We start from the raw sequence: 72,089 nt of genomic DNA on the forward strand, positions 1-72,089 counted from the left end.
CTTTTAGTTTGCAATTCTACCTAACAAGAGTTATAAAAATAAATCTATCTTATGTATTCCATGATAGTACCTGAAGAACACACATGTACACATATTCACACTTTCTCCCTTGTTAGAAAGAATATGTACTTACAAAAATTGTATTTTAAAGTGTCGAGATTTGTGATGTTTTAATGACAGGTTTTAAGGATGCTCTCTCCTGGGGTGAGGAGGGAAATTATTGCATATTGGTTATGCCTTGACATTGATGATCTGATCAGGGCTGTCATCCCTCCCTGCAATTAGGGTGCGATACCATTCTTGACTGGTCTTATATGCTACCAAGTTGATAAGGTTAAGCCCTGGCCATAGGAGGACCAAATATCCCACTGAATCACACAGTAGTTACCACCCAAATGTACCTGGACTGTGTTAGATACAGCCTGGCCAACCGTCCCATCTAGACATAGCCTAACAGGCTAATTTCCCAGACAAGCGATGGAGATGGATTTTCACGGGACTGTGTGAGCAGAGTTTCAACATACATCATCCTGGTGGAAGGGTATTAATATAGTTTTTCAAAAGGACTCAAGAGACTTTTAGTGACTTGTTCAAGCTTGGTTGCTCTATCACCAAGGATATTTTGCTTTTTCTGACATAACACATGCCTAACGGCCCTAGTGTACTGGTAGATGTTTAACAACTGAGACTCCAAGGGAAAATGAAAAAGCTCTGATTTGTAGCAAATTCTCCCATGATGGTCTAATTCAAGGTCCCAATATGATGTCACTGCATGCAGAATTAGGAAGTGATGCCCAGCGGCACACCATTATATAGTATTTCCACCATACAGATGTAAGAGACACAAATAATTTCAAGCACATAGATAATCGTAAAATAATTAGTAAGTGATGAGGTTGAGTATTACCTTTGTTTTTTGATAGACTTTTTTCATTGCAAGTTTGCATAATTTATTTGTTAGTAATAGCTATGTGTAATGATTGGCTTGCAAAACTTCTGAATATTTAACAATTGCCTCTCATGAGCCAGTACATGCTGGCTCCAGCACACTGTTGCCTAATATTTGCATAAAGACCAGGGATAATGAATATTAACATTTTAAGGGTTTCTTGTTAAGTCTCCAACTTATTCACCATTTCTTATTTTGCATATATTTCTGTGCCTGCAATAGGAATATTTAGATGGCAAAAAAAAAAAACCCCAAAAACCCGATAATGTGAGCTTCTTTTTGAAACTCTTTGAAGAGGAAAATTTGGAAAATTGAGCCAGACTTTGAAGCCAGGGCTGGAGAGAGGAACTAGGCAGGAACTGGGAACTACCCCAACATTAGGGAGGAGGTTTAGAGTCGGAAGCAACAAGCAAGAAGGCCTTGTGTTCCTGGATAGATGCCCAGAATAATTTTCTCATTGCCCATCACCAATGTGTTTTTCCTAGACAACTCACGGATATATATGCTGTTTGTATTTTAGTGCTATAAATTGCTGCAGGCCTATTAAAACTTCACTTCCTCCTTTCCCACTTCTCTAGATGACTCAGAAATTTTAATTTCCACAGTATAAGATCATTTGAGCTTCATTTCTGAATCACGCCCACCTCTTCTCTCTGGTATACAACTCCTTTCTGATACGTGCTCTGAATCCTCCACTGCCTCTAAGAACATCTCCACCAGCATGACCCTAAACCTCAGTTTGGCCACAATGACCTCATCATACACTCCCAAACAAGCTGAGCCTGCCTGACTTCCTGGCTTCTGTTCGTGGCCCCACTGTTCACCTAGTCATCCATGTGACAACTTCTGAGTCATATCTGACTTTTCTCCACTTCAGTGGCCAAATCTGGTCAAATCTATCATTGAAAGGCCTTTGTAATATGTCTCTTCCTTCTAAGGGACTTTCTTTTATTAAAATTTTTTCAGTTTTATTGAGATGTAATTGACAGATAACATTGTATAACTTTAAGGTGTACAACGTGTTGATACACTTATATATTGCAAAATGATTACAACCACAGCGTTAGCTAACACCTGCATCACATCACGTAATTTGTTTTGTGGTGAGAACATTTAAGATCTACTCTCTTAGCGACTTTCAAGTATATAATACAGTATTACTAACTATAATCACCATTCTGTGCATTAGGTCCCCGGAATTTGCTCATCTTATAACTGGAAGCTTATATATACCCTTTGACTAACATCTCTCCATTTCCCCACCCCTAGTAACCACTATTCTACCCTCTTTTTCTATGAGTTTGTTTTTCCTAGACTCCACATATGTGCAATCATATAGTATTTGTCTTTCTTGGTCTGACTTATGTCACCTAGCATGATGCCCTCTTTTTATGGAATTCTTCCTTTCTGTGCAGCTACCCCAGACTAACTTTACTGACAAGGTTTTCGTGTCTTATAACTGGACACCGCAGTGATTCCCCCTCTGGCTTCTTTGCTTCTGATTCTGTTCATCTGCTCATTTTGTCAGGTTTATCTTCCTCAAGCGTCTATCTAAAATCTGTCAGCACCTACTGAATCTAGCCCAGATGTCTTCCCCTAGCTTCAGTGTTACATTCCAACTATCTGTCCCATGACTCCAATCTCGACCCTTCCCTAGTCAGACCATCGCTTCCTGAGTGTGCCTTCCCTTCCCAATCTACTGTCACCCGTTCTACGATTTCTGCCTGGCATTACATTTTCAACAATTCCCTCACTGTTCTCCTGACCTCAGCTTTTCATCCAGATTCCATCCTTCCTCTCTGCAAACCTTCATGGAATCATTTGTTCATCTTTTATGGCACCCAGCACCTTCTACCTTTTATGTCATTTGGGTAATTGCTTTATCCTTCCCACTAGAAAAGAAAGACCATGTCTTTCATTTATGCTGCATTTTTGCTTATTGAGATGGGCAGTCAGCCATGTTTTAGAGAATTTCTTCCAGACTAACTTTGTTAGGACTGTGAGGGGAAAAAATGCTGGATAATGTCAATTCCCAGGGTGGGAAAAATCAACAATAACAATGACGTAACACTATTAATAGTTATAATTGATAAGTGTCTGCTCTGTTGTCAGACTCTTGCTAGATGATATCTACCTATTTATCTACTGTCTATCTGTAATCTCTCTATATATCATATACACAAATGATATATATGTATATCCTGATCCTTACTACTCAGCAATGAATGCATTATATATGTGTAAACTGCACCTCAAAGAAGCTAAGTGACCTTTGCTAGGATTTTATATGAGGAACTCTTTGTAACTGAAGGTCACATGTTTCTAGTATCTGTATGGTAAAGAGGACACAACTAGCACAGGAATGCCTGAGGACGGGAGGACAGCCCATCACTCTCTGTGCCCTCTGCCAATCCTCTGTTAATTCTTCTGCCCAGACATTTACAATCTGTCTCAGTTTTACACCCACATATCACTTGATTTCAAGGATGGTATACTCTTGACCTCCTACTGTGTAAGGCCAGAAGCCTGCAGGGTGTGCCTAAGGTTGGTTCTTCCAGCTTGATCCTTTTCACGTCATCCTTTACATGTACCGGGACTGGTGTCACCTCAGAGAGAGAGGGCATCTCTCTCTCATATTTATTGATCAAATGGTTGTTAACAACAATAAAATTCTGTATAGGGGAGTCAATGCTCAATGCACAATCATTAATCCACCCCAAGCCTAATTCTCGTCAGTCTCCAATCTTCTGAAGCATAATGAACAAGTTCTTACATGGTGAACAAATTCTTACATAGTGAATAAGTTCTTACATGGTGAACAGTACAAGGGCAGTCATCACAGAAACTTTCGGTTTTGATCACGCATTATGAACTATAAACAATCAGGTCAAATATGAATATTCGTTTCATTTTTATACTTGATTTATATGTGGATCCCACATTTCTCCTTTTATTATTATTATTATTATTATTTTTAATAAAATGCTGAAGTGGTAGGTAGATGCAAGATAAAGGTAGAAAACATAGTTCAGTGTTGTAAGAGAGCAAATGTAGATGATCAGGTGTGTGCCTGTAGACTATGTGTTAATCCAAGCTAGACAAGGGCAATAAAACAACCATGGATGCAGAAGACTTCCAGAGAGAGCTCTTTATACTCAGAAACATGACAAAAAATTAGTGTTTAAGGCCAAGAGATACATATCTAGTGTAATGAAATCAAGTCAACCTGCATCTGAAAAATTCTTTTGGAGTGACGAACATGGATAAGTACCTATAAATAAAATTTCAGTGTCAAAGCAAAGGGTACCTTTTTTTTTTTCTTTTTACTAGATATTAGATGGCTGGATAGCCAACTTCTGGGCTGGAACAGCGAGTTGGGGCTCAAATGACAGCACTTCCCAGTGTTGACTACTGAGCAGTGTGGACTTGGGCTCAAGGAGTTTCGAGATCATGTAGAGCTGAGAGCTCTGTTTTCTATTTATCTATGTCCCTTTTACTTTATGAACAGAATGATATAAGAAAAACGGGTTTTGGCATTAGGCAGGATTTGATTCCTGGCTGTCCTCCTTGGTAGCTGGGTGTTTCAGGGCAAGTCACCCAGCCTTTCTGAGCCTGAGTTTCTTCATGAATATAATGAAGCTAATGCTACTTACCTCAAGGCAGTGTTGCCACAATAATGAAATATACGATCATTGTCTATGGATGTGTAACTTAGTGGCTTAAAAAAAACAATCACTATTGTTATTCACAAGTCTAAGGTTAGTTGTGTGGTCCTATTGAACTGGGCCAGACTAGACTGATGTCGGGTAGGCTCACTCAGGCGTCTGCCATCGGCTGGCAGGTCAGCTGGGGCAGGCTGGTCTTGGATGGCCTTACTCTGGTAGCTGGCCAGCTGTTGGTTGGGATGAGAGAGTTGAGCCAGCCACATGCTTCTCGATGCTAGCATGTTGGTTTGAGCTTGTTTACATGGAGGCTGAGTAGGGTTCCTAGAGAGCTAGCCAGAGCAAGTCAAAGGTGCAGGCCCAGATCCAAAGACGCCCCCTGTTGATGGGAGGAGCTGTAAAGCCACGTGATAAAAGGATATGGATATGAAAGGGGTGGAAACTGTGGCCATGGAATCCATCACATGACCACTTTGAAAAAATCATCAGTATTTTCTAAAGCTGAGCACATGCATTCTTTTTGACCCAGTAATAGCATTCTTGATCTATACCTAAGAGATGCATTCATACGAGCTCAAAATATACGTACCAGATGTTCAGAGCAGCACCATTCAGATAGCCCCAAACTGCAAACTACCCAAATGTCCATTAGCCTGCCTATTTAGAATGGATAAATATGTTGTGGCGTTTCCACACCATAGAATACTATGTGCAATGAAAATGAACAAACTACAACTATGTGCAATAATATGGGTGAATCTCACAAGCATAATGCTGAAAAAAAAAAAGCCAGACACAGAGAAATATGTATTTTCTGGCTCTATTTACATAAACTTCAGTCTATTCTATTAGAAATCAGGACAGTGGTTACCTTTGGGATAAAAGGGATTGGAAACAGGCACAAGGCAGAGGGACCTCATAGATGCTGGTCACGTTCTGTTTTTTGAGCTGGGTGCTGATTACACAGGTGTGTTCAGTTTGTGAAAACTCACTAAGCTGTAGTCTCATGAGTTAAGCACTGTTTTGTATGCATATTTTACATCAATTAAAACATTTATGAAAGATAGAATATCTGAAAGTACCTATTCATAGCAGGCTCTCAAATATTTATCTTTCCCCTTCACATTCCCAAAGACACTATGTGTGTGATTACAATTTCCATTGTTACATGTTTAGCATAAAACAAGCAATCATTTATGTGAATGGAAACAGAACATCCAAAGATAATTAGAACAATGGGCCCATTAAAATCTTGTGCTTTGTAGTACCCATCCTGCCTGAGATATAATGTTGAATCTGGTGTAACAGCTGGGTTGAATACTGCCTGGACAGAGTGTCTCAGCTGTCTTCCATCTTTTTTTCCACCTGTTCAGATCAGCCATTTGAGGATTATATCCAATTTTCAGGTCAATAGCCTTATCTCCATTCCATTTAGCCCCACTCAAAAAAACCCATATTGGAGTATGAGATATCAAGCATAACTATTGCAGAGATAACTGTAGTCTCTCTAATTTATAGCTGGGGTGAAACTCATTCCCAACTCTGGAGATACAATGGTGAGCTACACAGATTACATCCCTATTCTAAAGGAATTTTATATCAACATAGTGATAAAGTACTTAGAACATAGCAACAGTTAACCAGGATAACCACTGCATTATGACAGTAAACTAACAACTGCTAGTTCAGAACATAGCACCAATACAGACTGTTAATCTGGAGAGGGCTGGGTATTGCTGAGGCAAAGGTACTCCAAATTCAGAGGCATAAAACAATGAAGGTCTGTTTCTCACTTTCACTGCGTGCGCATCAAGGGAATTTTACTCTTCTTTACTCTCAGCCTGGTACCAACGTCCATCTGAAGCATTTCTTATCATCATGGTATAAGGATAGAAAACATGACAAAGCACACACTCTCTTAAAACTTCCACCCTAAAGTGACACATGTCATTGCTGCTCACATTTCACAGGCCAAAGCTAGTTGTGTGGCTACACCTAACTTCCGGTGGATAGTGAACTTTAAAACTATCCCGTGTTCAGAAGAAGAGAGAGCCCAACTATTGGGGAACAATGTTAATGACTACCATATTTCATTGATTTGCAGGTCTTTAAATAGTTTTCTTTCATTCTTGGTTATAGAGTATACTTTGATCCCTACTCTTCCTACCAAAAATATATCTTAGATAATCACAAGAAAAATGAGAACTTGAACATGAATTAGTGTAAATCTACCTGTCATAAGATTTTAGAGTTGGAAGAGGCCTTCCATAGCTTCTAGTTCAACCCCCTTATATTAAAGTTAGGGAGACTATAACTCAGAGGTGACCTGCTTCAAGTCAAAGAGCTATGTATGGTAAAACCAGAACTTGAACTGAGTTTAATGCTTTTAATTCAAAGTGTCAGCATTGTATATAAAGAAAATAAATGGCATATTGCAATAGCATTTTAAGCACTTATAATTTTGGCCAACATTCTGTCTTTGTTCATTCAATCAATACTTATTCAGCACTTATAGGCAATGAACTAGATATTGTAGGAAATAAAAGATGAAATAGCCACAGGATCTATACTCAAAGAGACAGTGTGGCAGAATGAATCAAGTAATGGGATTAAGTATGGTAAGAGTTACAAAGGGAATAGCAAAGATCATTTTTGCCCTCTACAAATTAACTGTTAATGATAGCTGGTTAAGAATTGATTTGCATCAGCTAACTGGTCTTGAAAAGGGTGACAAGAATGCACAGTGAAGAAAGGACAGCCTCTTCAATAAATGGTGGAAAACTGGATATGCACCTGCAAAAGAATGAAATTGGGCCTTTATTTTATGTCATACACAGCAATCAACTCAAAATGGGTTGTAGATTTGAAGACCTAAAAAGTAAAACCCCTAGAAGAAAGCATAGAGGAAAATCTTCATGACATTGGCCTTGGTAAAGATTTCGTAGCTATGACACCAAAAGCACAGGCGACAAAACCAAAAGTAAATAAGTGCGACTATGTCAAATAAAAAGCTTCTGCACAGTAAGGGAAACAGCAGAGTGAGAAGGCAACCTAAGAATGGGAGAAAATATTTGCAAATCATACAGCTGATAAGGGCTTAGTCCTCAAGATATAAGGAATTCCTACAAGGCAGTAGTAAAAAACTAACTCAATTTAAAAAATGGGCTAAGGACTTGAATAGACATTTATCCAAAGAAGACATACAAATGGTCAACAGGTATATTTTTAAAATGCTCAATTTCACTAATCACTGGGAAAACACAAATCAAAACCACAGAGCAATATCACTTCATACCTGTTAGGATGGCTACGATCAAAAAAAAAGAAAAGACAACAAGTGCTGGCAAGGACGTGGAGAAACTGGAACTCATGCACGCCATTGGTGGGAATGGGAAATGATGCAGCTGCTATGGAAACCAGTATGGAGGTTCCTCAAAAGATTAAACATAGAACTACCATGTGACTCAGCAATCCCACTTGTGAGTATTTATCCAAAAGAATTGAAATCAGGATCTCAAAGAGATATTAATATTTCTATGTTCACTGCAGCACTATTCACAATAGCCAAAATGTATAAACAACCTATATGTTTATCAACAGATGAATGAATTAAAAAAATGTAGTACATACATACAATGAAATACTATTCAGCCTTCAAAAAGAAGGAAATGCTGCAATATGCAACAACATGGATGAACACTGAGGACATTTGAAGTGAAATAAGCCAGTCATGGAAAAACAAATACTGGATGATTCCACTTACACAAGGTATTTAAAATGGTCAAATTCATAGAATCAAGTCGGTGGGGTGGTTGTTACCAGGGGCTTGGGGAGGGAGAAAATGAGGAGTTACTAATCAACCAGCTTAAAGTTTCATTAAAGCAAGATGAATAAGCTCTAGAGATTTGCTGTACCACACTGTGCCTATAGTCAACAATAATGTATTATACCCTAAAAATGTTGTTAAGGAAGAGGGTAGATTTCATATTAAGTTCTTACCACAATAAAATAAAAAGAAATAATTGCATGAAATCTAGAAATATTAGCTAGTATCAGTTGATTCCTTTCTGTGTACTACACAGTTTTGAGGACTTCCTAGTTCCTTTTTTTCAGAATGATTTATGAAGAACTGGCATATTTATTATATTGATCTTCTACCCATTTATTCAGGCCTTCTTTTATTCCACTCTGATATTTTGTAATTTCATCCAAAAAGGGTTTGCACATGCACTGCTAAATTAATTCCTAGGCATTTTCCAGTATTTTGTTGTTGTTGATTAAAATATTTATATACACACTCTAATTGGATGTTGCTGATGTGTAGGAGATACATTGATACATTGAACTTGGTGTGGTGATTCTGTACCAGCAATCTTGCTGAATTCTCTTACTTGCTCTAATAATGGCTTGTCGATCATTCTGGATTTTTCAAGATCAGATCATCTACAAATTGGGATCAGTAATCTCTTTCTTTTTAATCTTCATTCCTCCTTTATTCCCTTTTTCTAGTATTATTTCGTTGGCTAGGGTCTCCATTAAATATTCAATGATAGTGGGGAGAATAGGGTAACCTGTTTTTTTCTTAACTTTAATGGGTAATTCTTAAGGTTTTACCATTAAATATGATATAATAAAGGTTTTAAAAATAATATTTTTGATGTTAATGAAGGTCCTTTTTCTTTCAAGTCTTCTAAGAATTTTGTCTTGAATGAAGGTGTTGACTCTTATCAAGTGTTTTCTTTTTGTTTCTATCGATACAGCCAAATGACTTTTCTCCTGTAAGTTATTTATGTAGTAGGTTACATCAGTGAATTTTTCTGATGTTTTATCAGTCTTGCAAACAAACTACTAAATTTGATGTATTAATTAACAAACATCCATTGGATTTTATTTACTAGTATTGTATTTACAGTTCTTTTAAAAAATCTATGTATATCCATAATTCCTTTTTTTTTGGTAGTTTTTGGCTGGTTTTGATATTAAGTTCGTACTAACTGTAAAATGAGTTTGACAGCTTTCTCTTCTTACTAGCATCTGAAACAGTAACACGCACACACACAAATGTCTGGAAAGTTTTTATGGGCTACTCAGTCACTGTGCACATGTAATTGCACGGGAGCCTGGAAAACAGTCCAGTCGTGTGCCCAGTAAGAGTAGGACACAGATATGAATTAGCACTAGTAGCCTGCTACAGTAATTTATATTGTTACAGAAAATTTCCATTGCATCTACATTTTTATGTTTATTGCCATAAATTTGTTCACTGAATTCTTTATGATTTTTATGAATCTTTATTATACCTTTGGTTATGTGGTTATAATAGTGTTTGTTGGTATATCTTCTCTTTATCTACCCACTCATCTGTCTTGCTAGAGGCTTGTTTAATATTAACTTCTTTCATAAAGCTAGGTTTTTGTTCAATTGAATCTTTCTGTTGTTTCCTCATTTTCTGTTTTCTGAACTTCTGTGCTATTTTTATGTTTTTCCTTTTATTTTCTTGTGTTTATTGTTTATTTTCTAGCTTCTGGAGCTCTTCTGTTGATTTTGAATCCTCAGTGTTTCAAAAAGTTCTCTTTTTTTCATAAATCCCACCATACTATTTTCCCCATTTGTATCACTAGTGGTACTAAAGAGAGCTCCCAACCTGTCATAACAGAGATTTATGCTTGCCTAACCCAAGGCAGATATACTAGGGGGTGATCTGGGGTAGTAGTAAAAGGAAGAGGCCAGTGGTTCCCAGACAAATTTACTGCATCCTAATCCCAGAACTTTTTCAGCCTAGATAGCTAAACCAGTAAAATTAAACCAGAAATTAGAAGTCCCCCAAAGCATACAATCTTAGTTCTATCATGCAGTTCCTTCTACCATACTGAACAGGAGCATTACCCAAGGCACTCAGTTCCTAGCCATTATTTCTTCTTGTTCTTTATCAACATAGAACAACTGCACATGGGCATCTCCATTATACTTTAGTTCCTCTGTCTCCAACTAGGTCTGCATAGGTCCACATAGACAGACATTTAGAAAAAGGGTTTAAATTGTTTGGCCAAAAGCACAAGATACAAAAAGAACACATTCAACACCTCTTGTTGTATTGAAATATACAAGTGTGTTTAATTGTTACCTAGAGAAGAAGGTGGGGCAATTGAAAGATACAGCACAAATGTGGCCTTAGTCTTTAAGGATTCATGGAAGACTGGAAGATGATAGTATGTATGTTGACTGAGTACATAGGAATGAATTCCTAATTTGAGGTTGGGTGTGCTTTGTGAGATCCTTGGTAGTAGAGGTCATAGTCTTTCTCATATTTGCATTTATCTATAGTGGTCTTGGCTCTTAGAAAATTCTCTGAGTGTTATTTGTGGTTGATTTAAGAAATTAGAACTGAGGAACTAGAAGCATCAGTGTGGCCAACTCTGAAACAGCTTGGAAGGTTAATTCACATGGCTAGAACTTTGATATCACAGATCTGGAGGGAGTTACACATGTTAGACTGGAAGGAAATCTATGAATGGTAGGGTCCAGCCCCTTCACAAGTGAGGAAAGTGCCTCTCATAAATATAAAGCATGGTTCTCATGGTACCTGGAATACACTGATTAAATGAATAATTATGGATGAATTCAGGCCTTTTGGGCCATTTTTATGGTTATATTAATTTTGTGTATACCCAGACTTTGATGTATTTTTGGAAATCTTAATCTAGGTCAGGAGATGGCAGACGAGGCTCTATGGGCTAAATCCAACTGGACACTTGTTTTTGTAAATAAAATTTTACTAGAACACAACCATGCCCATACATACCGTCTATGGCTACTTTCACCCAGCAATGGCGGAGTTGAATAGTGGCAGAAACTGTATGGCCTACAAAGATTTAAAATATTTACCATCTGGTCCTTTACAGAAAAGGCTTGCTGACCCCTGCTCTAGATAGTTGTATTATCTAAGATATATATTTTTTCTCATAGCTGATGGAGAGGTCCTGTATTTATTGCTTTCTTGGGGCTCAATTTAACTTGACATTTGATTATAATTTAAGAGAATGACACCACATGTTAATTTTGATACACACAGGCATTGATGTAAAACTTTAAGAGCCCCTGAGGTAACTGGAAAGAAGAAAACATTCTTTCATGGATTGGGGCTTGTTTTCCTCTGGGTGAGTGTGATGGATATTGGGAAATGGGATGAACCAGCAAAAGTCATTATGAAAGTAATTTCCAGCGATCCTGTAACATTTAGAGTTGGTTTCCTCAAGAGCTGCATTGCCTCGATGCATCTTTAGATGCTGCTCATTGAGCCAGCTCGCCCTTGTAGAAGGCAATGGAATTTGCCCTTCTTAACACAGCTCTCCGCAACTGGGGAAGCAAAGCTTGTTAGGGGTGAAAGCTCCTGGGAAGGTTTACATGTAACCCAGTGGCAGAGATGCCGCTTGGAGGAAAGAGGACAGGAAGTTCAAGACCACAGCCAGTTTAAAATGCTGCCTCATTAGTAGCAATTAGCACTCAGTCATGCCTGGGAGACTGTCCCCATAAAGCAGGTCAAATCAATTACTGCCTGCCCCTTAGACAAAGGAGAAGGCCATTGCAGATTGCTATGGCTAGTTCTGGGCTTTGTGTCTAAGACCAGGAACAAATCTGATTACACTTTAAAACCTTCTCCCCAGAGGAGGGCTTCTCTCATTTCTTATGCTCTGTGTGCACAAAGAAATATTGCTTATGTCAAAAAAGGCCCAGTAATGTCTTCGAGGTTTTGGCTACAGGGGAACTGGGGCAAACTTCAAGGATGCTAGAAATGTTGTGACTCTCTGGATGGATGCAGGGACCTGGAGGGGTTTGCTTATGGTGAGAGAGACTGAAAGATAAGGAAGTTTGCATGTGACGTGCATGCTAATTCCTCTCGCTGACATATGTATAAACCAGCTCTTAAGAAAATCAAAGAATTGATTGTATTCCTGCTAATGGCTAAGCTGGTGACAGTGTTTCTGTCTTTTCAGGAGGTGATGGAGAAGGGTCAGCCAAGGTGCTTTATGAGCTTCTGGGAAAAATGAAATGTAAGGGCTGGACAGGGCCCTGGTGTGGATTCTTAACAGCTGGTGAATGTGCCCACAGGCACTTTCTGTCCTCCTGCACCGCTAGAGCCCAGAGAATAATAGCAAAGCAGATTCTTTGGGAAAGAGTTGGAGATTTCTGCTTTTTACGTAACATTTTGTGTCAATAACAGTTTGGATAATTTTCTCTTGGTGTTCATAATAAAGTGCTCTCAATTAATACTACTCTGCATTTATACAGTTCATTTTATCTGATGCTAAATACATTTTGCAAGTGCCAGGAGCTGCTATTCTGTAGAGCAGCTATGTCCCAGATCATATAAAGCTTCGTGCCACCTGCCCTCTGTCATCAATGGAGAAGACTCCCTCAGCCCTTCCCCAAAGCGCCCCTCAGCGGTAGTCATTACTTGTGTCACCAAGCTAGGTTGCAGAGCAGTGGTAAACTCATAGGCACCTCAAGGTGAGGCTGGATTCCATATCTGCCTCCTCCAAAAAGCCTACTATCCCAGAATAAACCCCGGGTTCTTGCTATGCTAACTGAGCTTTATGACAAGTCCCTTCTTCTGGGCCAGATTGCTGTCCGTAAGCCTCTTCAATGCTGAAACTCATTGGCAGAAAGCTTAGAGAGGCATTTCTCAAAATATCTGAGACTACCTGCATGCCAGTCACTTAGGGTGCTTGTTAAGAGGCAGATGACCAGGCTCCTGAAGGTAGGGTATTCACATAATCCTTACACCCACCAAAGGCTGACAAGTGCTCGCTTGACTTCCTCCTGGCATGAAGTTTCACTCATGGTTAGTAATACTGGGAGTTTGAAACTTGGTATGTGCTGTGTGAGATACCCTAATTCGTGGTTTCCCTGTCCCTGCTACTAAGCATGCCCCTTTCTCTGATTTCACCTTTTCTTTGGCCATAATGGAGGAGTTGCCAGCCTTGGTGAGGGCTTGGGGCAGCCAAGAGCCCAGAGGCATTCTTAAGGCTCTAGTTTCATCACAAGTCACGGAGGTCCCCACGGGAAGGAGAACAGGGATGGAGAAAGCCAAGGCTGGGGTCACAGGCCAGAGTGCCGTCCGGAAGCCAGTCTGTTAAGTCCAGATGCCAGCATCCAGAATGCAGGGTTATGAAGATAACTCTAAGCTTTTCTACCAGGCTCCCTAAATGAAGACTTCACAACATGGACAGGCCCAGATGCATCCATCAGTCCGGTTTGCTCATGGCCCTGTGTACCCTGCCACCACTGTCCTGTCAGCACCCTGGACAGCTTTGATAACTGCCTCGTTACCTGTTCATCCACACAGCCTTTCATCCACTCACCCATCATGTATTTTGATGGCCCACTATGTCAAAGGCACGGAGCTCCAAGCCAAGGACTCAAAGATGCAGAGACGGGGTTCCTGTACTTGAAGGACGTCAGATGGGTGTCTGAGTAACCAAGGAAATGTGTAACTGCTCCTTTGGGCACCTTTACTTTCCTTCCATTCCAGACATTTCTGAGTGTACTCCCAATTGGAATCTCCCCATCCATCAGAACAGCCCATATGTATGACCTTGAATCTACACTGTACCTCCTCACATCTGTATCAGCCGCATGCCTAACTCTCTCTCACCGATTCTCCAACTTCATGCTGGTGTTTCTTCTCTCCTCTTTCTTTCTTTGTCATTAATGATCTGGACCTTGCTTGTCCTTTTACCAATTTGCACTCTGGGTGCACCCTTTCAACGCTTCCTTCTTGATCTTTAGAATGTCCTTTCTCCTTGAACTTATGTGGACTTGGTCAGGTCAATTTAAGCTCCTGGGTTCCATTTTCATTTGTTTTCTGCATTCATGTGCAGTGGTCACTGGAAGAAAAAGTCATGAAAATGGAATGGCTGGGACTGCTCCCAATCCATCCGCTGTGGCCTCTGCTTGGCCCTGGTGATGGCTCTGCTGTTCCTTCACCAGCATTTCCTCTTGTGCTCTGGCAGACATTTTCTCCACCCTGCAAGTCCTCAGTCTCAGTCCTGTCTCCCTCCCCCTGAGCAGGTGAGCTTGTCTCTTACATTTTGTAGAAGCCGGAAGATTCAGCAAACCTTTCTATTCCCCCTCTTCCAGGTCATTATGTCCTTCTCACTGCCCCAAATTTATATTTCAAGGTAACTCACCATTTTTGTCTCAAGAATTCCTCTCATCGTTTCAAGGTTAACTCTTGCATCTGGATTCAACGAAAGAAAATTTCATGATCAAATAATTTTTGGAAGTCTACTATATTAAACTTCTCCTTTTGTGGATTTACATGGTATGTTAGCATATTAAAAGCTTTGAGAAGTTGTACAGTAATAAAAAATTAACTTTGTTTAGATTAATATTTCTCATTAACTATAGAACCCTTTCTTTGAGCAATACTGATTGATACTCTGGATAACTCATTTTGGAAAACGTTACTTGAACACCTAGAAGGTTGAGAACTTATTTTAATAATCTTTTCATCCTGTCTCCCAGTATAAACCTCTTTCCCTATGTCATGGTGTATTTTTGAAAATAGTTAATCTTCAACTAATGTTTGCTGAATGAGGACATGAATGCATTTATCCATTCAATAATGAGTATTTGTTGAGCAATTACTGTGTTCTAGGCACTGGAGATACAATGATGAATAAGACACAAAATATCTCGCCCTCATAGAGTTTCCTTTTAGTGGAGGATGCTGACTATAAGGAGACAGATGAATATAGGCAGATGAATAATATCAGGTGATAACAGAATGCTTTGAAGAAAAGTAAACCAAGGAAATAGTGTAGAGAAGGACTTGAATACTATTTAGGGGCAGTCAAGAAAGACCTCTTTATCATGGTGACATTTGAGCCAAGACTTGAATGAAGTAGAGGAGAAAGATATTTGAATATTTATAGACAGAGGAATTTGGATAGAGGGAAAAACAAGAGTGGTGGCTTTAAAATATGCCACAAATTCTTTGATATCCTCTTCTCAAGAGATGGAACTTACTTCCCATCCCCATGAACATGGGTTGACCTAGTGACTTACTTCTTACAGAATTTACGGCCAAGTGATGGCGTGTGATTTCTGAGACTAGGTCATAAATGGCATGGCAGCTTCCACCTCAACTTCCCTCTATGATCACTTGCTGTGGATAAAACCAACTGCCATGTCGTAAGGACACTCAAGCAGTCCAGTGCTAATATTTCTTCCATTCTCATCTGGCTTGATTTATGCATAATCCTGAGCAAACTGAGGTTATTCAGGCCTTCCAAACTCCACTTGGTTGGCACAATCTCTTTGTTGAGCCTACTTCAACCTGTGAAATAGAATCACCCAAAATCCAAAGTCCTTTCAAAGCTAAAGAGATAAATCTGTGTAGTGTTGGCAGAATCTGAATTGAAGGGTAAGCAAACAGCAGCAAGGGATTATAAGTTCCTGCTTGCTTCAACCATAAACCAATTTATCCACAGTGAGAAAGCATTTAATAAAGGGTTTCATTGTACTGGGGGAAATGGAAAATTATACTCCATGAGAGAATGGTCTGTCAGCAGTAGCCTGGAATCAGCAGCCTAGGCACCTTCTAATAGTTTCAAAAAATCAATAACTTAAAAAAAAAATTAAATCGCTGTAAGTGGGAAGAACACTTAATTACAGGTTCTATTCCTTCATAAAATGTTCTTCATGAAGAACTAGCATAATCAGATTTGGATTCTTCCCAGCCAACATACATGTGTACTTTTCATTGTGTTAATGGGCTGAATTCTGTGTTTTCGGTGGCCTAGAAATAAAAATAAGAATAAAAGGGGGAAAAATAACAAAATTGGGGCCTACCTAGACAACAATGGGGACATCACAAATCCCAGCCTAGGCACTAAGGAAAGGATGAAAAGAAAATCAAGATTACAAATAGCAGATACAGAACATCCTGCTCCTTTTTAAGCAAGAGCAGGCGAGAATTGGCCAATGTCCAATCCTGAGAAGGCACCTAGAGATTTTTAATATATTGGTGAGAGCAGTGGGTGTTTTCAGGGACAAAATGCTAGCATGGTGCTTCTAAAAATATCCTTAATGCAATGGAAGTCATCTCTTTAGCTACTCTATTTTAATTAGATTCTCTCTTCTGTTTCTTTATTATTTGTATCTCTTTCTTTTAATTTTTCTCATCCTCTCGCTGTCCTGGGGGCTCTTCCACGTTAACACAGGCAGTGATGCTCAGTGGTACTGCCAGGCTGCCAAGCTAATGCCACTTCTCTCCCCTGGAGCCCAGTTTACACCAGCCCCCTGCTCTGATTCATGATCTAGGAAATACCCTCTGTTCAGGTATGACAGAATTTACCCCACACAGATGCTGGCCACAACTTAAAGACCCCCCACCTTCCCTATTCTGCATCAATCATTTTCTGAAGCTATGGGCCTGAAGATAAAGTAATATACAACCTTCAAACTTACAAAACTTCTTTATCTTACACACGAGCAGGGTCAGTTTAAAAGTCACCTTGCCATGCTATAAGGCAATGTAAGAGCATACATGGTGGGAAGCCATCCCTTTCTTTGGTTGCTGTGCAAAGTGATGTGACTCTGTGACATGTGGTGTGAGAAGCAGCCCAGGAGGCTGGTACAGGTTCAGCACACTCAGTAAGTAACTTCAGACGCACTCGGGCAGTTTTCTATAGAGTCAAATGGTATCGTAGATGAGCCAAGGAACATGGGTTGAGTGTCTATCTTGCCGTATATAAAGCTGTGCCATTATCAGCTGGAGACAGCATACAGGACACGGCAGCTAACCCCTGTCACTAGCTCAGCACTGTTCATTCCCGAAGATGTGCTTAATCTCACAAGAGGCAGGCCCAATGCTCTCGTCTTATTTTACTATTTTAGAGGCAGTCTTCCCAGCCTAGAAGCCCAGAAGTAGGCTTGCAGGGAAGTGCCAGGATGAACAGATCACAAAATGAGTCCGAGAAGGAATACTCATAGGAACGAAGATTCCAGCTCGGAAAAGAGCAACCTTATAACATGGGAGGGCTTATTTTTCTTACCTACAAGTATCAACGAAAGCTGCTTGAATGGTAGTGAAGGATTGCTTCATGTGGTGGAGACGTGCTCTGAACATGTCTACACTTGGTGGCTGGGAAAGGGCCCTGTTTGGCAGCAAAGCTTACCTCTTGGCAAATGGTCAGAGGAGACCTGTCTTGGCCTGGAGCTTCCTTCTGTCCTCAATCTTCTGCAGCCCCCATAGTTTTGCTATTTTGGGGTTGAGTTGGGATCAGTCTCTTGCTTTTGTATGTCCCCTGAAATCATTATTTATAGCATTAAAAAGGAATAATCTTTGGTGATGACATTAAGTGATGAGATTTTGATTTTCATTACTGACACTTCTCTGTCAGTCTTTCCTAGGAGATTCCCAAAGAGAGAGAGCATGCACCTCTTACTCGGTGACTCCCCCAAAGACAGCAATCTGGGTGAGGGGTCACCATCACTAACTAAGTGCCCTTGAAGTCTGTCAAAACTAGATTAGACAGACTTGTAAGGAAGTGATAAAATGGAATCTCTCTGACTGAAATATTGGCAACTTTCAATTACCACGGACCCCCTGGAAAGGAAAGGGCTCACCTTCCCAAAGCACAGGCCAATGGGAGGGAATCCAGTTGGTATGGAAGATTTTTGTTTAATTAAGGGAAGAGAGCATACATTCAGGAACAGGGTCATACTCGTGAAAGTCAGAGGAAGAAGGAAATATGAAAAGTATTGGCCCTTCCAAGAAATCATACTTGATAAAATTCCGAGCATGCCATCGGACACAAATCTATTTTAGACACCTTCCGTGATTCTATGTAGGTAGTTGGCTCTGTAGCCAGCCTTGCCATTGGTAAAGCCCATGTGCTGCTCGCCTTCCTTCCCCTCATCAAACCCCATCAGACACACACCCCTTGGATCAGGGCTTAGGGTGACCAACTTGACCAAGTCTGCCCTGGTCTTGTATCCCAGGAAACCCCCTCAGTTCTGGGCAAACTGGGATGACTGGTCTCCCTACTTGGCTGTATAATGGAATCATCTGGGAGCTTTGAAAAATCTTGATGCTCATGCCACACTCCAGACCAACCACATCAGAAACTCTGTGGGTGCTTCCCAGGTGCTTCCAACGTGCAGTCAAGGGTGAGGACCAGAAGCTGGGGAGTGTTAACTTTTGTGCTGAAGCCAGAGCCTCCAAAGGTAAAATGATACACACATATTCCTCTTTCATATTTTATGTGTGATAAATGGTGCCTGCATTTTGACTAGATTAAGTTTATCAGAAACATTTCTTTAGTCCCCATGACTGAAGACCATTTTGTATGACCAACCATTCCTTGAAGGAACACAGATTGTAAAACTGTGTAGCTCCCAAACAGCAAGGGAACTTAGTACAGAGCTTTGGAATGACCCCCTCCCTGCCTGCTCTTTTCTTTTAGCTCACTGAGATGGGAGACTAGAAGCAGGCATTTGGAGCTTCTCATTTCAAGTCTGGGTCACATTCATAGGGATCACAGCAGCATGCTGCCTTTGTCTGTCTTTGGGGCTGTCACCAGTAAAAAATGTCACCCACCCCATTGGGCTGCCTCATTTTTTTAGGGCTTGTTCACCTACATTTTTCCTGAAAAAAAAAATCTCCAAAAGAAGATAATGATATAGTACCCCTTAACAGCAAGGAGGACAGGTGTATAGGTGTCCTCAGAAACTCTATAGCCCTTTCCTTTCCTGCCTTTTAATGAGGAGCAGATAGGTCATTTTGGAATACCCGTCATCTGAAAAGCTCACCCATCGTGAAGGGCTAAGATTCGGATGGGTTGATGTCCCAAGGCCATTTGCCTGTAGAGGGCAGTGCTTCCCATTCATTTCTACAACAAAGGGTTGAGGCTCTTGATGCCAGGGACTATGCCACTGCCTGTGAGTAGACTGGTGAGCAAGACATTGTATGGTCCCTGACTTCATGGAGGTGACCATCTGATGGACCTCTCATGACGGCATTTATAGAGAAATTTTTGAGACATCTTCTATTTCCTTATATCACGGTATAGAGGGGAGCAAATACTCTGCTGACTGTAACCCTGGCCCTATAGTTCTCTTGAACACAAGCTGAGTGATATTTATCTAAGTATATTTGTATGCACACACACAACCATGTTTGAACATTACTTAATTTGCAGGCTAAATACTTACTGAAAGGCTTATTACAACCCAAGCACTACTTGGACCAGGAAAAATGACTTTTAAGACAAAGAAGGACATCTTATTTTAAAAATTACTACCAATGCCTTCACCTCTTATTCTCTTGCTTTTCTATCACTCTGGTATTTAGTTGAGCTTGTAGAAAAAAGAATCATAGAGGCCCCTGCCTATATTTGTTTTCACAAAGCATTGAACCTCTGGCAATCGGCACACTCCGGGCAGTTTGACTCAAGAGATGGTTGATAAGCTTTTGAAGAAAACAAATCTTAGTGGGTTACAGAAGGAAAAAATGACAGACTGAAGCCTCGAGAGAGCAGCATGGCGCAGCGAGGGCTGGCTGTGGCCCACTGTACTGGTGGTGCTCCAGCCGCAAGGATTAATGCTTTCAGGAGTCACTCGCGGTCATCGTTTGGTGGGATTATTGCTTGGCATTTCAAGACGCTCTCTACTGACAGAATTGCATAAATTGTATTTTTTCCTTCTTTCCTCTGGATTGTTTGTTTTGATTAATCCTTAAGAAGATGAAGTTTTACTAAACACATTTTTTTGTATGTTGTTCTTGATTTTAGCTCTCAGCATGAATGCTATCTGAAATCATAGCACTTAAGATAGATTATATTGTGTTACTAAGGAGAAAATTCTTAATAAAACAGAAATCATTTGGGAGAAGAAAAATAGTCTTTTGGCTGTTTTAGAACTTTAATAATTTCATCTGTCTATCATCTATCTATCAGTCCACTTTATTTCTTGTAGTGTCTATACCTTTGAGCTTAAATAACCAGGAATTATGTAGGAACATGAGGGTTACAAAGCTGAATAACTTTCTTCCCTACTCCCCTTTTTTATCTAGTCCAGTGTTTTATCTAATAATGGGCAGATCTGTTTTGGCGATGTGACTTGAAGGCAGTTCCTGACATTTAGGATGGCCCCAAAGCAGGCAGGGACAGCCCAAGTGCTCCCTGCTAAAGTAAACAAATGCACTGGTGTCTGGGACAGCTCTCATGGGCCCCTCTGGATGGTGCTGGTCAATGAAACCATCATCACTCATTAGCTGTTCTGTGCAAGGCCCTCACCAAGAGTATTTTAAGGGATGGATGAATAATAGTTCCAATTTCTAAAAACAGCCTAAGACGCAGTTGGAGACAAATGGATAGTAGAGGGGACAGGCAGGGCTGCAGCCAGAGTCAGTCAGGGGAGCCTGCGTGACACAGAAGGAGGTACACAGGACCTGCGGAGCTAAGGAGGGGGCTGATAGGTGGAGAGGGGCTGGGAGGGCATTCTAATTTGAGCACACAGTTGCCAGGGAAAGGTTGAGAACCAGAGTTTCCCCTGGGCCCTGTGGCTGGCACCCTAACAACTGGCACCATCCTGCACTGAAATGACAGGAACCGGCTCCTTCCCTCTGTCAGGGGTCAGCAAACATCTTCTGTAAAAGGCCAGGGAGTCGGTATTTCCACCTTTGTGGGCCACACAGTCTCTGTTGCAACTACTCAATCTGCTCTTTAAGTGCCAGCAATAGGCACCATGTAAATGAGCGGGCATGGCTGTATTCCAGTAAAACTTTACTTACAAAAACAGGTGGCAAGCCAGATTTGGCCTGGGGGCTGTCATCTGCTGACCCATTCTCTATGCTAAAAATCCAGTGTTTAATTGCCCCGTTTTCTTTGTATTCAATGGTAGTAAAGCACCCATTTTGTAAAAGGAAACTAAGAAATGAAAATAAACTAGCACATACATATCAGCTTCAAAGATGAATGTTAGAGAACAAATCATGGACCCAACAGAAGCCACAGATGAGCTTGTCTCTGGTTCACTTGTCCCTTTCTCGGCCCTGACTCCATCTTAACAAACTCCAGTTTGCAGCTTATTTACAAGGATGAAATGACCTGGTACAGTTTTGGTTCAGTGAATGGATAGAAGTTATCTGATCTCCTCATGGTCTGTCTGACCTTCATCTTTTGGACATGACCAGGCTGGGGTGGGATGTCCCCTAGAGTCACCAGCTCGCACCCAAGCATATACTATTGTAAACAGGCAATGAGTTCTTATTTGTTAATTCCCAAGGAGAGTAAAAGAGGCATTTCCTCAGAAGGCATGAGCCATATTCTAGGGTGACTAGGCCCATTATTTTATGTAGTGCATAAATAAGACATTATTAATGAACGTGTAGGTAGATTATATTAGAGAGAGCGTCATATCTTCAAATTTAGCATTTAGTATTTATGGAATACAGGGTACAGTGATAATTTCTGAGTCCTCAGCCCTTTAGTAAACAATAGCTCTCTCATGCATAGGAGATAGAAACCACACCAGTAATAGTAACAGAGAGGATTTAATATAAATAATAATCCTAGGCATTGGAAAACGAAAAAGGCAAAAAGGAAGCACGTATTGTGGAGATAACAGCTATAGGAAGTACTGTCACCTCTACAACCGCAGAACGGGAAAGGAGGAGGGAGACAAGAAGAGGCTGACGTTATTAAAACTTAGATGCTTGAAGAAGAGGCCCCCAGAAGTGGGACTTTGGCCTCTGGGGACACAGCAATGCTTGGTTGTCTTGGCAGTTGGTGTCTCTGAGCTCAGAGATGGGGTGCAAGGGGCTGGAACCCAGACCTCTAAGAAAGGGACTTTGCCAGTGAGTGATCTCTGCCAGGGAACACCAGAAGGCTGGTTCTGAGAGGGTCAGCAAAATTCCAAAGTGGGATCAACGGCTGCCCTCGGAATGAATTGCCACTGCCAGGATCAGGAAGCATTGCTAGGATGATGAGGACAGAAAGAAAAACAAACAGGAAGGAGCAAATTCTTTGCCTCCTCCATGCTTGAACGTTCCTCTTGCGCCCCCAAATGGCAGAGCCTAGCAGAACCGCGGGGAAGCTGAAATGTGGTTTGCAGTGTCCCCAGCTCTGCCACCACAGAGCTGAGAATGGAAGGGGGGGTTTGAAGCTGAGAGTTGAGGGCTTAACAACTGGAGAACCTTTTAAGAGTGTGCTTCTGAAAAGTCACATGTAAGTAAAGTTTTACTAAATGGAATAATTTTTTTTCACCGACTGTCAGAATAATTTCACTAGCTGTTTTATCTATATTCCTGAAAAAAAGCTGTAGATAATTTCTGCAGAACATTTTCAGTTTTCCATGTCTCTTCCCACTTGAGACCAGGGGTCAGCAAACTTTCTGTAAAGAGCCAGACAGTAAATATTTTCAGCTCTCCCTGGGCCACATAGTCTCTGTCACACTACCCAACTCTGCAGTTGCTGCAACTATTCAACGTTGCCTTTGTTGTATGAGAACAGCCGTTCATGATATGTATGTAAATGGCTGTGTTCCAATAAAACTTTATTAACAAAAGCAAGTGGCCAGTAGGATTTGGCTCATTCTTGCTCTAGTGCAGTGATTCTAAACCCTGGATGCACATTTAGATGAACCCTGGGAAGCTTTTAAAACACTGATGCCCAATGCCAACTTCCAGAGGTTATTTAATTGGTTTGAAATGGGACCTGGGGATTTGTATGTTTTAAAGGCTCCCTAAGTGATTCAAATGCACAACTGGACTTGAGAACCACTGCTTTAGATTCCCTATAATCCTTTAATCAAGTGATCATCAATAACTCTTACATGCCCTGGAGTGATTCACTATTTGAAAGAACCCCGAGGTGAATTATTTTATGAATTCTTTTTGGAAATCAGAAACATCATTTCCTCATTTATCTTTCATAAGTTCAGATTTTCATACATTAATTTTTAAATGTAGGAAGCAAGTGTACATATACAAATAAGGACCATATACATTTGTTGGTTTGGAGTCACATGATCTGTAACTGGACACTGGTGTCTTACTCATCTCTGCATGTCAGGCATCTAGTGTATGTCTGGCAGTGATGGTCAAAAAATATTTCTTGGAGGAATAAACAAACAAATGCAAAGAAGGAATTACCATAGAAGACTTAACCATTATTTAAATGAGATTGTGCCAAGGCCTAACAGACTACCTCTCAAGGCCACCACTGATAATTTGTCATGGATATAATAACCTTTATTGCCGTACACAGATGAACTGCTTTCAGGATTCTGGGAAAAGCAGGTTACATGACCCAAGAAGATCCAATAGCCATTGCACTTCCTTGGCCACATTTGTGAAATTCCATTTTTATTTATAGTCTCATATGCAGAGTCCTCACAAACCCAGTTGTGTTTTGGATGGTGCTACAGTTGCCATGGCAATGTGTTTATGGTATCCCTAGAGCTATTAGAAGGGGAAAAGGGACAGCTACAAATACTTAAGACGGTAATACTGTTTCCTTTTGTCTCACTGGGTTGCTCCAGGCACCAGGAACCATGGCTTGGGTGAAATGGGGACTGGCAACTGTGACTACGGAGGAGGGGATCACAGCCGGGTCTCGTTGAGTAAGAAGACAGCACTGCCAAAGCTTTATAGTCCAAGTCATCTCTATTACCTTACCTTGAATGTCTGACTTACCAACAAGCTTCTCCTCTTTTAGAAGCACTCAGCTATTTAGTCCCCCTTGTGAATAACAATATTTCAAAGTATATAGAGTAGTTTAGATATTTACAAATTGAAGTCAAAAGTGGGAAGAAACCATTGTAACTTCCCTTAGGAATCTTCTCCATTACAGTGACTCTGTAGGTATTATCAGACCACAGCACAACTGCCAAGTAAGGCGCCAGCATCTGTGACTATTGTATGTTGTATACACATGTACTTTTGCACAGCTACATAAAGGCTTCTAGTACCTAGAGACTTTTTTTTATTCTCCTGTGGGATTTCCACACCTCCAGTCTCTAAGCCAGTCCTGACTTTAGTTAGGAAGATGAAAGATGGACAGCTTATCACCCACTACTCATCTGTTCTCAGTCTTGATTTAACATTGGAAATACTCACGGAGCTTTCAAAATCCCTGTCGACTAGGTCCCAACCCTAGATGTTTTAATTGGTCTAGGGGGTCTGCTGGTAAGTTCCCCCACATGATTCTAATGTGTAGCCAATGCAGAGAACTTTCACTTCATGTCCTGTGCCGATAACCTGGTTTTCTAATTCAAACCATCTTGCTTTTCTCTCCATTTCAAAGGTCTCTCTATGGCTGGGGCCTTGCCCTTTCTGAAGACTAGATTGCCATCTCCGAGTGGTCTTGGGGCTGAGGCTCTCTACCTCCTCGCTGACGTTTGCTCTGTCTGCCAGCAGCGTGAGTTTGGGCCCTTGGTGGAGCGTTTGCCGGGCCTTCCTGTTAAAGTGCACTCTCTGCCTGCCCGCCAAGTGCTGCATGCTTGGCTGGGTGGCATCGAGTATTTTGCCTTTTAGCACCGCACACAGGCTATCACACTCCGCCTCGCAGCCCTTGCTACTTTCCCAGCAACTTTCGCCCCCCAGAAGACAGATAATTCATTCTAAGCACCTGCTTTTCTGAGCCTATATTTCATTATGTTGTTGATTGCTGGGCTGTAATTGATTGTGTCCAAAGACATGGAAAACCATAAATAATTTACAGAAGTCTATATATTTTATATAGAAAAATAATTTTGCTCAAAGAGCTCAGGTATTTGTAAATGATGTCAGAATTCTTCTTAGGTCTCTTGAAGGCACATGGTTTGAAAAGGAAGCAAAAGTTTTCCTCAAGTTCTTTTGAAAGAAGAAAGAGAACTCACTTGAAAGAAATACACGAGGCTCAGCTCCAAACCAAAGCAATCGGCAGTCTTACAGAGAAATTTATTTTAGTGACACCTTTCTTTTCCTTACTCTCCACACTCCTGTAGCAGAGTCAAGGCAATCTGTTCACCAGACTGTTTTTTCCTCTTCCTGGGCAGACAGGGAGATTCATTTCCCTGGCTTCTTCACAGGTGAAACTGCAGAACTGGGTTGTGTCCACTGGATTTTGGTTTAGGCTATCTAAGCCATTCCCACACCCAGTCCTTAAAGGCACCGCACAATTGTTCAGTCTCCTTTCTCCTGCTGTTGCACCCGCATGGGCCGGATGCAGCTACAAGATGGTGGGGTGTCCACCAACATGTATCCCCAAATGACATGTGGATGGGAGCCTCTCTGACCATCTAGGTTGGATTTTCAATGAAGGAGAAATAAACCTGGGTCACACCATTGGCTGTTTTGGGTCACCATGTGATAGGATAGCCCAGCTAACCAACTAATAATACATGTCACTTTTTTTTCCTTATATTTTACTTTAAGATATAATTGAGAAAACAACATAAAATTTAATGTAGAACCACTTGTTGAAGACAAATGACCAAAATCTTTTACCATAATGGGATGATAATAAGCTATGAAATATTCCTATTACCATTGGAATTTGCTATATTTATAGTATCTCCACAGGAAATGAGTAATGATCTACTGCATGTGTATGCCATACATACATGTAGCAAATTCTTACAAACACCAAACCCAGAACAGAGCTCTAGCTGCTCCATGTATGTTTCTATACATCCACAGTGTCATGATGAGGCTCTGGGATGGAACTTACCACAATGCTAATCACACCTTTCCTCTTGAAACCTTTTTTCACTTGGTTTCTAGGATACCACATACTTCAGATTTTCTGCCAGTCTCAACAGCCACTCATTCTAAGTCTCTTTCACTGCTTTTTTCTCATCTCCTGGACTCTGAAGCTCTGGCTCTTCCAGGCCTTGGTCCTTGGTTCCTTTTTCTACATAAATCCTCACTTCATCTTCTAAATTATTTTCAATGGTATAAACATTCAGTATACATCAGGAACTCCCCAATATATATCGCCAGTTTTGATTCTGCCCTGAACTTCAGATTTGTATATCCAGCCGGCTTTCTGACATCTCCATTTGAATGTCTAGCAGACATGTCAAACTTAGCAGAAGCCAAACTGAATGCACGATTTCTCCTGGAAACCTCTCCTCCTGTAGTCTGTCTTGTTTCAGTAATAGGCAATTCATTTTTTTCCAGTTGCTCAGGCTAAAATTCTGGGAGTCAGGTTTGGCTTCTCTCCCATCTCCCACATTCCCAGACTGACTGTATGCAGAAGAACCTTCCTGACGACCTATGGTGGAACCGGTTACACTCTGTCAGTGAATCCCCAATCCAACTACTCATTTCCCTACTGCTTCTCTTCAGTCTCTGTTTGGATTATTGCTTCCTAACTGCGCTACCATAATCGATTCTCAATACAAAAGCCAGAGTTCTCTTTCTAAAATGGTAAGTCATGTCATTCCTTTGTTAAAATCCTTCTCCTGGCTTCCTGTCACACTCTTGGTAAAAGCCAAAGTCCTTACAATGGCATATAAAGCCCTACAGGACGGATCCTTCATTGCCTCTCTAGCATTCAAGTCCAGCCAGATTGGCCTCCTTCCTGTCCCTTGGCATCCTCCCAACCCAAGGCCTCAAGAGGGCAGGCTGGCTGTTTCCTCTGCCTGGAACACTCCTTCCCCCAGGTATCCCCATGCTTTTGCCTTCACTTCCTCTGGGAGTTTTATGTTAAGAGGTTAACTTTACAATGAAGTCTTTCCTGACCAGCCATTTCAAAATGTACTCCCAAACCCAGCCCTCCCTATTCTATGTACAATCTTTAAATTTCTCATATCACCATTCATTGCCTGACATTTCTATTTATACTTACTTGTTCACCATCTCTCTTCCACTAAAATATAAACTGTGTGACTATTAAGATTTTTGTCTATTTTATTCACAACTATATTACCAGCACCGAGAATAGTGCTTGACACAAATTAAGTGATCAATAAATAACTATTACATGAATGATGAGTGAAGAAGGAATAGATTTTCCTCCAGGATTTAACTGGTATTGCTCTTAAACCATTTCAGACAGATGCTTAAAATATTATCTCAGGATGGCCACTCATTCAGTGGATTCCAATTAAATCCTGTTACAAACAGGATATATGCTGATGTTTAACAGCCTTCGTTGTGTGGAATTATTTCTATCTGATCTGCTGAAGTTTAAAGAGATTTCTACTCCTTGCTCAAAGTCCTTGGACAAACTGCTTCATATGATTCATATGATTAAATTATCCAAGATCAAGTCAGAAAAACAGAAACTATCTTGGTACATCAACTACGGAACAATGCAGAGAGTTGATCCTATGGTCACTGGAGGTTAGAAAGCTCAAAAAGGCAACACTGAGATCATCTAGTGATTAAAACTGTAGGAAGCGGCTGCTACTCTTGGGGTTTTGGGAGTAAAATAAAGAGATAGAGATGATCAGAATTAAGAGATTAGAAAATGTCATATAACCCAGTAATTCTACTTTTGTGTGTATAGCCAAGAGAAATGGAAACATAAGTCTACCCAAAACTTGTATAAAAGTGCTCACAAAAGAACTATTCATCATAGCCAAAAAGTAGAAACAACCCAAATATCCATCAGCTGATGAATGGCTAAACAAAATGGGATTTATCCATGCACTAGACTATTCAGCCATAGGAATGAAGTACATGCTACAACACGAATGAATTAAAAAAAATACGCTAAGAGCAAGAAGCCAGACATAAAGGCCCTAAGTTGTCCAATTTCACTTAACATGACATGCGCAAAATAGGCAAATCCATAGAGACAGTAAGGAGACTAATGGTTGCTTAGGGCTGGAGCCGGGGTGGAAAGGAACTACTAATGGGTGCTGGGCTTCTTTGGGGGATGGCGAAAATGTTCTTAAATTAGCTTCTGGTGATGGTTGCACAACTCTGGATACACTAAGAATGACTGAACGGTATACTTTAAATGAGCGAATTTAATGGTATGTGAATTATCTCCCAATAAAGCTGTCAAAAAAAAAAAAAAAGAAGCTTGGAAGAGAGGCTCTGTGGACCTAGGGCCCAGAGCACCAACGAAGGACCCTATCTGACTGCTTCTAGTACCTCCGAGGTACCATGGTAAAGCTGGTTTGGGGATGGAGAAGAAGCTGGAAGCTGGAACGAGCTGCCTTTGCTGGGATAACACTCTATCGCTGCTGAGGTGCCACTCAGAGAAAGAGCAAGGAGAAGGGTATTCTCTTTTTCTCTCCTCCAGTCTTTTACTCTGTCTAGCTCCCCTTACCATCTGAAATTCACAGGAAGCCAGCTGGCCAAGGAGAAATGTATAGTAGTGTGTGAAGATCCAGTCCTAAAGCAGAGTACAGAAGGGTAGATTCGAGTTGTCAGTGTTCTGACAACTGACAGAATCCAGACCTGTGGTCCCTCGAGATCCACGCACATTCTTTTACACAGACTTTACATTTTCACTCAACCAAAGTAACAAACTTACTATCTGCCTGACAATATACAACTCTCCTTTGGCTAAACAGGGATGCTCTCATCTTCTCTTCAAAAAGGGGAAAGACAAAGCCCCCGGCTATCATGGTAGTTATCTCTGGTTGGCAGTCACTATTTCTCTTTCTAGAAAATTTTATACTTTCTTGAGTTTAGTCATAATCACATTTGAATTTTCTGTAAGCTAAAGGCTAAATTATGACAATTTTGGCAATTTCTGCGTGAGTCTGAAATTGCTTCGAAGTAAAAAAAAAGACTAAATTTTGAAGTTAACTGCCATCAACAATACTTATATAAAATAATAAGGGAAAATGAGATGAGAGAAAGAAAGGAATTAGTATTACAGACATACACATATGTGCATATATACACTTATACGCACAGTAGGAGGCAAGAAATAAAATATAACTGAAGACTTCATTTTTGTAACCATAAATGTTCACAGTGCCATCACTGATACCTGTAACTTCTTTCTCTAATAGCCATTCCACATCCCTCTTTCCCTGAGCCAGCTGGTTGCTATTCTTTTGCTTGGTTGGGTGGGTCTGCCTGTATATTGGTTGTTTTATTTTTTTGTGGGGGGTTGCTGTTACCATGAACTTTTACTCTTGGATGTAGAAAATACCAGCATGGTTCCCAGAGAATCCTTTGGATTCCAGACATAATCTACTCTGACCCCATTGAGTAGCAGTGACTCAATTTCCCACCGGTGATCTGGATCAATCTCCACCAGGACATATCTTCACCCTTCTTTGCCTTTGGATTCAGGCGCATCAGGAGTCCCAAAGGGCCAGTGCCAGTCTCAACTAGCAATTCAATGAAATCATGCCTATGTTCCTTGCTCAGAACCAAGCCCTCCAAACCAGCAAAACCCATGTAACCGGTTTACAATCAAACATTCTGTGAGTAGGACATTAGATGCAATGGTAAGGAGACCACTCCCACTTCCATCCCTTGATTCCTGGGCCCCTGATTTCTGCCTATGGTAGCTAGACATAAATATTGGTTGCTGAATCAAAGAATATTCTACATCCTGTGAACTAGTTCCCAATCTTTCTTGTCTTATTTCTCTCTCAACTGGTCATAACTAAACATTGTCAGGCTTTCCTTCCCTCTCTTAGACCAGCTGCTTCTGGGTGATGGAGTATGTGGTAGGATCAGTGCGTTCCATGGGCATGCAGTCATCGTCTCTCTCTCTCTTTCTCTCTCTCTCTCTCTCTCTCTCTCTCTCTCTCTTGCTGTGAACTTACCTTTTGGTCAGAAGCAATGATTTGTGGGACATGATTATGGTGAATAAAGCATTCCCTGTGCCCACAGATGGTAGTGCTGGCAGAGGCGTTATCGGCAGGAAAGGCAATCAATATCCAGAAAACATGTCTGCTCAAGTGAAGAGAGAACACTATTGTGCGGGTGACAAAAGGGATCCTGTGCACTTAACGTGACACCACATGGTTGGTTGGTCCCCTGGAAGAATATTGCTATATTGGAAACTTAGTGATGGTTTCTGCCGTTAGCAGTTTAGGCCCTCAGCAGTGGCCGACACCGGATCACTGGATCAGGCACAGCTAGCTTCCAGGAAGAACTCCCTCTCCTCTCTGCCTGCTTTGCCAGTCTTGCTCTAGTGCCCCCCATTGCCAAGCCCAGATAGGAAGCTAACTGGTGAAGGAGAAATGCAGTATAACGGAGGCCCAGCCTCAGCTTCATGAAGTGGAATAGAGACTGGTGGGGTTTTTTGTGAAAGATAATAGCTTAATAACCATTTGTAGTTGGCAAATGTAATTTTCCCCTACCTGGGCAGACGAAACTGCATGCGAGGCTGAGCCTCCCCTATTTGAACTGAGAATCATGTACACATAATAGGATGAGCATGAGCTTTGCTGTCCAATCGCCATGCTGCCACAGAGCAGTTATGTGGGCAACTGGGAAAACAAAGTCACCTGGTTCCTGTGAGCCTCCATTGGCCTGTGCATGAGTGGGGAATAAAATCTATCATGCCTATGTCCTTTGCTCAGAACTGAGCCCTCAAAACCAGCAGAAGCTATGTAACTGGTTCAAAACCAAGCATTCTGTGAGTAGGACATTAGATGTAATGGTGAGGAGACCACTCCCACTTCCCTCCCTTGACTCCTGAACTAAGCCACAGACCTGTTGTGAAAATTGCATAAAATGCATGAGGTAGTATCTGTCAAAACACTTATTGCTCAATAAATATTGTTTCCTATCCCCCAAATGCTTCCAGTTGGAATCTATGACCACTTATCTTGACTATGGAATTAGTCCTTAGCTCTTAGCAGTGCTTCCCAACAGGAGTGACTTTGCCCCTCAGGATTCACTTGGAAATGTCTGGAGACATTTTTATTACGCTTGGGATGGGGCTGCTAATGGCATCTCGTGGGTCGAGGCCACGGGTGCTGCTACACAGCCTGCGATGTATGCCCCCTGCCACCACGGCAACAGAGTGCCAGGCTCCACATACCAATAGCGCAGACGTTGAGAAAGCGCCCCACGGCCAGGCCAGTGTGGTGACTTAAACGCTAAAGCCACTTTCTCAGATGGGAAGCTCAAAAGGAAGCAACTGCAAAAGTGGCTGAACTGAGTCAACTGACTCACTGCCTTGCTCCATTGCCTTGATTCAGCTCCAAGCCTTGCTCCCAAATGGGTTTGTAATGGCGCTTTCAGATTATATGGCAATGGACTAGCACAAGAACACCGAGAAGACAAACTGCTGCCAAACTGGCCAGAGACCAGCCATCTTCCTTTCTAATTTTAGAGCCGTCTGATCTTTTGCCTCATGGAGCAAGGGATGAGCCAGCCACATATTCTCTTCCCTGGGTCAAACCACAGTGACACCTAGGACAGCTTCAGCAGCAGCAAGAAGAGCCAAAATTTATGGAGTGCTCACTGGGTACCAGGGACCATGCTCAACACTTTCCACACATTATCTTATTTTGCTTCTCTTCAGGGCTTCCTTTTTTGTTTCTTCTTTCACATTCAGTCATCAGATCAGATCAGCTTGAAGTGTTAACCCTTTAAATGGTAGCGCAGGGACAGTCACAGGGGCACAGGCATTAATTATCCAAAATGGCAAGTGCCGTATCGGTATCGTGCTTCTTTCCTGGAAAACAAACTACCTGAACAGAGAAATAAATCACTGACTTTCGATCAATTTGATGCGAGGAATGCCTACGTGCGACTGAGTGACAAAAAACACCTTACAGTTTTCAATTTAGGAAATTACTTTGCTCTTGTCTGTTGGCTTCTATATTATAATAACCCCAAACAAAATCACATCACAAATCTCGCAGAGGAAAGATCAAAGGCACTGTGATTTGGGATAAGATGGAGGAATTTTCCATACATTTTCATCACTAAATATTTGATTGTTAATCAATAATAAAAGACTATTTTGGAAAATGTGACTCCACAGACCTCTACCTTGAAGAAAACAAAACTAAGGTTCAAACGCTAGAAGAGTAGCAACTCTTACCTGCATGTGCTTGGATTGCTGCTAACAGTCTCCCATGTTGAAGAAATGCTTCTCCTGTGCTGGCCAAAGCCCTGGCTTTGGGGTCAAACAGATCTTTTCTGACTTTGGGTGAGCAACGTAACTTTGAAGAGCTTCAGTAAACTGAGGATAATGAGACTTATTTTGCACAGTCTTTAGGAGGATTACAGAAAGAATACAGGCAATGTGCCTAGTATATAGTTGGTGCCCTATAATACTATTTGCGTTCTCCTTCTACAACATTAAAATGGCATTCCCGGGAGATCAAGGCAAACATCACCAGTAATGAGACATTTTGATATCATGAGCCCCCTGATATGATGCATTCTTGCCTGAAATGTGTAATTTCGGTATGATTGTTAGAAACATCAGACAAGCCCCAAATGAAGGACATTCTACAAAATATCCAATCAGTACCTTTCAAAAGTTTGAAAGACAGGGAAAAACTAGAAGACTGGAAAACTGGAAAAGACCAAAGGGGAACAATTTGTTGGAGCTAAATAAATACATTTATGACGGATGTTAATTGTATTACATTAATTCCCCAGATGGTGAAGTAGTTTCCAAAAAAGAAATCATTTTCTTCTCTAGAGACTAAAAACACTCTCTGTTTCACATGCACATACACACATATACAAATGCACATTTATCTGCAGGACAGTTTGGAAAAACATATCAAGTGCTTTAAAGTATACATACATCTTGACTCCGCTATTCCACATCTAGAAATTTATCCCAAGGAAATCATAGGACTCTTTTGTAATAGGTGCTCAATAAATATTAGTTAAATAATTGAAGGATGTAAGTGTATAAAGACAGATGTCTTTCACAGGATCATTTATCATAATAGAAAGCAGAAACAGCCTCAATCTATGTCAAGAAGGAATTGATTAAATAATGCTAGCTTCCATAGAATGGAATAGCGTTGAGCTGTTAAAAATGTTGATGTAGAGAGTCAGAATATAGTGTTAATTGAAAGAAGTTCAGGTTACAAAATCATCTCATTTTTGCTAAGAAAAATATAATTTAAATATACAAAAGGATATACATCCAAATAATTTCAGTGACTGTCTTTGGATGATGGAATTTTGCATGTATAACTTTGTTAAGATTGAAATTTCAGGCCAGACAAGAAATTATAATAGACATGAAAGTCCAAAATGAGTCAGCCACATCATCATAAGTGATTTTAAGGAAAATGAGTTCAAGATCTTGTTCCAGAACTCCTGGACCCCTCTGCCACCTCGAGCCTATACAAAGGTATCAGAGAGGGACTTTGTAAAGGAGATTGCTGAAGAAGCTACTCTGGGAGGGCTGCTGCTGGACTCCCTTCGGAGCGGGGTGGGCAGGGGCTACATTCTAGTTCCCTCCTAGTCAGGAGGCTGGGAAGGAAAAGAGCCGATAAGACTTTGACATGTATTTCCTGCTGCTGGGAGATCCCTGGACTGGAGCCCGATTCTTGCCCGAGAAAGCTTCAGAAGCCCGAGGACTGAAGTCAGACTCCTGCCCAAGAAACGCAAAAGAGGGTCCAGGGAGGCCTGAGAAACGACCTCGTTTCCAGAGCCAGGAGAGGGCTTCTGTGTTTGGATGTCCTGAGTTTGCCGTCTGTGGATGTAACACAGGCAAGCAGCAGTGTTTCCCGTGGACCACGAGGGAGAGAGGCCATGAGACAAAAGAGAGGGAGACAGAGAAAGGGATAGAGGGACGGAGGGAGAGACGAGGTATACCATGAAATGTCCAAGGTCTAAGGGAGAAATAAGATGTGTCCTGTAGTCAGGAGAACTCAGAACAGAGTAGACCAGCAGGGAAACGCTGAAGGGGATCTCGCATGTCCCAGGAGATAGCCTTAAGCATCTGTGAAGCTCACAAAGTCTGCTGATAACTGAAGGTGTTGTAAGATCAGATGTGAGCATTGTTCCCCTCTGCTCTTTTCTCGCCTCACATGCAGCCAGTCTAAAGAAGTCATAGGTATTAGTATAGCCCAGGGGTATTATGATGTGCATTTATCTAAAGAGTGACAATAGGCCAAAGCTCAAATTGAAAATCAGAAGAACCCCCCCCAAAAAAGCAAATCAGAATTGAGGCCCCACTCAGAAGCGTGGGTGTTCACAGAGTGTTGGTCCTTTTCTCATCATTTATCTCACGTTACATTAGTACAAAGGACAGGGTAAAATAGGATGACCCCTGCAGGTAGGAATGGGCATAGCACCTATCAGAGAGTGGTTGAGGCTTAGCAGGAATGTCTGACATGTACTGAAATGGAGGCTAAACACCACTTGCACTTTTATTTCATGAGAATACAGTAAAGAAGTATTCATTGCAGAGGAAATTCACATTCTATTAGAGAGCTCTAGGAAGATATGCACAAATTATTCAAATATATGAATTAGTTTTTCACCAATACTGTGCTCATTGGAGAAGAAAAGGCCTTGGGATTTAATTGTCAAGGAGATGACACATTTATTTTGGAAAGTGTGGCAATTCTTTTGTTGGGGCTACCCTTGTTTCTCTTCTCTTCTTATTTCTTTTTGGCTCATTCCACCACATTTTGACTATGTTTTCATGATGATTATGCTCTAATCAGCTTGACATTTCTTCAACAGCTGTACTAATTTCTATCCATAAAACACTCCTACTGCTTTCCAAGCAGAGCATGCCCAGGACTGTGGTGGAGCACTGATTCCTCCTGGGAAGAGTCATTCTCCACCTCTTAGACCATGGGCTCACGCGTTTGAATTGGTTTTTTATCTTTGTTGAGGGAGAAAATGGCAACTACATTTCTTTTGAGACATATTCTCACTTAAAATACTGGGAAATGCAATTCCACTAACTAATTTTAATAAAAAGATGTAACATCCTTATACTATTTTCCCTCCCCACATCCAGATCAAGCACTGGAACTGCATGGTCAGAAAGCAGGATATTCCACTCAACTGAGTGCTGTGTTAGTGGACATCACCTTCCTTCTCTAGAAGGTGGAGACAGATGCCCACTGCCTACTGAAGGCCTGTGTCTGGTAGGCTGGCTTCAATCACAACCCCCTTAACACACATGCATGCATACACACACACACACACACACACACACACACACACCTGTTCCCACCATTAAGTTCTGTGCCTATCAAGTAAGAGCTTATTGCATTTGTGTTTACACCTGTTTATATCACCTTTCTTTGTCATAGCAATTACACAAGTTAATAAGGAAGAAAATTGCTGTCTTAAGATTGGATGCTTTGGGAAAACACTCGTAAAGGCACATTTTTCAACATTGCTGTCAAAGTGTGTAGGCTTGGCTATAAAAGATGGAGGTTTGTGAAAACTAGAAGCATTCTGCTCATTGAATGAACATGCAAGCAGCTTCGAATTCTCATTCCACTTGAGACTAAAGTGAACTAGAAGCTTTAGTTAGAGTACTAAGGAAGGCCATCTGAAATCTAATCAACAGACTTCGGCTAATACGAAGTCATGGCCCTGTACGGAAAACACTAGTCAATGCGAATGTGTTGAGATGCATTGCTATTTAAAGCAGTTAATTTAAAATAATTATGATTATTTTTTATGATTCCTTACTTTAAGTGACTTTCTCTATTTAACAACTAACTTCCAGTCCTGAACGAACTGATGAGGAGAAATCCTACCCATTGACCTAGAGCAGAGGTAAACCACAGCCTATGGGGCCAAATCTAGTCCACTCCCTGTTTTCAGAGGACCCATAGGCTAAGACTATTTTTATAGTCCCTAAATGGTTGAAAAACATCAAGAGAAGAGTATTTTCAGATATGAGAAAATTAGATAAAGTTCAAATTTGCATCCATTAACAGAGTTTTAATGGCCATGCAAATTCTTTTAAAATTTTTCTGGGGTTGCTTTCAAGCTACAGTGGTAGAGTTGGGTAGTTAAGACAGAGACGGTGTAGCCCACAAAGCCAGAAGTATTTTCTATCTGGTGCTTTATTTAAAAGTCTGCCGATCTCTGCCCTAGAGCATTATTGAGAACTTTCTTTCTTACCTCCCTCTCTTTTCCTGTGGCCTGGGGGCAGGCATTTAAGGATGCGTTCACCCTCAAGGCCACCTGGATTAAGGCTGCCTTCCTGCCATCTAGGATTCACACTAGGACAAAATGCTCTTTTTGGCAATCAGACATTTTCTAGGTCAGAACTTAGCGGAAGAATCAAGAGTGACCTTATAATACACATTATTTACTCACAGGAAGGCTTTAAGTACAGAAAGCTCAGGGCACATCTTTCCCCTTCTGCTTCCTTTGGGCCAGGTTGCCTGAAAGAACCAAGCAATTCCTTTGCTTTGTTCCTGTTCTGAAGGAATGATACAGGTGAATGACCCGGAGAAAATTGATTTTTTTTTTCTGCTTGCGCATCCTGGTTTGATTTTCTTTTCCAAGTTGACACACAATTCTCCTTTCTGACTTACTAGAAGAATACTGGTATTCAGAGTTAGGTATTGGACAGCCAAATAATTGATTCAGAAAGGGAGAAAAAAGAAAAAGAAAAATCACAGTGCTCTCTCTCTTTTTTTTGGAAGGAAGCAATCAGAGACAAAAGAGAAAACAGGGAGGCTCTGGAATTACAAACTTTCCTTTGAGGCAAAGGGAATCCCTTATTGACTATTAAGAAGTGTTAGGGGACTTCATGTTTGCTCTGGTGGAAGAGGGCTGGGATAGCACAGGATAATCAGCTTCCAGTGTGACTGGAAGTTTGACTGAGGAGCCAGAGTAGAAATCTGTAGCTTAGACCGCATTCCCTCAAGGAGTGGAGAAGGCTGCAGAGGGCAGGGGAGGCACTAGGCCAGAAGGTGGTCTCAGGCCAAGCTCATCCTTGACAGTTAGGGAGCAGGACTGGTAGCAGTGCACCGGGCCTGAGGCAAGGGAGCAGGACTTTGTTCCTCTGGCAGGCAGTCCAGGCAGAGGGAGGCACTTTTGGGTGGAGAGTGAAACTCCCAGGCAAGGCCACACCCACTGCCAAGGGCAACCCTCCGAGAGAGACAGCAGTGAGCAGAGGGCATTCACGGCAGCTGCTCAGGGCCCTAGTGGGACCCATATGCTAGGCTATGGGGTTGAGGCAGCCCATCACGCAGCATGCGTAGAGTAAATGACTCTTAACCCTCTCAGCCTCAGCAGGGGTTAGGGTGTTGGGGCATGTCTTCACCTGCAGGAGAGACAGTGATGTGCTATCTTCTGTTTAGCTGTACATCAGAGCAGACCCAGAGGAGGGGAACAGAGACCCTCAAATGAAGAGTGAAGGGTACATTATTATACTGGACTGAACACTCTGATTGGAGACTGTGCTCTGAGATTTAGTGACCACAGGCTTTTTATTACCTAAGGATAAACAGAAAAGCAATTGCATTTCCCTGTTCTAATCCTGGGGCAGGGGAAAAGGGGAATTCCCGGGGGGAATTTAAGGAGGGCAACGGGAGACAAAAAGGTACTTGCTTTGTGACAGCACCCACTAGTCTTGTTGAACAGTGTATCACTTAGTGTAGAGGACATTCAAGTTATCTACCTAAACCTTGTGGCCACTGTTTCTAGAATTGATCAGAATTCTCAGATCCAAGAACATAATTTTTCATGTCTATATTCTAAAGTTTGTGCCCTAGAGTCCTCTTTTGATTTTAAAACATCAAATTTGGAAATACGTCATATAGAGAGAGGCTGAAGGAAGAACTCAGGGACCCATCTGGCTTGCTGACAGTTTTCCAGTTCCCAATTTTGATACAGAGCATAGGGAAAATGGCAGTTCCATGGCCAGGATCCTCCCCTGACCCTGGTCTGCTTAGCCCACGTGCATGAGCAATGCTCGCAGGTGCAGGCTTGCACACGTGTGAGCAGTGGGCTATCACTGACTCTGTATAAAGAGCTCTGCTCAGTGCTCTGGGGCTGCAAAGCAGAGGAGAGGCCCAGAGGCAGAGACTGGCTTGCTGCATTCTCTGTTGGGGTTCTAGTGCTTGACCTGACACTAAGAGAGTAAAGCTGGGTATACCCTTCTACCGCAATTTTCTGTTGTCATTCTCCGTTCTCACCAATCCAGAGTGAACTTGGCCCAGGCTGAAACCTTCAGGCAAGACACAGAGATACACCAGTATCCTTCTCATTAACTTTAATAAGCTTTTGTTTGGCTGGCTGGAATGGACTTCTGTAATTTAACAATCTTTTTTTAATTTTAATTTTTATTAAAGTATCATTGATATACAGTCTTATCAAGAACAACCAAAATCTTTTAACTAAGACTCATATCATGCGAGGCTCTTAGAAGCAGTGATCAGTTCCATGGGGCCTGGATGTGTTAGGCAGGAAAAGAGATATGAGTGGGGTGGAAAGAGAACAAGGTCAGTAAAGCCCCCTAGAAAGGACCAACCAGTTAACCAGTTAAAACGAGAAAGCCAGAAAAAGCTCAGAGTTAATGAGTTAATCAGTTAAAGCTCAAAAGGTCAAGAGCAACTTGGCCTTGAATGTTAGAATATTCCTCAGATAAGGAAAAGTACCTGAGCACGGCCCATGTCTTCATTGTGTCAATCAGATTGTTTGTTAAGATTTACTCTAGCCTGCTAAAAGGCCCACCTATAAACAGCATAATAAAGACAGGGAGATCCCACCTTAAAGCCAAAATTGCATTTTGAAAAAACCCAGGATGTTTAAGAAGAAAGATTCTTAACATACTCTTTAGCAAACAACAAATAAGTCTGCCCACCTTGGAGGAAGAGCAGACAGTCTTGATTGATACACTCCCAAACCAGGAAGCTGCTGTCCTGGGAGGGAACCAGAGCAGTAAATGTCTTGTGTTAAGCTAATTTTGCAGAATTACCTAGAGGACCGAATGTCTCAGCAAAGATACTTGGGACCACTTAACAAGTCCACACCCCCAGTCCTTTGTCACATACCTGAAAAATCCTTAAAAGGGGGCACCCCCAACCTTGCAGGGCCCTCCTCTCTCTCTGAGGTCACCTGCACTTTCTCTCTAAGTAACTTTAAACAAAATGTTTACTCTGTTTCATTACTGCCTCTCTGCCCTTCAACTCTTCATTGCGGGAAGGACAAGAACCGAGGAGAATACACAAGGCCTCTCCCCCAGCAGATGGAGGAAATGAGGAAAAGGAAGAATTTAAGGGTTTAGCTTAAAGCTCTGCTTTCGGGGCAGTCACACTATTTTTATTTGGTTTATCTCTACCTGTCTGGTTTTGGGGATGGAAATTATGGCCGTCCTCAGGGTATACTTCCCAAGCCGCTCTTGGGAGGTTGCCATTGTAAGAGAGTATCATTTTCCTCCTTTTCCTAGATGAGGAAAGACACCCAAAAATTCAAGTAATAGCCTGGAAGCCTAGCCTGTCTGCCTCCACTCACACTGCTCCTTCTCTCCTTCCCAGCTTCGTGGAAAAGACACAGCTTTGGGGAGAATTCACTCTGAATGTGTCTACTGTATGCATCGCAGGGTGAAGCTTCTGTTGGGAAAGATTTCAAGGGCTTTGGAGGAAGGGAATTTGTTTCTGTTCCTGTAATGCAATTAGCCTGTTGAATGCATGATGAGAATAAAACGTTTTTCTTGCTCAGTCTATCCATTTTTAAAAGCACCCAGGGAACCAAGTCTACTGACGCTGACACTAATGTGCGTGGGGAAGCTCACCAGAAATGAAAACACTAATTTATCTCAGTCTAGTTATTACTTCGGCTTCTTCCTTCCCTCTTAGTATAAATTGGTAGGAACATGAGACCCTGTCCTGACTGGAGGTTTGTTATCATTTTGCTTAATTAAATAACATTCTCTGAGGCATGGCGTTGTAATTATTTCCTCCCTTTCTTGTGCCCATTAGTTCAAATCCTCACATTTATTTATAAAACATGGTGGGTTTTTCTCCCTCCCACTGCTGCTGTCAGCATGGCAGATATTTCTTGTTCTTTGATTTTTACCATATTGGCACAGATTTTCATTAAAGCTTAGGGCAATTACATGTACAACATTTATAGGATACATCTTTTTGCTATAGACGGCAAGAATCTCATCTTGGGCAATTTTCTCTAGAAGAGATTTTTATCATGCAATTTTAAAATTCTGTAAAATGGAAAAGGAGGAAATTATTATAAAGGCTCTTTTTTTTAAACCAAGCAGCTTAAAATGAAACCAAGGTTTCATTAGCATCTTTTCCCCTTGAGTGTATGTTGATGTAAATAGTAAGCTTTCGCACTCGAAATAATAGTTTTACATACAAGGTTCACCAGAGAAACTAAGGATAATAGTATCACTATTATCTGTGGGCCTATTCACTTATAAGTCCATGAGGAGAGCAGGGTCTCCTAATTCACCCTATGTAGATATTTTATTCCACTTGAGATAAATATCTTCAGACAAATTTAACATTAAAATCTTGGGCAATGAAATTCTTTCCATTAAGTTCCTTAACTACTGTCTATTGTTTAAACTTGTCTTTTTCCACTAGACTATAAACATTCCAAGGAAAGAGATCTTTGTTTCCTTCACTGATTGACCCCAAGTTCCTAGGACCTGTGTGGCACCCAGTAGACAGTCAGTCAATAATTAAGTCTGATGAATAAATCGGGAAGATATATTCCCAGGAATTACAAACAAGCGATCGAGAAATCAGGGAAGGCAAGCTCAGAGCTTTCATAAATGTGACAGTAGAAAGTCCTTTCTCTGTTGAATTCTCTCTCTCTCACACACACACACATGCACACATATACACACCTATGGAAACACACACACACACACACACCCCTTCTCTCGAAGGCAAGACCCGTGGAATATTTTAGAGGCAGCTATTCATTTTGGAGAAATCACATTTACATTTCTCCGGTGAAATAAACATGAAAGTTTTTCTGCTCTGTAACGCGATTGTAAATGCCCACCTGTTCTAGCAATCCATGCTGGCCTGCACACCAGATGACCAAAGTGGGGAGGGATGGGCAACAAAGAACTAGAAATAGTGCTCTTATTGAGAAAGCTTGCTCACGGTGAACTGACCAGTTCTTCCAATGCCAGGTGTAATTTCCTCTATAATTGGGAGCGGCTCTCTCAGCCAATACCATTGATTATGCCTTAATACACAATGAAGGGCATCCAATAAAGACAACTGAGAGGTAACTGGGTTACAGGAAGGTGTTTGGAGTTTTTAAGTAAACTAAAGAGCTTTGGGACAGAAGGTGAAAGACCAGTGAGAGTAGATCGCTACCTATAGGGGGGTGCCTGCAAGACCGCCTGCAAAATCTTGATGAGGGGTCACCTGCAACAGGTGTTCAAAGGTCAGCCCCTTAGAACAGGGGTTGACAAACTACAGCCCACGGGCCAAATCTGGCTGGCCATCTGTTTTGGTATGGTCCTTGGGCTAAGTATGCTTTTTACATCTGTAAGCAGTTAAGATAACAAACAATATTTTGTAACACAAAAATGAAATGAAATTCAAATTTCAGTGTCCATATATGTGTAGTTTTCTTGGAACATAGCCACACTCATCTGTTTACATAATGTCTATGGCTACTTCTGTGCTCCATTGATCGAGTGGAGTATCTGTGACGGAGACCATCTAAAATATTTATTCTCTGCCTCATAGAAAAATGTTTGCCTCCTCCGGACTTGGAACTTCAGTTTCTTTGCTGTTTTCTTGTATATTAGAGATGCAATAGGGCTTCCTTCCTACAGATATATTTTCTTAATAAAATAAATCTTATAACAGTGTATTTATTATATTATAATAATATAATACATCTTACACTTTTTCTAATTTCACTGCTGCAGTTAAATGTCTATTGTCTTGCAAAGAGCTCACCATCTGAGAGCCATGTATCTGGCAACGAGTAATAAGCACTGTTTATTGATTTACATAAGATTCCAATCTTAACTGAGTTTTCCTTCAAATTGTTTTCGATTTAATAAAACTAAACTGCACCTAATAGAGAATTGAATGTCTATGTTTGGCTTGAATGTCAAAGTCGCCTTTCTCTTCCAGAATTTTATTAGAATGTCCAGGACTTTTTTTTTCTTAAGCCAGCAAGAGGTATGACCCCTTCCAAATGAATCTAAATCTTTCAGCCCATTGCTGTGGGTGCAGGAGAATGTGGAAAGCGTGCACTCCATTCTGAGAATGCAGCCATCAAACGAGTTTAGCCTTGCTTGTGGCTACAAGTGCACCTGCATATTCCCATCTCCACCAGGTTGTGAGGACACATGTGGTTTTATTAATATTGACTACAAATATGGATCTATTAATATTGATACCGAATTCCCCTGAGCCCCCAGCTTCTATCTGCTTACACAGAAATGGCCATGCCTTGCAAAGTTCCCCTTGCTGGCATTTTGGGGCCCACAGGGCTGGCTGCCTTGAAGGTGCCATTTAATCAGACTCAGCTCCAGCTTGCTGCAGTTGCCAGCCCAGTGGGGTCTCCGAGTGTGCTGGTCCAAAATCTCCTAGGAGGGCTGTGCAGGGCTGTCATTACCCCGACTGCGGCTGCCTCTGCTGCCTCAGTGCTGCTGAGCTGGAGATCTGCTGCCTCCGTGGAACTTTCCATGACCCCGTCAGCCCTGCCAGCCCTGCCAAGGTGTGTCCCTGCTGCGTCCGAAACTTCATTCTGCAGTTCACTTAATGTCAGCATCTAAGTAAGTCCCTTCAAGGTGAAAAGGAGACTCAATCTGGGGCTGTCCCACAGCGAATCTGCTTGGGAACTCAAGTGCCACAAGGGTTTAGGGAACCCACTGGCCCCACTCAGAAGAACCCATGGCTCTTCTGCCTTCCCGGCTTCATCATACCACTCGGGGGGTGACTAACCAGAGAAGCTGAAACCATTCCCCCCTCCCACCCCTGGACCACGTTCCTGAGTCGGGATGGTGGTTCCTGAGGCTACGTCCTCATCATGAATTCACTCGCAGGGCCTCAGCAGTATGCTGAGGTCATTTATACACACCGGAATCTGCATTGTGCTCAGGGTTAAACATACTTCATCCCCACTTACCAGTCCCCAAGTAAATGTGCAGATACGTGTGTGTATGTGTGTGTGTGTCTCATCTATCAAACTTTGAAATCTGACCCAGCCAGGGACCCGAGTTACAGAAAATCAAGATTTTCCATAAATGGAAGGCATGACTATGGTCTACTATGAGAACAATTATACATAATGAAATAAATTACACAAAATAAATCTTATAACTTCTTATGTAAGTCCTTTGAGAAAATTATATGGATAATAGATACTTTTTGTGCCAGGCCCTGGGGATACCCTGCCCTGATGGATCTCATATTCTAGTGGGAGAGTAATAAACAAATAAGAAATATATATAGAATTTCCAAGTTGCATCTATTTTCATAAAGCAAATGAAAGCAGGGTCAGGGGATAGTGACAGCTGGGAAAGGCTACTGTAGAGAGAATGGAGAGAGAAGGCCCTCATTAGGATGTAATTTTGGAGCCAAGACTTGAAGAAGGTGGCTCTCCCACACAGTGCCCTAGATACATCGAGGAAGGGCCTTTTTCTTCCCACTTCTCTGCAGGGAGATATGATGGCTGTGGGAGTCTGGACCCTTCAGAGACTGGTTGGATGGAATCCCATATTCTCTTTGGTAAATCCAGCTTATGCAGTGGTGGGGGCCCCTCTGAGGACAGGAATCTGTTTCTGCTTGTGAAATACCAACAGCGCTCTTGAAGGCTCTCACGTCCTCTGCTTCGAAATGGGAATTCTAATGAGCTATGTACTCATTACTCAGTGAACGTAATTGTTCACAAAACCGATCACTTATTCATTACTTTTTCCATCCTTTTGCCCTTTGGGCCATCCCATTCAATTATCTAATACAAAAAATTAGTTCTTGGTGTCTGCACATGGCTGTTTGGCACTATTAGGAAAAACATTACCTCATCCTTGTGAAGATGAGCACGAGGATAGAGTAACTGCTGTGACAAACCACCCCTAAATTTAATCAGGTGAACAAAGTGAAAATGAACGTCGCACTTACAAAAGAGAGTGTCATGTGCATTCTCACTCAGAGGATTCTCCGGAAGCCTCCCATCCAACTGCTGACTCAGGAACCCAGGCCCCTGCCATGTTGTGGCTCTGTCTCTTCTAAGTCTGTGGAATCCTCTCTGTTCAACCATCTAATGGAGAAAAAGGAAAGGCCACATATGTGAGGACTGTGGAGGGTCATGAAGTGGATTTACATTCTTTTATCTCACATTCTTTTGGTCCAGACTCAGGCATTTGTCTGCATCATAGACTGGAAAATGCAAGCTAGCTGGCTACCGTATAGGAAAGGGAAGTGATGTGAACAACAGGCCGTCCACTATAAATACGTGGTCTCTAAAATCACCTGGGACGCTGCCTGCCCAGCATCTTATGTCACCCCAGGCAGCTCTTTCTCTTATATCAATTATTTCAAATCTTAGTGTTTCCCAAATTTCTGGCTCTACCATATTTCTCATTATTCTTCATTAAAGTAAAATATTTTAGACATGTGAAAAAGTATAAAGAATGCAGTTCATCTATATGCCTATGGTCCACTGAGGAAATAAAATGTTGTGAAGACAGTTGAAGCTTTCTGTATACCTACCCCTGATGTTCTCTTAGGAGGCGATCCTGTTTCATCTTTAACAAAGAAAATAAAAGCTCACCACATCATAACTTCCTCAGGTCGTCTTTCCCTATGGCCTCGGAAACCCCTCTCATATTTCTGATAGTTCAAGCATCCTTTTTTTAGGGAACTGCTCCTTGATTCCTCAGACTAGGTCAAGTTTCTTTTTGATGTACTCTTATGGTTTATCATAGTTTTCTTTTACAGTACTTAAGACAGTATATTTATATTTGTGTGATTATTTGACCAACGTTGAATCTTCTCCAGTAGGTGACTTAGCCTAGTCTGTATCGCTAACCTCCACACTCCTGGCATGTAGCGCAGCACGTGACACATATCAGGTATTCAGTAAATGTTTAAGTGATTTCAAGTACCAACCATAGGCTGATAATTGCCAAACTATCTCCAACCCAAGTTGCTCTCCTGAGCTTCAGGTCTGTCTAACCAACTCTTTACTGGGAATCTCTGCTTAGGTATCTCACTGATATTTCAAATTTTACAAATCTTAAACTGTGCTTATCATCTCCTCCACACCCATCCAAAGTTCATTCTCCTCCTGAGTGTCTATCTCAGACAATGATTCTCCCACAACATTTCACTAGGCACTAGGCATCAGCTCTCCCTCATCTCTCACTTTTGATAAAGCACCAGGTGCTACTCATTCTCTCTCAGTTATGTTTCCAATCTGCTCATTTCTATACAACCGCATGGTCTCTGTTCTACTCAGGATATTATCAACTCTAGCCTGGATCACTATAAATGCCAGTTTACTGGCCTCCCTCCTTCTAGCTTTGTGTTCCTCCTAGCCATTAACCTTCATGACCCATAATATGTATAAAATGAAAGCATGATCACACATTTGCTTCAAACCCTTAGATAGTTCCCCATCACTTAATAAGGCTTATAAAACTCTGAAGGGTCCAGTTCCCACTTGGCTTTCTATCCTCACCTTTCATCCCTCTCCCTCCATACTCCATTCTCCATCCATCCTAGATCACTTCCAGTTTATTGAATGGGCTCTGCTCTCTTACACCTTCAGGTGTTCTGTATCAGTAAGTTACTGCTGCATAACAAAGCATTCCCAAAGTAGTGTCTTATAACAACAATCATTTATTCCTTCCTATGGGCCTATGGGTCACTGGGTAACTTTTCTGATTTGGGCCAGATCCATCTGATCTCCATTGGACTAGGTCATTTCCCTTTGCTCATTTAGCAGGTCAGTTGGGGGCCAGCTGATCTAGAATGATCGAATGGCCTTACCTGGCTCTCTTCCACATGGTCTCTCATTCTCTGGTAGGCAAGCCCTGGTTTATTCTCAGGGTGGTGGGGAAGAGAGGGGGAAAGAGCAGAGAGAGAGGAAGAGAAACAAAGAGAGGGAGGAAGGCAGGCAGGAAGGAGACAACAGCATGCAAGGCCTCCTGATGCCTAGGCATGAAACTGACACATGATCTTTTCTGTATTCTACTAGCCAAAGCAAGTCATATCATCCCAGATTCAACAGGTTGGAACTAAACTCCACTACTTGATGGGAGGAGCTGCAAACCCACATTGCAAAGGGCAGGTACATAAATGGGAGGAGAATCTGGGCCATTTTTGCTATCAATCTATCACATCACCTTTCACATTCCTTTTGCAAAGAATACCTGTTCCCCAGCCCTTCTCTCTAATAACTCATAAGTATCTCTCTGGTCTCAATTTAGATGTCACTTCTGGGAAGCTCTCCTAGATTCCTCTAGTTGTCTCTCACCTGGACCTCATCATTATAGCATATGTATTAAATACATGACTACTTATCTGATTCTCCAATTAGAACATAAGTCCTTGAGGTCAGAGACTATGTCTTATTTGGTCACCTCCTAGCACAATGCCTGAAAACAGCAGGGTCCATTATAGGTAAATTCAAATTTAAAATGCACAATAAAAATCAGTTAATATCAACATGTGCTTTCCCTGCTACTTAAATGTCTAAGGATAAAACAGCAGCAAATATTTCCACCAGCTTACCTTTCTTCTTTATGCCCCTTTCTGTTTTTCTTCTTCAGCAGAAGCAGAGGAGCAGGATTTGACCTTTACGGTGTTATTCTAACTCATGCAGAGCAGTCACAAAAATACAATATGAACACAAGAATAATGGGTATGAATCTACCTTATTTTCTTGGGGGGGGGAAGAAGTATTTATTTTGAGCCCTTTTTTCACTGCACTGTTCTTGTTACCCATCTGATAAGTGTTGAACTGATTTATCTATAAATTACATTTTCTCAGGGCTCAGTGATTTTCATCACTAGCCTTCTGTGTTCTGCAAAGCCTCGAGAGCTAAACCTGGTATTCATGGGGCAGCCTCTGGAGCAGTGAGGCACGAGATGACTCCAGCTTCTTTCACTTGGCTGGCTTCCTGTTCGCCATCTTATCACATTCATTTCCAAGTTGTTATTGACTTTTCTTAATCACCTCTCTCACTGTTTAATTTCCTTCCCTCTTGCTGCAGCTGCTTCCGCATGCACACCTCGCCTCACGCCCCACACACTTTCTCATGTGTTGCTGTATTGTCCTCTAAGGACATGGGAACAGACAGTTTTCTAGTCACGTTTCTTTTCTTTCCAGTCCACATATTTATTCTCTTGCAAATTATGATTTTAATTACACAGGTGATCCAACAGTAAAAGCTAGTCCCATCCCTACATAGTTTATTTTAATAGCAAGTTGAGAAGGTATGGGCAGTTATCTATTTCACATCCTGAATGCATCAACGTTAAATATTGTCCTCTCCCAGTATGTACCCACTCTTACACTACCCTCTCCCAGTCTGAACCACTCTCATGGTTCCCATCATTGCCACTCACATTTTCTTGACCTTTCCTAAACTGCCCCTGAGGTTAAGCGCCATCTCACAAAAGACAGGATCAGCAATGAGGGCAACCGTGCAAACAGTACTGCTTAGAAACTCCTCAGGAAGAGCATCAGACACCCGAGGCTTCTGAGTCTACAAGATAACCCCTTCGGTTCTCAGAGTGACAGGATGGACTCTAAGTGAGCCACTATTCTCAGGAGCAAGAGGTTCAGTATTCCTAAGTCATGCCAAGGTAGCCCGGGTACCTTTTTGACAAGTTTACAAGACCAGGACTTTGGCGAAATGTTTGCCCTAGTTTCCTGGATAGTCTTGAGAACTGTGAGGAAGAGTACAGGCAGGATGATCCTATGGCTGCATGATCGTGTGCACGGCTGATCATTCCTACCCACAGAAAGTTGATTGGTGGGGCTGGAGTTTTGTGGGTTTTTTTGATAAAGGGCCAGGTAACAATTATTTTAGGCTTTGTGGGATGAACTACTGAAGTCTGCCACTGTAGCCCAAGAACAGGCCTAGACAACATGAAACAGAACGAGCATGGCTGTTCTCCAATAAAACTTTATTTCCAAAACAGGCGTGGGTGGATTTGGCCCATGGACATAGTTTGCTGAACCGTGTTTAGGGTCTAATCCACCAGGGGGCATGCCTGTCTCATGCATGTTTTAGTGACCTGTAGAGCATAAGAATTCAAATCTTCAAACTGCAACTGGATTGTTGTTAATTACTGGACCCCATGGCACCTGTGCTGGTGTTCACACCTGCTGCCCATACCCCTGTTCACACACAGACACAGTCACCACAGAGAGGTTTTCTTTTATTCCGATGAGTATCACATAACCCAAAAGAGAAAAGAAACATGGAGCCCTTTTATTAGAGAAATCAGTGCAGATCAAGGATTAATCTACACACAGTGGAGCTCATAAAAAACATAAGGAAACATTAGCAGTTGATTAGAAATTAATGCTAAAATGCTAAATGAAGTTCTTAGAGTGAAGCAACTACCTCACACTTGAATTGTTAATATGGCAATTAGCTTAGCTGCCTACAAAGTATTTGTGAATAAATACTTGATAAAGACTTCTGGTAAATGAGAGCACAGCAGGTTTATAAAATGTAAGTTTATATGGCCTTGAAAAATGTAGTCAATATGCTTTCTTTTTTAAAAAGTCTGGTCATGGAGTCTTCTAGAAAGAATTCTTGCCACAGCTATAGTTCAGGTGTTTTTTTCTTTCTGAACCTAAAGCTCACTCTATAATAGTGGTTCTCAAAGTGTGGTTCACAGATGAGCAGCTTCAGCATGGCCAGTGAACTTGTTAGAGATGTCAGTTCTTGGGCTTCACCCCAGACTTACTGAATCAGACACTCTGGGATGGGGCCCAGAAGTCTGTGTTTTAACAAGCCCTTCCCTGATTCTGATGCAGCTCTAGCTTGACAACTACTGCTTTACGACACTGAGGATTAATCTCCAGTAAGGGTCAGGAGTCCCAGTCTGTGCATGGGCAGTATGTCCCCCTGTGTCTTCACACTGCAATCACCTGGGGGCACTTCATAAATGCTGACGCCTGTGTCCTACCCAGAGACTATGGTGTAATTGTCTGGGGTATGGCCCAGGCTTTGGAATGTTAAAACAATTTCCTGGTGATTCTAACCTGCAGATGTGTTTAGTAAACACTGGAGTAGACGCCATACTCCAACCCAAACATGGCAGAAAAACTACCTTTGATGGTATGGGGGATGACTGTCTGCTTCGTAGCTCCCTCCCAGGTTAGATTCAGCTCTGTTTCCATTGAAAAATGGTTTGTCTGCTGTATTGTTTTTGGGAAAATTCTAGGATCTTAAAAACGTCAGCCTAGACGTGAGGTTTGTGATGCTGAGAGGAGTGGTATATAATTGTATGGATACATGTATCCTTGTTTTGTATACATCAAAATATGCTTTCTTTTATCTTTAAAATATCTACACACACACACACACACACACACACACACACACACTCGCACTCACATGCTTACCTGTCGTGCTGCGAGACCATGCCGGCATGTCCACCATGCCCTTTGCATTGGCAGATGAAATCCTATGAATGGGGAGATGGTTTAGTTCTGCACTTTGAAAGACAGTGGGTATGAAATAAACCTGGAAACAAAGACTAAAACCAGAAATAAAAACTTCTACAACTTAGGTATTTAAAATCACTATATCCAAAATTGCTGAACACTAAAGTCAGCAAGTGTCGAACATCTAAAAATAATGATAATGTTGATTTGACTTATAGGATATGACCTATATATTGTTTCCACATTCCAAGTCATTTACTAGACAAGCAAAAATGAATGAAATGAATTTAGCAGTCAACTAAAGAAGCAAATAATAAGAAACACAAACCAAAGGAAAGAAGAAATCCATTAATAAATATAGAAAGATACTAATAAAAGAAAATGCAGAAAATATATGGCATGTTTTTCCTGAAAATGATAAAAAACTGATGAACCATCAATGAGGCTACTTAAGGAAAAAGATGAAACTCAGTAAACAGAATTACGAATAAAATAGGAGCTGTATATACAAAGGAAGTAGAAAAGAACTATACAAATACTCTACATCTATGTTAATAATTTTTAAAACTTGGATAGAATGGAAAAATTTCTAGGACTCCATAGTTTTAGAAAAATGATCCAGAAAGTGGTAAAATACTTAAATAGATCAATAACTGCAGGAGAAATCAAAATAAAAGTTTTCACAGGTGCTTTTTTTCAAATATTAAGTTTCAGCTATTCCCAAACTATTGAGACGGTGCCAGGGAACAGAGAAAAAAAGGAACATTTCATCTTTTTACAAAGCCAGAAGCTAGAGTAACGCTGACATGCATACCTGAGATTCAAAAAGATACCCATTGACTGGAGAGAGCAAAGGGTGGGGGGAATGAGAGAAAGCAGCGATTTCACAAGGACTTCACAAAGTGGATCTAAAGGAAACTAAATTTTATTGGCTCAAGTGTGAGACCAGGAAAAGGCCACGAGCCTTCTGAACTCCCCATTGTTCAGGGATAAAGGGCCTGGGGCATTATTTCCCTAATTCTAACTCTCCAGGGACTGTAAAACCATCAATTTAATGACAGATATTTGAGGGATAAAACAAACTATATTCAATGTACCCCAAACAAGAAAACACACCTTATATGCATATATGCCACTTTCTTTTCAATGTCACAAGATTGCATCTAAGCCTTCTTCACACTGTAGTCTAAAAATTCCTGGGACTTGTTCTCAGCGGTTGCAGTCTTGCACACACACAGTGATGGGCTGCTTTTCAAAGTCTGAGCCTCTGGACTTGACCTCTCCACCAGCTTGAGGATAAAAGTATGTTTGGAAGACTGACTAAGAATACCAAGGCTGTGTCTGCATTTCTTCCTTGGTTAAACCCTGGTTTCATTCTTTTCTCTAATCAAATCACGTATTTGCTGGAAGAGATTCAGCTTCCTTTGAAAGTCAGCCAGAAGCTGTAGACTAATAACTCTTTGGTGCCTGGGTAATTGTCCCGTGTCACATGTGTATGAGCCACACCAACCACCCCTGGCTTTCAGAATCCTGTGGTCTCTCCTGAGGTTTTTTTTTTTATTTCTACTGCCATTAATTACATATATTCACAAGAAATCTTGGAATTGCACAATGTCTCTTTCCAGTGCAGGAGAAGAGTGGAATGATTTTAGAAGCCATTTTAAAAAACAACTAAGGTACCTACTGTCCAAATCTGGGTTTGTAATACCATTCTCCTACACAAGGAACCAGGGCTCTTTGGACAAGGAGTTGATTCTAAGGTGGGGGCAGGAAACACACAAGACAATTCCAGAGCATCCCACAGTGCCAGAAATAAAGGAAGTGCTAAAAAACAAAAAACACCCCACAACGATGGGAGTATGTCAAGGGACACAAGAGACAACTGAAAGTATGTCACAAGGGACAAACTGAGTCAGGAGACAGAGCTGGGACAATTTAAGCAACAAAATAAAGTACTATAGGATTATAATCCAAGGTCTAGAATAAATGTCCATGTGTCCCTACGGATGTAAGTAAATGACTGAATGATTAGCTAAGTAGAGGAAAAGCAGTAATAATTTATGTAGATACTCTGCCCTCAAAGAGGTGGAGCATTACTCCCCACATCTTAACTGTGGGCAGCACACAGTGACGTCCCTCCAAAAAGTACAACATGGAGGGAGAGTAAAGAGGGACTTTATGGTGGGGACATCTGACGAATACAACCACAGCCCACCGATCACAGTCAACCACTGTCATCTGAAGTCATTTTGATAGCATTTCTGACGTAAGGAGAATGGCACCTCACCTCTGTGGCCCTTCTCCCAAAACTCATAAACCCAACCTAATCAGGAGACAAACATCAGACAAATTCCACCAGAGGGATCTTCTACACCATAGCTGACCAGTCGTCCTCAAAACTGCCAAGACCATCCAAAACAAGGACATTCTGAGAGATTGTCACGGACAAGGGGAGTCTCAGGAGACATGACAAATACATGTAATTTGGTATCCTGGACGGGATTCTGAGAAAGAAAAAGGCCATCAGGGAAAAAGGAACGAAATGTGATTCGGACTTTAGTTAGTAATCATGTATCAAGATTGTTAGTTGCAACAAACGTGACAATGTAAGATGTTAGCAGTAGGGAAACTGGGTCTGGATCTGGGGTGCCCTGGACTCTGCATTGTATTCCAACTTCTCAGTAGATGTAATACTGTTCTAAAATACTTCATTAAAAAAACAAGTATACAAATTATATTAAAATTCAACTGTGTGCAGCACTTTCAAAGGAAAGATCTCAATGGAGGTGGCAATCAGATTACCAGATTCCTTTAATACACGTCTAAATTCAAATATCAGTCAGTATCAACTCAGCCGGCATTTTCTGTCTTTTGAGATTATTTTTTTAAATGCATATTGATTTCACAAATATTAAAATCTGATGAAAGCTTACTTTGTATTAAGAATAATTAATTCTAGCACTTACTAAGCTTAATTATAATTATTACAGAAAAACATTTATTTTTATTGCCTCCAATGCCATGAGCTCCATAAGAGGAGGGAGGAGTCAGTCCCATGACCTCTGTCCCCTCAGCACCCACAACACAGGTGTTCGACTGTGTTTGAAGGACACCCGTTGAATGCATAATGACATGAATCGATTGATTCATAAGAATGCCTGGCTCTGTCAACCAGGGTGATTAAAAAAATAGAGAGGGAACAGGAGAGGACACATATGCACACACAAACGCGCACACATGCAGGAATTGTGCTTTGGCCCACTATGTTCTTAGGGACTTTATTCATATAAGTGGTTTTGGTCTACTCTTACAGTCTGCTTTAATGAAATTGCCTGAGGTCAAATTGATTTTCTTGCGATTGTTGTGTTGAATTACTTTGAGGTTCACAAAATGATAATTTAGAACTATTTCACCAAAAGCATTGGCGTGATATGTCGCAATAAAATGGCACTGGGACAAACCAAAAAATCCAGGAGCCTCAAGTTTTCCTGAAGACTTATTTGGAGGACAGTAAGCAAGTACCTGCCATGTGTGCTGGAGGAACTGCAGTTTCCAGGGAGGATGATTCTAGACAATAAGATGAGCTGAGGAAGAGTTGAAAATGTTGTGGCGAACTGAGTGCTGTTAAATGACCCAAGGGGACTCTAGTCTTGTCTTGCAGGTCTTCTCCTTCAGTGATCCATCTCCAGATGCCCACTTCCATCCTCACAGTTAGCCGTTCCAGGAGCCCGTGGTCCATCCGGACGCTTCCTTCCCCATGTTTCAACAGCAAATGAATCGCGACGTCTTGTACATGCTAAGCCCAAAGCATCTCATGAATTTGCCCACTTCTGAAGGTGCCTATTCCTTTTGTCTGAGCTACCACTCTTGTCTCACAGACTTCCTTTCTTTGTCCCTTCTGATCCACTGCCATCCGGGGGCCAAAGGGATTGTTCTCAAAGCACATGCGATGGTGTCATTCTGAATGGCTTCCTGTTCCTGGCATAAAGCTTAACACCCTCCTGCAGCGTCTCCTCCTCTGTAATGAACACCAAGTGCAGTGCTGGGACCCGTGCCTCCAGGATCTAGGCAGGCATCCCTCTGGGGTTGCTGAGGGCTCACCCTGTCTCTCCCCGGAATCATTCTCAGCCAGGGGCAATTATCATCTAACGACTGATCACTACAGGGATGTACAAAGGGCTCAGATGACCCTGAAGGGACATCCCAGCTCCCCATGCTGTTGCTGAGTCCTCTACTGCAACTATATTGAAGTTGAAGTTCTCCCCCTGCTCAGTCCTGCTTCCTTCACCTGCTTTAGAGGTATTGTCTCCTAGTCCACACCCGGACAATCCCCCTGAACTCAGATCAAGACACCTGTGAACCCAATTCAAGACACCACCACCTCTCTTCCTCACCCCACACCTCCCTCCCCCTTGCATGGAAGGCATCCTCTGCCCCATCTCTGGGGCATCCTGGATTTTAGTCCCGTGTCTGCACCAAGTGATGGAGCCGAGGCTCGTCATTTCACACCTTTACCCTTCTATAAAAGGAGAAGGAAGTTTAGATCAGAGATTCTCAAACTTTAATATGCCTATGAATCACATTGATTTTGCGAAAGTGCATGTTTGGATTTCCTGAGATTCTGTACTTCTAATGTCAGCTCCCAGGTGATGCTGATGCTGCTTGTCTGTCGACCACATTCTAGTATTAAGATTTTAGAAATTCTCTTGGATTCCTTGTATCTGTTTTCGTTTGACAGCCAGCAGTGTAGATTTCATGATCAAAAATTCTGAAGTTGCACAGGACTGTCTCTAATGCCCCACTCTGACCTTCTCAGCTGTATGGTTTCGAGCAGGGTGTTCCATCTAGGTCTCAGTTTCATCATTTATAAAATGGGAGGAAATGGTGCCAACCTGTGAGTATTGCTGGAATGATGTAACACAGGCAGAGACCTTAGCACAGAGCCTGGCACACAGCGCTCACACATTGTCAGCTTCATATTATAACTGCAAATCAGCATTCCACGCAGGCACATGAAGCATGTCATTAGGGGTTGGTCACTTGAGCCAGAGCCAGACACTCAGCTGGGCACTGCCAGCAGCACCCCCTCTGAAGCATAAGTGGCACAGAGCCGCAGAGAGGGAGCCAGGACACAACTGACTGTTCAGACTCAGAGATGAAGAGACGCTCCATCAAGCGGAAGAGCAAAAGCTGCAAAGGAAGATGGCACTGCTTTCGGGAACTTCCACATCATCGCACAGGCAAGGAAAGGCGCCTGAGTCCCAGCTGCAGGTTGGCCTGTGCTCTGGGGGTCGGATGACCTGACGGCTGCGGAAATCCTCGAAGAGGCAGGAAGAACCCACTGTGGCACTCCTCCTTCCTGCCCTCTGTGCTCACGAAGCCCTCCCACACTACACCCATCAGACTCACGCTGGATTCAGTCCTAGCAAGGGTAGGTATGATCCACAGACCCAATCGTCCCCAGACACAGCATTAAAAGGACTCCACAGCCTTGACAGGTTTCCTTTGATTCAGAGCAAAGCACCTCTAGCACCAGGAAGAGCTGCTGCTTTCTTTCAGGAGGGATGGCTGAAAGCGGCAGCTGTTGTCTGAACCAGCGTGCAGACAAAGCGACAAAGGGACGTATCGTGGAGCTGTGTGAAACTGACATGCAAACCGTAAGTGTCTAATTCCATTTCAGCCAAGAGCAAGGGCAGATGGGCTGGAGAGGCAGGGCCACGCTCGGGGTGGTGGGCAGTGGGGAGGAAGCCTGGTTGGCAGGGAGAGGGTGGGCAGGAAACCACTAGGCAAAAATGCTGTCCTCACTATGGCAAACACACCATCAGGGGCGGGGCAAAGCTAAGGCGGGCCGAGTACAGTCATTCCGTTTGTAACTGGTGGAAGGAACTTGGCATTGAGAAGCACCCATTCTGCGAAAGACCCATACCACCTCGGAAAACAAAAGGAGGAAACGGAACATGAAATTTAATTTAACTCAGTCCTGTTAGCTTTTTTAAAAATTTGGTTGATGTTAATGTCTTACTCATCTACTAAGAGCAATGTGTGCACTACTCTAAATGACTGAAATATTCCTATACTCACCACTCATTCATTTCATTCAACTTCATTTCTAGCATCCTTTGCTGTTACACACGGTTGAAGGCTGGGGTTCTTACCAGTGGACCATGAGCAGAAGGGATGCGCTCCAAGCCTGGCCGGTACAACCCATCTCTCTTCTGATCCTCAGTCTCTTTCTTCATTTGACTGTAGAATCGGGACAATTTGGAGGACCTTCTGGAAGACTGAATCAGAAGACAGAAGACTAAGTCCTTAAATAACTGAAGGGAGTAGAGCTCAAATGCTCAACTAATTTCATGGCTTCATTATATGTGTGAGCAATAAACATTGATTGTGCCAAGCTATTTACATTTTAGTGCTGTATCGACTACAGCTCATCTCCCCCGAGTAACGCAGGTAGAACGCAGTGAGGGTGTAGAGGATGAAATACACTGGTCCCAGGGATCTGGGAAGGCAGTGCACATGTGAAAAAAACACTGAGTGGAGTAGAAGGCAAACTAGAAGTTTGCTAAACAGGCAAGGGAGAGGGGAACGGAATGCCTAGAGCAGACAACAAACACAAGGGTGCGCCGTCGCTGACCCAGGTGGGTTATTTGGGGAATTCCGTTTGGCGTGGTTGGAATGTTAGGTGGCAGCAACTGAGGAGCAGAGGTGGGCAAACTGGCTCATGGGCCAAATCCAGCTTGCTAACTTGCTTTCATCAGCCTGTGAACCAGAAATAATGGTTTTTACATTTTTAAATTTGAAAAACCAAAAGAACATTTTGTGACACATGAAAATTATATGAAATTCAAATATCAGTGCCAATAAATGAAGTTTTATTGGAATGCAGCCATACTCATTCACTTATATATTGTCCGTGGCTGCTTTTGTACTACAATGGCAAATGGCAGAGATGAATAGTTGTGACAGAGACCATATGGCCCACAAAACCAAAAATATTCACTATCTTTTTCCAGAAAAAGTTTGCCAACCTCTGCTTTACAGTCTGAACTTTATCGTATGTGACAGATGACATTATCATTCCCATTCTTCACTTCTTGAATCCCTACTTTGTCATGTGACTTTGAATTTCATACCGCTGGGTGGAGTATATTTTTCAGCTTCATTGATGTTGGGCTTGGTCATATTACTTGCTTTGGCCAATGGGACGTGGGAGAAAGTGACAGTGTACCTATTCCAAGCCATGGCAATAATAGAAACCACATGTTTTGCCTTTCCTTCTGGTAGCTCTGTCATTATCAATAGCAGGACACAACCCTCATAGCACAGGAATGGGGAAGGTGGAGCAGAGAGACTGCAGCCGAACCTCAGACCTGAAGTCTGAAGCAGAGCCATTCCCACTGATTCTCAGACCTATCTGCATGTGACATGGTTATTGTTGTATGCCAGTGAGCTTTGGAATTACTTGTTAAGCAGCAATAGCTAATTCATACATCATGTAGCTGCTGAGGAGAGAAAATTAGTAGGTGCAAGCCAAGACACTTTCCTATAACTCAATGTTAAAGAATATTAGCAAGTGAAGGTTGCCAAGGCCTAATACTAAAGGCATTTATATTAATCATATAGAAGCCTGATATGAAAGCAAAATTATAGTGAATTTGAGCAGAAAACACTTGGTTCTTTCTCCTTTTCGTGAGATCTGAATAGGCCTCTGACATTCCTTCCCCAATCTTAAGTGGTTTCATTTTGTATAGAAATTGTCCCTCTCTCCCTTTATTGCAGCTGGTATTTGCTTTGGCATACCTCTATTATGTCTGCAATGACTCTCTGTTAGAGCTATGCCCTTCCACCCCCCAGTCTGACCTGTATAATTTTGGATTTTAAGAATCTCTCATTCATCTATCCCAAGAAATTCTGGAATATAAATCATTCAGTGAAATGCTTAAAAAGGAGATGAGGTAAAACGCCAAAAGTGCCCCTTCCAGGTTGCTTGGATAATGCCTCTGTGGATTGTCCTGGTGACTGGAGAAGAGATGGAGACAGACAAAGGCTGGAGAAGCTATTGTCATATTGGGACTTATAAAACTTTTGTGAACATTTGCTTCTTGGAAATTAACTCACAGAATTGCATCCTTCACTAATTTAGTTCCCAGGGTATCACAAGGTCAATGAAAACCCCTGAAGAGTCTATAAACTGGGATTATTTCTTCTTTTTCTTATCCCAGAGTCCAGGGGGTCATGGCTAGGAGAGGAAGCATCTTGGGCATGATAATATGAAAATTTACGCCTCTGAAATTTGCTCATTTGTTTGTTATATTGAAATCTCCCACTTCCTCCTTCCATATCCACCTGCCCTCTCACCAGCAGAACTAAGCAAAGAAGGCAGAAGATACCCAAAGCCCTAGTCATAACCAAAACAATTAAATCACTTTCTCTGGGCAATGAGACACAGACATCAATATCTTTTGAAACTCCTGGATGATTGCGAGGTGCAGATAAATTTGAGAACCAGTGCTCTAAGCCTTGTTCTTGGTAAAGCAGCATTCTGCTCATCACAGGGGCACAAAGAGACAAACATTGTAAGAGTTGTGTGATGTTTAGTTCAGATCAACACATGTATCAGTTAAGACATTTTCAGTTTCAAGGTAACAGAAATCTCAACTCAAACCAGTTCACATGATAAGGCCATTTACAGTGTCATGAAACTGCAAAGTTCAATGGCAGGATTCTTTGTGTCTCCATGCTGCCATCCATGGTGTCATTGCTCTGGTTCCAGGGGAGCATCCCGGAAGTGCCTGGTGCCACATGCTTTCCTTCAGGCTCAGCCCAAGAGAGGAAGCTTTCTTTCCCTCAACTATTGACAATGTCCTGACTTGGCTTTGATCGGATCAACTTAGGTGTTTGCCACCCCCCATCCACATATTATCCAATTGCCAGCTGTCTTAGTTTGGGCTGCTATAACAAAATACCACAGACTGGGTGGTTTAAACAACAGACATTTATTCCTCACAGTTACAGATGCTGGGAAGTCAGTAATCAAGGAGCCAAGAGATTTGGTGTCTGGTGAGAGTCCCTTTAGCGGGTTGCAGATGGCTGCCTTCTCACCGCATGCTCACATGGCCTTTCTTTAGTGTGTTTAGACAGAGAGAGCTCTCACATCTCTTCCTCTTCTTTTTTTTATTGAATTATAATTGACATACAATGTTATATTCGTTTCAGGTGTACAAGACAGTGATTTGATATTTTTATATATTACAGAATGATTGCCACAATAGATCTAGTTACCATCTGTAACCACACAAAGTTATTATAATATTATTGAGTATATTTCCTCTGCTGTACTTTACCTCCCCATGACTTCTTTATTTTATAAGTGGAAGTTTGTACATCTTAATAACCTTTACTTATTTTGCCTATCTTCCCATCATCCTCCCTGCTGGCAATGATTAGGTTGTTCTCTCTGAGTCTGCTTCTGTTTTGTTTTTTAGATTCCATGTATAAGTAAAATTACATAGTATTTGTCTCTGATTTATTTCATTTAGCATAATATACCCTAGGTCCATCCAATTTGTTGCAAATGGTGAGATTTCATTCTTTTTTATGGCTGAGTAATATTTCATCATATATACACCACATCTTCTTTAGCCATTCATCCATTGATGTATACTTAGGTTGCTTCCATATCTTGGCTATTTTAGATAAAGGTGTGATGAACATAGGGGTGCATATGTCTTTTCAAATTAGTGTTTTCATTTTCCTGGATAATACCCAGAAGTGGAATTACTAGATTATCTGGTGATTCTAGTTTTATTATTTTGAGAAACCTCCATACTGTTTTTCATGGTGGCTGCACTGATTTACATTCCACCAACAGTGCACAAGGGTTCTCTTTTCTTCACATGCTTGGCAACACTTGTTATTTCTTGTGTCTTTGATAATAGCCATTCTGATAGGTGTGAGGTGATCTCTCACTGTGGTTACAACTCATCCAGCCTTGGTCTCTTCATAACACATCTGATGAAATGATGTGTCAAGTCTTCTGGCATGTTCTTCTCAAACTTTAATGTTCTACAAACTCTGAGGGCCTTTGTGAAAATTCAGATCCTGATTCAGTAGGTCCAGAATCTACATTTCTAACAGTTGCTGAGGCTACGCTGCTGCTGCTTTGCAGATGGAATCTGAGTTGCAATTATGCAGTATATTATAGGATGATACTCTTTTTCCTGCTGTAGGGTACTAGCCTAATTTCCCCCCATTGACTTATAAATCAAATAAGATATTGAAATTTGATAAATTTCTTCTTTATTGAAGAGTGAACATGACCAGATGACACATTTCCTTTGTAGGGAAGGAAAAATATCTTTCTTCTACCCATCCTAGGCTCTCAGCTATGTCTCTGTAACAAAAGGCAGATTAACAAGAAAACAGCATACAAATATATTTAATACATGTTTTACATGACATGGGGACCCTCATAAAGAAATGACCTGAAGAAATAATTAAACCTGAGTATTTTCATGCTAGGCTTGATGAAGAGTGGAAAATTATGGGAAAATATGATGAGACAGAAGGTTAGAAGCTATGTGTAAGAAATGGGGAAACTTGGCAAGGTCTGTTCTTCAGACACCCTTCAGTGTCCCTTCCTCTGGGGAGATCAGGATTCTCCTTTTCTCCAGCTATGTGGAAGGCACCTATCACATAAAGATCTTATGACTTGCTTCAGGGGAAAGTTAGAGGATCCTTCCAACACCAGCCCTTTCTCAACGTCCTTCAGCTTAAAATATTTGATGTGTCAAGTTGTCAGATTTTGAGGTAGCATGTCCTGAACTGCATTACCTTCTGTTCCACTATCTGGCTAGACATGTCTACCTATAATGAAATTTCAGAGTTCCATTTGTACCATCTAAGCTTTACTTCACTGTTAACTCAGTGTGGGGTTAATGGAAGTTTTCAACCAGAATTTCCTGTCTGGCCTTGATAGTGATATACATATAAGGGCTTGTTTGCACATCAATGTGATAGAACTGCCAGTCCTTCGTGGGAATGCCCTATGGGGCAAGAGGCTCTCCTCCCCTCAGTTCCTGGTGCATAATTGGTCAGGAGCCTGTCAGTCACCAGGGACCCACACACGAGGTTTCTCCTGGAGAAAGGGGTGGGAAATAGTGGGGCATGTGGCCGGAGCAATAGACCTTGCTAGTGGAGCCCAGCGAGAGTGGGCAGAGCTAGCTGAGAGACTGAGCTGTGAGCAATAAAAAAACCTTTCCTGAACCTCTCACCCTTGGTTCCCTTCTGTCTCAGTAGCTTCATAGAGAACTTGCCCCAGGCAGGGAACCCCCTTCCCGCTGGAGCCACACTTAGCTTTTTAAATTTAGTAATGTGGAGTTGTGAGCATTCATATACACTGAGATTGAAGCTCTGAAGTTGAGAAAGAGTAGCCAGGGACCCAATAAAAAAACTCTTTTAGATAGTTGTCATGTGTCCCCTTGGAACAAATGAGCCACACAATAAAAAGAAATAGGGTGCACGTAGAACAGATTGAGGCCACATACCTTAAAGGTTCCAATGAAAGGTAAAGACATTGCAGAAAGCTGAACTACCCAAAAAAGTTAACAGCAGGACTTCTAGTTTGCCTACCAAATGGACATTCTGAATTAAACATTAACATCAAATTGATCGTGTGCTGGTAATGTAATGCTCAAATAAATGAGTTTTACATAAACTGTTTTCATCTTTCCAATGTTGGCTTCCTACTGCCATAGGCATTTTAGTCGAAGTTGTCCTCCATCTGGATCAAAGGAATATTCACATATTTCAGGCAGCACAACAGAAGCTTCAGATTTCTCCAAGGGCCATTTATAACAACAAGCATAGGTTAGCATCACCTTTCTATTTAGAGACCATATTCTGAATATAAACTGGATTTCAAAAAGTGGTAATGGAATGCAAATAGGTAAGTCATTAAGGTAGCAAAAAACTGTACATCTTTACATCAGAACTATGTGATTCTCTGAATGCATCTCGAAAACTCTTTGGTTTGAGGAACCCCCTTAACCAGAGCCTGGGCAGAATAAGTTGTACTAATACAGAAGCAGGAAAGCAAATCATTTAAAAAAATTTTAGTTCTTTAATGTTCTTTCAAATTAGCATGCTGATAACATACAACTCTTTGCAATTAAATGCAAGCATAAAAGCAATGCACACACACTTATTCCAGAGAAACTTTTCCTGTGTGAATTAGCTCTCTTTAGTCAATAAGCATGGAGTATGATAACACCGTAATAAAATTGTCAGTTGTAGGGTAGCTGGTAACATGATTTGGCCTTGCCATTTTTGCACATAAAGAAAATGTGGCCTATTGTATTACTGCTCACAACTATTCATTCCATTGCTTCCCTGTAAGAGGCCCTTTCTGCCCCATTGATTCTGGACTTGGTTGCATAGCTTACTTTGGCCAATGGAATATGAGGTAATATGATGTAGATCAAGTTCAAACGAAAGGTTTAAATATGGTTGCATGGTTTGCCTTAGGTTCTTGCTCTTTCTTTCTGCCAAAAAACGGGCAGAGCCTACCTGAGGCACTCCTTAAGCCTATGTGCTGGAACTACAAGACAAGCAAAGCGAAAGGGAGCCCATCAGAGCTGAGCAAAGCCACAGTCCATGTGATTTCCAGCATGCAACGAAGTGAGAAACAAATGCTTATGACTGTAAGCCATTAAGTTTTGGGGGATTGTTTGTAACTGTAATCAAAACTGACTAATATATATATAGGTTCAACCTGCCCCAGAAATGTAATCTAACTGGTGAGTCAGGAATTTTCAGTTCAGCACCAATAAGTTAATCTGTCACATGGGCCCTCTCATTCCCACAAAGGAAAATGAGGAAATCTGCATAGTAAGACCCTCTGCTCTTTCCCCTAAGGGAAGAAGACCTGGCCTGAAATAATCCGTTCTTTTCTTTTGCCTATAACCTCTTGCCCTACCCTCCTTCTTATAAAAAACTTCATTTGGTACAGCTCCCCCGGCGAGGGGGATGCTGCTGGATTCATGAATCCCTTACTAAAGCCAATCAGATCTTCAAATTTACTCAGTTGAGTTTTGGTTTTATATATATATACACAGTTGACCCTTGAACAACACAGGTATGAACTGCATGGATCCACTTATGCATGGATTTTTTTCAATAAATACATCAAAAGATTTTTTGGAGATTTGCAACATTTTGAAAAAACCATTTTCTTTTCTCTAGCTTGCTTTCTTGAAAGGATACAGTATACAACACATGACATACAAAATACATGTTACTCCTATGTTATCAGTAAGGCTTCCAGTCAACAGTAGGCTATTAGTAGTTAAGCTTTGGGATAGTCAAAATTTACATGTGAATTTTCAACTGTGGGGGGTGCCGTCGGTACCCCGAACCCCTGCATTGTTGAAGGGTCAACTGTATATATATATATATATATATATATATATATGCACATATATGTGAGTGCATGCATTTGTGTGTGTGTGCATTGTTTTAACTTTATTGCTTTGTTCATATGCAATATTAAAATATGTTTTCTTATTATCTTTGTTTTAAAGAATTAAACATTTACAGGGAGAATATACTGGTTAAGTTCATGTATCTTTAACAATCATGCCTATGGTTTGAAAACTGGCTCCTATAAAATAGGGATAATAATACTTTTCACATTATAAGATTTTTGTGCAGACAAAACAAACTTAGTCACTGAAGTTCTGACAAGAATTCCTGGCTCACAGAAAAGCACTCAACACATGAGAACTATTCATATACTATGTTTGTACGTACTATGTAACATTGGATAAAAATAATGTAAGTTAAAACTGAAAGTCTGTAAGAATAGTTTTTCCCTTTATAAAGGTTGAACATCTCCCAGATAAAAAATGAAACTCTTAGAAGTCTGTCCTCACAGCTGAATTTAGCATGTGGCTGAAAGTGAAAGGAGATGATTTTAGGGAAGGATGGGAGACACACTGTGGCAGAGAGTGTTAGAAGAGTGTGCGTATGCACGCACGCGGGTGTCCAGGAGACAGAGCGATCTTAGGTTTGTCTTCTTTTCCCATAAGAAGAGCAGGCATACACAATAACAGAGAAGGGACTGATGGAAGGAATAGGAGATGAGAGGCAGAGGTTTGATGGTCAAAGATAAAGGGTATTCACCTCTGTCTTCTCTTCTCCCTCCTTCCCCATTTCTCCCTCCCACTTTGGCAGAGCTGGTGATTGTAAAGACATTGCATTTCAGGCAATTTTTCAAATCAGTCTTTATATGTAGAGATTTTATCTAGCATTCTCCCTTTGGGCTCACAAAGAGATGGATAAAATTTTTTTTTCCCCTTGTACATTTGTAATAGAAAGTTCTTGGTTTGAGAAATATATTATCCTAACTTTGAAAGTTCTGGAGACTTAGAGAATGGGCAGCCTTAGATTTTTTTTTTCTTTAATGACATAGTTGCTCTTGAAAGCTACTTGGAGAAAGAACATCAGAAGAATGATTACTCAGGAAAATTGTCCTGTCTGGTGTCCCTGGAAAGTATTTAATGAATACTTTAATAAATTGAAAAACCTGATTGCCTAACTGTTATATGGAGCTAGTTAGCAGAGCACAAGTGTCATAGGAGCATGATATAAGAAAGTGACCAAAGCACTGACAGGCTGATAATAACAGATCAAATATCACACGAGGACAACATGGAGACCTTGGGAGATGCAAAGGGTGGAATGAAGCACTAGAAAAATCATTTAACTCTGCCCTGGGGAACAGTGCAAACTGTTTACATGGATGCACTTCCATTATATGGTATAAAGTTTAAATACACTATTACTTGAAAGTGCAAAAAAATACAGCTTTATTTTTTTTCTTATTATTTAAAGGTATTTACACACACACACACACACACATATATATATATATATATATATATATACACACACATAATTTTATATAGAGACCTGAATGTGAATATGTACATGCTTTTCTTAGACCACAGGTCAGAAAACTTCTTCTATTGATGGCTGGAGAGTACATAGTTCCAGAGTGTGGACCATGTGGCCTGGGCTGAAACTGCTTTCAGAGTTCTGCCATTGTAGTGTTGAAGTAGCCATAGATAATACATAAATTAATGAGCATGGCTTTGTTTCAATAAAACTTCATTTACAAAAATGGATTTGGCCCAAAGGTAGTAGCCTGTCAACCCATTTTTGATCTTTTTTTCCTCTTCTTTCACTGTTTACCTTTCCTTCTTTCCTCTCTTCTCTACACATGTACCAACTACTTCTAATGCTACCCTGTAGACACAGCCCATGTTAACTAGCATGTGTGTCCTTCCATATTTTCCCTCATAAAATAGCTTTATATTTTCCTCCTATAACTTATTTATAAATCCTTGACCCAAGGGAAGTAGGAAGATAAAAACTTAGGTTGTAAATTAAAGATTTCTTTATTAGTTAGGGTAAAAAGGAATACTAGCTGCTGTAACAAACATATTCCCTAATCTTATCTTCTTAACCCAGTAAAATGTTTAGTTCACATCTATACAAAGTGTAGTGCAGGTGTTTATGACCAGTGGGCAGCCTTCCACAGGGTGACTCAGAGATCCAGGTTCCCTTTGTCTTGTGGCTTTGTTCTCCTTTGTGTCCTCAGAGCCCTAAGCTCCCCTGGATCTTCTGCACACCACGGATAGATAAGGGAGGAGAAGATGTAAAGGATCACAGAGGACCTTTTTATGGGCCAGGCCTAGAAATGGAATGCACCTCTGTCCACATTCAACAGGTTGGAACTTAGTCATATGGCTATATGTAACTGCAAGGGGTTCTGGGATACACAGTCATGCTGTATGCCCAGACCCACATTCCCAAACCTTTAATACACATAGTTTGATAGATTACTTTCCTTTCCAGTTTGAGGAGTGCTTTGAGTGCTGAAATTCACCTGTTATGTAAGTCTTTCATGTCTTACTCATTCGTAGGTTCACCTCAAATGTCATCTCCTCTGTGTAGCTTTCCCACATGCTCTATGCAGAATTTATAGTTTTATTAATTCCCTGCAGTATTAATAGTTTCTTCATTTTCAGTCCTAAAGATCTTTATATATGACTCTTTATTTTAGACCTTGTCACAATATTTGACATCATTTTGTTCAGTCTGTAAGTCCAGGTCCATGCTAGTCTGTACACTTTATGAAGCCAAGGTTAGTGATTTTGTAAAAATAATTTTATCGGCCCCAGTCCTAATGTACTGCCATGTACAAAGCTTGGACTTTGGAGCCAACTCTTATGGTTGAATTGCTGACTGTCCTTATGAAAGTTGCTTACACTCTTTGTGCTGCACTTTCCTAAACTATAAAATATAGATAATAAAAATAGTACCTACATTATAGAGTTGTTATAAGGATCAAATAAGATGGTATTTATAAAGTTTGTAAAACAGTGCATGGAGTACAGTAAGTACTATAAAAAATTTAATAAAAACAAGTATTTGTAATACATGTAGTTTACTGGGCCAGCTGAAGCCAATCAGGATTCTGCCCTTTCTACTAGTAATTAAGTCATTATGTGGATTTGACCTTGAAGGAAGGCTTTCCCATCTTCATTGCCCCAACTTGTGACCACTGCTCAATTGATTCCTGAATACCTAGTACTATATTCCAGTGCGTGTGTCGGTACAAGCTGCCATGTCCTTGTCAAACTTCCTAAAAGGCAAATAACATATGAACTAAATGTCCTCTTGAGTCTAACTTAAAAAGAAAAAATACTTAAGAGTAAAATCCTAGCCCTGCAAAGATAAGCTGATACAGTTCATATGGATTATCCTAAGAAATATTTTAGAGGTTTAGATATGTAAGAATACTTCAAATTGTGTGTGTATGTGTGTGGATCTGGAGGATTAAAAAGTCGTAAGTGTGTGCCCATTGTGGATATGTGACTGTCAGATGGTATAAATACTAATGCAAAGGCCGAGGTAAGAGCAGTTCTAAGAGGGAAGTTTACAGCAACACAGGCCTACCTCAAGAAAGAAAAGTCTAATATGAAGAATCTAACTTTATACCTAAAGGAATTAGAAAAAGAACAAAGCCCAAATTTAGAAGACAGATGGAAATAATAAAGGTCAGAGAGGAAATAAATGAAATAGAGATTTAAAACCACTAGAAAAGATCAAGGAAACTAAGAGCTAGTTCTTTGAGAAGATAAATAACATTAATAAACATTTAGTTAGACTCAACAAGAAAAAAAAGAATACTAAAATCAATAAAATTGGAAATGAATGAAGAGATATTATAACTGACATCACAGAAATACAAAGGATTATAAGAGACTACTGTGAAAAATTATATGCCAACAAATTGGACGACCTAGAAGAAATGGATAAATTCCAAGAAGCATATTATCTTCCAAGACTGAATCAGGAAGAAATAGAAAATCAGAGCAGACTAATTATAAGTAACAAAATTTAACTAGTAATCAAAAAAGTCCTAACAACAAAAGTCCAGGATTAATGGTTTCACAGGTGAATCCTACTGAACATTTAGAGAAGAGTTAATACCTGTCCGTCACAAACTAATCCAAAGAAAGGAACAGGAAGGAATGCTTCCAAATTCATTCTACCCTAATACAAAAGCCAAAGACATTACAAAAAGAAAATTACATATCAAAATCCCTGATGAACACAGATGCAAAAATCCTCAACAAAATATTAGCAAACCAAATTAAAAAATACATTAAAAGGATCATTCACCATGACCAGGTGGGATTTATTCCAGGGATGCAAGGACAGTTCAATATCCATGTATCAATCAATGTGGTATACCACATTAACAAAAGGAAGGATAAAAATCATATGTTCATCTCAATAGACTCAGCAAAAGCATCTAACAAAATTCAACATCAATTCATGATAAAAACTCTCAACAAAGTGGGTATAGAGGGAACGTATCTCAACCTAACAAAGGCCATATACAATAAATCTACAACTAGCATCATACTCAATGGTGAAAAGCTGAAAAGAAAGCTTTTCCTCTAAGATCAGGAAGAGGACCCACTCTTCCTGGTGGTAAGGATGCCCACTCTTACCACTTTTATTCAACATAGTACTGGAAGTCCTAGCTACAAGAATCAGGTAAGAAAAAGAAATAAAAGGTATCCAAATTGGTAAGAAAGAAGTAGAATTGTCACTATCTGCAGATGACATATTATATATAGAAAACCCTAAAGATTCTACCAAAAAACTATTAGAACTAATAAATTCAATCAAGTTGAAAGATATAAAATCAATATGCAGAAATCTACATTTCTACATTTTAATAATGAGCTAGCAGAAGGAGACATTAAGAAAATAATCCCACTTACAGTTGTATCAAAAATAATAAACTATCTAGGAATAAATTTAACCAAGGAGGTGAAAGACCTATACTGTGAAAACTGACAGGTGAATGGATAAAGAAGAAGTGGTACATATATACAATGGAACATTGCTCAGCCCTAAAAAAGATGAACTCTTGCCATTCAGAACATGGATGGCCTTCGACTATATTATACTAAGTGAAATAAATCAGGCAGGAAAAGACAAATATCATATGATTTCACTTATAGGTGGACTCTAAAACAACAAAACAAATGAACAAACAGACAAATAGAAACAGGTTCATAAATACAGAGAACAAACTGGTGGTTGCCAGAAGACAGAGGGGTAGTGGGATGCATGAAATAGGTGAAGCGGTAAAGAAGTCAATTTCCAATTATAAGACAAATAGGTCATGGGTATGAAAAGTACAACATGGAGAATAGAGTCAATAATATTGTACTTACTTTGGTGACAGATGGTAACTACACTTGGCTGTGTTGATCACTGAGATGGTGAGCATTTTGAAATGTATGTAACTGTTGAATTACTATGTTGTACACCTGAAATTAATATAATATTGTATGTCAACTATACTTCAATTAAAAAAATAAATAAGATGCAGAGCTGATCAGAGCTATAGCAGCCACACAACCTATAACAAATAATGTGTAATGTGAGCAAAAAAAAGTTTGGTTCTATAAATCACTGTAAATGAGGATTGTTATTACTGACAGAAAGCTGACAAAGTCAGAAGATAATGCTTGAAAGTTTCATGACCCTGTTAACTCTTTTCTTTACTTTTAATCTTCTAATAAGATTCATATTATGTTAGACAAGAGCATTTGGGGAATTGTCTTTCACCTTCTCATTTTCCAGATGAGTAAACTAAGGATCAAACACATCAAGTAACTGAACTAAAGACACAGATTTAATTGCAACCCCAGTATTGGAGTTCTCCTTTTCTAGAGTTCTTTCACTACTTTTCTAATGGATGGGGTAACTGAGAGATTATTGGGATATGTTGGTGCCCAAAGCACTGTCCACCTAGGTCTGTTTTTTTTTTAATAATAGTACTACTGAGCAGCAGAAGTTATGGCCTTCCTGTTGTAGACTGTGGGTCTGTAATAAGAAAATATCATAAGGTGTAAACATAGAAGTTGAAAAAAGCCTATATGTGGGAAATTTTAGGAACTTAATCAAAGTCACTAAAGGACACTTAAATGAATGTTTAATGTAAATACACCACTTTCCTCCAAGTTGGTCTGTAGTGTCAGTGCAAGTGCAATGAAAATCCTAGCAGATTTTCTTTTGTAATTCAAAAATTTATATGGAAGAGAAAAGAGTCAAATTTGCCTATACATTCATGAAGAAAAATGGATGGGTTTATTTACTATGGGAGATATTACTATATAAAAAATCCATATGTATGAAATTAGGACAGTGAGGAATTTATACAGGGATAGAAAAAAAAAGACTAATGAAACAGAAGAGCCCATAAACAGATACAAAGAAAACATTTCAAATCAGTGCAGAATGGATGGGCTTCTCAATAAACAGTGGTCTGACAGTTAATTAATTAATCTGTATAGAAAAAAAAATTGGATCCTAATCACAAATCATCTACATAGTCAGTTTTAGGTGGTTTGAAATTTAAATGAGGAAAGCAAAACTTTAAAATTTCTAGAAGAAAAAAGGATACTTTATGAATTTTGGGTAGGAAAGTATTTTATAAACTACATATAAAAGTATAAACCCTTAATGGAACAAACAATTGAAAAATGTGATTACATTTAAATAATAAACAACTTTTGTAATCAAAATATGCTATAAAGAAATGGACAAAGAAAGCCACAAACTGGGAGAAAATATTTGCAACTTTTATGACCAAGAATTAGCATCCAGAATACATTAAGAAATTATAAAAATCCATACAGAGATACATAAAAAGATATAAAAATTGATGTAAGTCCATATAAAGGTAAGCAAACCAAGGAAAAATGATCAAAAGACATTTATAAAAAGAAGAAACCCTAAAGACCAATAAACTTATAAAAACATGCTTGATTTCATTAACATCAGGGAAATTGAAAGGAAAACTACAATGAGATGTCTTTGCATTCCACCATTGCTATGGACTGAATTGTGTCTCCCCAAATTTATATGTTGATGTCATCCAATGTGACTATATATGAAGTAAGGAAGTAATTAATGTTAAATGAGACCATATGGTGGGGCCCTAAACCAATAGGATTGGTGTCCTTTTAAGAATAGCCATAGAGAGCTCTCTTTTCTTCATGTGGGCACACAGGGAGAAGGTGGCCATCTGTAACCCAGGCAGAGAGCCCTCACTAGACCTTGACCATGTTGGTACCCTGACCTTAGACTTTCAGCCTCCAGAATTGTGAGTTAATATTTTTTGTTGTTTAAGACACTCAATCTATGGAACAGGCAGACCTCAGAGATAGTGCAGGTTCAGGTCCAGACCACCACAATAAAGAAAATACAATAAAGTGAGTCAAATGAATTTTTTGGCTCCCCAGTGCATATAAAAGTTAAGTTTATACTGTACTGTAGTGTATTAAGTCTGCAATAGCATTATATATCTTAAAAATGTACAGACATCATTAAAAATGCTTTATTGGTAAAAAAATGCTAACTATCATCTGAGCTTTCAGCAAGTTGTAATGGTAGCTGTGAAGTGCAATAAAGCAAAGCACAATAAAATGAGGTATGCCTGTATTTTGCTATGGCAGCCCAAGCTGATTAAGACAATGAGATAGGTAAAACATTTTAAAGTCTGACAATACCAAGTGGTGTGCATATAAGTGAGGGGAAATCTTATAGGCTGCTAGTAGAATTATAAATCAGTATTTTGAAAAAAAACCTGGCACTACTGAGTAATTCTAAAGATAGTCTAACCTACCACCCAGACATTCTACTTGTTGCCATTATCCTACAGAATCTCTTCTATGTACACACAGGAAACATAAATGAAAATGTTCCTGGCACATATTATTTAATAGAAAAAAAAAGAACCAAACCAAAAACCAAGAACAGCAACAACACAAAAAATAATAAGAAAATGTCAGTTATAGGACAACTGTTAAGAACTTCTGGAATAATAGAATAGAACATTATACACAGTGAAAATTAACGTAGTACTACATTCATTAACATGGGTTAATCACAGAGACATAACACTGAATAAAAAAACAAATTACAGAAAAATATCATTTATAAGAATTTTTAAAACCAGTTTAAACCACTTGCATTTTAAGAATGCATACACATGTCCACATGTGCTGCATAAAATCTTAGAGAGAAGTGACATACTAATACAAGCACTGAATTTGGATACTGACTACCCTGGAGGAACAAGGGAGAAGGAGTCAAAAAGACAAAAAAAGGGCTTCGGATTTGGTAATGTTAAATTTCTTAGCCTGGTGATTGGTACCTAGGAGCTTATTTGGTTAATATTTTATGTGGTACACATATTGATTTGTATCCACCAAATATTTTAGAATAAATGAAAAGATTAAAATTATTAAGAAGCACATTTTGGCAATTAAATGTGATTTTCTTAATTAATGGGTCCATGTTCTAATTCTTCTAGAACACGTTGGAGGAATATAACTAAAGAAACAAG

At 40.7% G+C, this 72,089-nt stretch overlaps 2 long non-coding RNA genes across 2 annotated transcripts; one reads left to right on the plus strand and one right to left on the minus strand.

Moving 5' to 3' along the window:
• Window positions 1–14,815: 14,815 nt before the first annotated feature.
• Window positions 14,816–44,706, minus strand: LOC140847311 (uncharacterized). Its single transcript, XR_012127260.1, has 3 exons — window positions 44,572–44,706; window positions 17,796–17,924; window positions 14,816–14,851 (listed from the first exon to the last, which is right to left on the minus strand). It is a non-coding gene; the product is annotated as an uncharacterized lncRNA (long non-coding RNA).
• A 9,981-nt stretch (window positions 44,707–54,687) lies between these two features.
• On the plus strand, window positions 54,688–56,484 carry LOC140847468 (uncharacterized). The gene is made up of 2 exons (XR_012127502.1): window positions 54,688–55,740; window positions 56,197–56,484. It is a non-coding gene; the product is annotated as an uncharacterized lncRNA (long non-coding RNA).
• Window positions 56,485–72,089: the final 15,605 nt, after the last annotated feature.

The sequence above is a fragment of the Manis javanica genome, chromosome X, assembly GCF_040802235.1.
Source record: "Manis javanica isolate MJ-LG chromosome X, MJ_LKY, whole genome shotgun sequence".
NCBI lineage: Eukaryota > Metazoa > Chordata > Mammalia > Pholidota > Manidae > Manis > Manis javanica.